Source organism: Somniosus microcephalus, chromosome 9 (genome assembly GCF_052327205.1).
Source record: "Somniosus microcephalus isolate GS21.2 chromosome 9, FLI_Smic_1.0, whole genome shotgun sequence".
NCBI lineage: Eukaryota > Metazoa > Chordata > Chondrichthyes > Squaliformes > Somniosidae > Somniosus > Somniosus microcephalus.
The window spans coordinates 77,930,975-78,003,063 of NC_140995.1; positions in this window are offsets into that span (position 1 = coordinate 77,930,975).

Sequence of the window (72,089 nt, forward strand, 5' to 3'; positions counted from 1 at the left end):
TTTTTCCCTCGATGTGCCGTGTGTTCCCCATTCCCTGTATAAGTATAGTTATTTTGTATTTGCCTGTATTTTATACCAGTGACTTCTCATAAGACTGTTTTATTTTCTGTTTTAATAAAACCTTGGTTTTCTTACATCCAAACCACTTGTCTACTCGAGTTTTCTGTATCGCTGCCTGTACCTAAGTCCGGTGTCTAGAACCCAGGGGTGTGGGAGCGATTCGAACCGCTCACAGACAGTCAGGGGCATAACTGACTGGGTGCACGTGCCAACCCGCCACCCCCTACACTCCTCCCACCAATCATTCTCCACTGGCCCCGATCTTCTCTTTCCTCCCCGCAATGATCCTCCGCTGGCCCCGATCCTCTTCTCCTCCCACCAATAATCCTCCACTGGCCCCGGTCCTCTCTCTCCTCCCCCCAATGATCCTCCGCCGGCCCCGATCCTCTCCCTCCTCCCCCCAACATCCTCCGCTGATCCCGATCCTCTCTCTCCTCCCCCCAATGATCCTCTGGCTGGCCCCGATCCTCTCTCTCCTCCCCCCATATCCTCCCTGCATCTACCCTGTCAAGCCCTGTAAGAATTTTATATGTTTCAATGAGTTCACCTCTCATTCTTCTAAACTCTAGAGAATATAGGCCTAGTCTACTCAATCTCTCCTCATCAGAAAATCCCCCCATCCCAGGAATCAGTCTGGTCAACCTTTGTTGCACTCCCTCTATGGCAAGTATATCCTTCTTTAGGTAAGGAGACCAAAACTGTATGCAATACTCCAGTTGTGGTCTCACCAGGGCCTTATATAATTTCAGTAAGACATCTTTACTCTTATGCTCAAATCCTCTTGTAATGAAGGCCAACATACCATTTGCTTTCCTAATTGCTTGCTGTACCAGCATTTTAACTTTCAGTGATTCGTGTACAAGGACACCCAGGTCCCTCTGAACACCAACATTTCCCAATCTCTCACCATTTAAAAAATACTCTGCCTTTCTATTTTTCCTACCAAAGTGGATAACGTCACATTTCTCCACATTATATTCCATTTGCCATGTTCTTGCCCACTCACTTAGCCTGTCTATATCCCCCTGAAGCCTCCTTGCATCCTCCTCACAGCTTACATTCCCACCCAGCTTTGTATCAGCAGCAAACTTGGATATGCTACATTGCAGTATGGGCATGCATACAGGGCTTGGGAAGGGCTGTTGTTTGAGAGGTTAGCATCAGTCAAGGTCATAGAGTCATAACGGCACAGAAGGAGGCCATTCGGCCCATCGAGTCCGTGCCGGCTCTCTGTAGAGCAATCCAATCAATCCCATTCTCCCGTTCTATCCCTGTAGCCCTGCAAGTTTATTGCCCTCAAGTGTCTATCCAGTCTCCCCTTGAAAGCATTGAATGTGTCCATTTCCACCACTTCTGTCGGCAGCGAATTCCAGGTCCTCACCACTCGCTGTTTAAACAAGTTTTTCCTCACATCCCCCCTGTATCTCTTACCCAATACCTTAATTATGTGTCCCCCAGTCCTTGTATCATCAACTAGTGGGAACAGCCTTTCCCCATCTATCCTATCCAAACCTGTCACAATCTTGTACACCTCTATCAAATCACCCCCAACCTCCTTTGCTCTAATGAAAACAAATCCAGCTTCTCCAATCTGTCCTTGTAGATAAGATCCCCCATCCCCAGAACCATTCTAGTAAATCTCCTCTGCACCCTCTCAAGTGCCTTCACGTCCTTCCTAAAGTGTGGTGACCAGAACACCAGTTGTGGCCTAACCAGCGCTTTATAAATGTTCAGCATAACTTCACTACTTTTACACTCAATACCTCTATTTATGAAGCCCAAGATCCCATATGCTTTATTAATATGTCCCACCACCTTCAGGGACCTATGCACATTAACTCCCAGGTCCCTCTGAGCCTGCACACTCTTTAAAACGGTGCCATTAAGTGTATATTGCCTCTCCCTGTTCCTTCTGCCAAAATGCATCACCTCACACTTCTCTGTATTAAATTCCACCTGCCACTTGTCTGCCCATTCTGCTAGCCTTTCTATGTGCTGTTGCAGTCGATTGATATCATCATCACTGTTTGCCACACCCCCAAGTTTGGTGTCATCGGCAAATGTAGAAATCCTACTCTGTATTCCAATACCCAGGTTATTTATATATATCAAAAAAAGCAGGGCCCCAGCACTGACCCCTGGGGAACATCACTGTCTACAATCCTCCAGTCTGAAAAACAGCCATTTACCACAATTCGCTGCTTTCTGTCCTTAAGCCAATTCCTTATCCAAGCTGCCACTGACCCACCTATTCAATTAGATGAGTCAAACACAATCTGCCTTTTACAAATCCGTGTTGGCTCACCTTATTTTGCTTAAACCTCTCCAAGTGCCCATTAATTTTTTCCTTCATTATTGTTTCTAAAACTTTACCCACCACTGATCCTAAACTGACCAGCCTGTAGTTACTAAGATTGTCCTTACACCCTTTCTTGAACAATGGTGTCACATTTGCCACTTTCCAATCATCAGGCACCTCCCCCTCATCTAGGGAAGATTGGAAAATTATGTCATGCCCTTCCGCTATCTCCTCCCCAATTCCCTTAGCAACCTGGGATTCAAGCCATCTGGAACAAAAGATTTATCCACTCTAAGTATACCCAGCCTTTCTAGTACATCCTGTCTATCAATTTTCACCTTTTCCACTTCTACCGATATTTTGTCAGCATAGACCTACTTAGTAAACACTGATACAATATACTCATTGAGTATTCTAGCCTTGCCCTGTGCCTCCATGCATATATCACCTTCCTTGTCCCTAATAGGCCCCACCCCGCCTCTTACTGTTTACATGCCGGAAGAAGATTTATTGGTTCCCTTTTATGTTAACCGCCATTCTACTCTCATGTTCTCTCTTTGCCAATCTTATTATCATCTTCACTTCCCCTTTCAACTTATTGTATTTGGTCTGGTCTCCCTTGAAGAATTCACCTGACATGCATCATACACCCTCTTTTTTTGTTTCATCTTCTCTATCTCCCTCGTTATCCAAGGAGCCCTTGCTTTGGTTCCCTTAACTTTCCCTCTTGTTGGAATGTACCTAGCCTGTACTTGGAACATCTTCTCCTTAAAGATCACCCATTGTTCCGTTGCTGTTTTTCCTGTCAGTCTTTTGTTCCATTTTACCCTGGCTAGATTCTTTCACATCCCATTACAGTTAGCCCTATTCCAGTTTAGAAGTTCCACTCTAGATTGTTCCTTGCTCCTCTCCATTGCTAATCTAAATTTTATGATACGATGATTGTGATGAAATATGCCATTCATCACTCATCGGTATTCTCTGCCTGTGACTGTGGTTTGGTTTCAGTTTCATTTCCCTTATCTCAGTTCCGTTTCCTCACCATTGCATTGTATTGTGTGTAGGGCTCCGCCCATACCTGGCCCCTATGTAAGCAGGCCCAGCCTGCCTCACATCCAGTACAGCAGACCTCTGGATGGAAGATACCTCTCCACTGTGTGTTACCTTCTAAGTTAATAAAAGCCTTGTTTTGTTCCGCTAACATTGAGTCTCGGATTTATTGAGGCACATCAATTTTATTAACTTACTTTTCAACACAATGGATCAACTCTTGAAACCCGAACGTTTGGATTTGGACCAGCATGCTTCGGATGCATCAGCACGCTTCGGACACTGGTTTATGTGTATGGAATTCTTCCTGGACAATTCCGCAGCCGTCACAGGCGCTACGGACGCTGCAAGTATGAAACTCGGAATTCTGCGGAATTGGGTAAGCCACCGGGTTTACCCCCTCATCCAAGACGCCGACACGTACCCGGCCGCCTGTGACATCTTAAAGGCGCATTACCAGCAGCCTACGAATGAGGTGTATGCTAGGCATCTGCTCGCTACTCGCGCACAGCAACCTGGGGAATCGCTGGATGAGTTCCTAGGCACCCTGAAAACGCTTGGCAAAGACTGCAAGTGCCAAGATGTAAAAGCCGCAGTGTACACTGACGAGCTTGTTCGCGATGCCTTTATCACAGGCCACAGCTCCACTTACATCCGGCAGAGACTGCTGGAAAAAATGGGATTGGACCTGAAACAGGCTGTGGACACAGCGCAATCCCTGGATGCGGCCCAGAGAAACTCGGACGCCTACTCTTCAGCCCGCGCCATCCACGCCGCCACGTGTGCACCAAGGGCGCCGCCATCTTGGAAGGCATCTTCCCCGTCCGGCAGCCCGACACCGTCGGGGCCCCACTCTCCCCCCAGAAGCCCTACGACAGCCGCGACGCGTCGGGGCCCCAACTGCTACTTCTGCGGGCAGCCGAAGCACACCAGAAACCTGTGCCCGGCGAAAGGCACCACCTGCTTTAAGTGCGGTAAGAAGGGGCACTTCGGGAAGGTGTGCAGAGGGAACCCCGCCGGAAAACCAAAACCCGCCACCGCCGCGTGTGCGCCGTGGGAGCGGCCATCTTGGACGCCATCTTGCCCGACCTCGTGGGGTCCGCCATCTTGTGAGCAGACAGCGTGGACGCCATCTTGTCTCGATCAGGGCCCTACAGTGGCATCGGTCACAGTGGACCAGACCAGGCCGCACCCGCTACCCAAATCAATGGTAGACATCGAGGTAAACGGGTGCGGGGTTAAATGTTTAATTGACAGTGGAAGCACGGAGAGTTTTATCCACCCTGAACTGGCACAACAACTCTCCCTAAAGGTGGTCCCTACTCGGGGTACCATCTCTATGGCTGATAAAACCCAGACATCGACCATTATGGGTTACTGCACGGTACAATTGTCCGTTAACGGAACTGTATACGATAATTTTAAAGTACTAATCATGAAGAATCTATGTGCGAGCGTGATCTTGGGCCTGGATTTCCAGTGCTACCACCAAAGCATCACGCTCAATTACGGTGGGTCCCAGCCGCCCCTCACAGTGTGCGGTCTGGCTACCCTGAAGGTAAAGCCGCCTTCGCTATTCGCGAACCTTACCCCTAACTGCCGGCCAATAGCGACCAAAAGCAGGAGGTACAGCTGGGAGGACAGGCGGTTTATCGCGACCGAGGTAGACAGGCTCCTGAAGGAGCGCATTATTGAACGCAGCAACAGCCCGTGGCGCGCCCAAGTGATGGTGGTAAGGGGTAGCGAGAAGAAACAGATGGTGATCGACTATAGCCAAACGATCAACAGGTACACCCAACTAGACGCCTACCCGCTACCCCGCATATCAGAAATGGTGAACCAAATCGCCCAATACCTGGTGTTCTCCACCATCGACCTCAAGTCAGCATACCACCAGCTCCCTATCAGACCAGAGGACCGCCCGTACACCTCCTTCGAGGCGAACGGACGCCTCTACCAATTCCTCAGAGTCCCCTTTGGGGTGACAAATGGGGTCTCGGTCTTCCAGAGGGAGATAGACCGCATGGTCGATGACCACCACTTGCAGGCAACCTTCCCCTACCTCGACAACGTCACCATCTGCAGTCACAACCAGCAGGATCACGACTCGAACCTCGAGAGGTTCCTGAAAACCGCACAAAAACTCAACCTCACCTACAACGAGGACAAGTGCGTTTACAACACCACGCGCCTCTGCATACTAGGCAGTGTGGTGGAGAATGGGGAAATCAGACCAGACCCCGACCGATTGCGCCCCCTACAGGAGCTGCCCCTGCCCAACACTCCCAAAGCCCTGAAAAGGTGCCTGGGGTTATTTTCTTATTATTCCCAATGGGTCCCCAACTACTCCGACAAAGCCCGCCCCCTCTTGAAAGCATCCTCTTTTCCGCTCTCTGCTGAGGCCCACACCGCCTTCAAAAGCATTAAGCGGGATATTGAGCGGGCCACGCTACAGGCAGTGGACGAGAACACTCCCTTTCAAGTGGAAAGTGATGCGTCTGACTTTGCCTTGGCGGCCACCCTCAACCAGGCGGGGCGGCCCGTAGCTTTCTTCTTGAGGACCCTCCAAGGGCCTGAGATCAGACACTCCTCCGTGGAAAAGGAGGCCCAAGCCATCGTGGAGGCAGTGCGCCACTGGCACCACTACGTAGCCGGCAAACGCTTCACCCTACTTACCGACCAGCGGTCGGTAGCGTTTATGTTCAATAATAAACAGAGGGGGAAGATTAAAAATGCTAAGATTCTTAGGTGGCGGATCGAGCTCTCCACCTTCGATTATGACATCATTTACCGGCCAGGGGCCCTTAACGAATCCCCCGACGCCCTCTCACGAGGGATGTGTGCCAGCGCCACCGGGGATCGGCTACAGACCCTCCACAACGACCTCTGCCACCCAGGGGTCACGCGGCTGTTCCACTTCATAAAGTCCCGCAACTTACCCTACTCGATTGAGGAAGTTCGGTCTCTGACCAGGAACTGCCGCACTTGCGCTGAGTGCAAGCCTCGGTTCTACCGCCCAGATAGAGCCCACTTAATCAAAGCTACACGGCCCTTTGAGCGGCTCAGCTTAGATTTCAAGGGCCCCCTCCCGTCCGTCGACCGCAATGTTTACTTCCTGAACATTGTGGACGAATACTCCCGTTTCCCATTCGCCTTCCCCTGCCCAGACATGACCAGCGCCACGGTCATTAAATGCCTCAGCAGCCTGTTCTGCCTGTTCGGTATGCCGAGCTACATCCATACGGATAGGGGGGCGTCCTTCATGAGTGAAGAGCTACGCCAGTACATGCTGTCCAGGGGGATCGCCACGAGCCGTACCACCAGCTACAACCCCCGGGGTAACGGTCAAGTGGAGCGAGAGAACGGGACAGTATGGAAAGCAGTCACTCTAGCTCTAAGGACCAAGGGCCTCCCTATCTCCCACTGGCAGGAAGTCCTCCCAGATGTGCTCCATTCGATACGGTCGCTATTGTGTACTGCCACTAATGCCACGCCTCATGAGCGAATGTTTGTCTTTCCCCGGAAATCCACCTCAGGCGTATCCATGCCGTCATGGCTCTGCACCCCAGGTCCGGTATTCGTGCGAAGGCATGTGAGGGGCCACAAGATGGACCCTCTCGTGGAGTCAGTGCACCTACTCCACGCCAACCCCCAATACGCGTATGTCCGGCACGCCAACGGAAGGGAGGACACCGTGTCCATAAAAGACGTCGCCCCAGCCGGTAATGACAACAACCACGACAACAGCAGCAACAACGATCACAGCAACTCTTACCCACCCACTACTCTTTCATCACCCCCGGAAGAACATCGACCAACGGTACCCCCACCAACTGCCCCTTCAACAACCCTGGCGGCACCCCCGGCAGAGACCCAGGAGGTCACCGGGGACACCCAGCCGACACCCGCGGCACCACAACAGCCACGTCGGTCACAGAGGACTATCAAACCCCCGAACAGACTAAATCTATAGAAGGGGTGAATGTGATGAAATATGCCATTCATCACTCATCGGTATTCTCTGCCTGTGACTGTGGTTTGGTTTCAGTTTCATTTCCCTTACCTCAGTTCCGTTTCCTCACCATTGCATTGTATTGTGTGTAGGGCTCCGCCCATACCTGGCCCCTATGTAAGCAGGCCCAGCCTGCCTCACATCCAGTACAGCAGACCTCTGGATGGAAGATACCTCTCCACTGTGTGTTACCTTCTAAGTTAATAAAAGCCTTGTTTTGTTCCGCTAACATTGAGTCTTGGATTTATTGAGGCACATCAATGATCACTCATACCCAAGTGTTCTCCCACAGACACTTGGTTGACCTGCCCAACCTCATTCCAAAGCACCAGGTCCAGCAATGCCTCCGTCCTAGTTGTGCCAAGAACATACTGGTCAAGGAAATTCTCCTGAACACATTTCAAAAATTCCTCCCCCTCCTTTCCCTTTACCCTAGCATTATTCCAATTGATATTTGGGTAATTAAAGTCCCTCCATATCAGCACTCTATGGGGGAAAAATTCAGTATCGCCCCGTTTGGGACGCAATTATCAGCCGGGCGCAAAGATTAGTGCCTGGTGCTAATTCTCACCTCATAGAGACATAGAAACATAGAAGATAGGAGCAGGAGTAGGCCATTCGGCCCCTCGAGCCTGCTCCGCCATTCAATGCGATCATGGTTGATCATCCAAATTCAGTACCCAGTCCCTGCTTTCTCCTCATACCCCCTGATCCCTTTAGCTTTAAGAAATATATCCAACTCCTTCTTGAATATATTTAATGAATTGGCCTCTACTGCCTTCTGTGGTAGAGAATTCCACAGGTTCACCACTCTCTGGGTGAAGAAATTCCTCCTCATTACTGTCTTAAATGGCCTACCCCTTATCCTTAGACTGTGACCCCTGGTTCTGAACTCCCCGACCATCAGGAACATCCTTCCTGCATCTAGTCTGTCGAGTCCTGTCAGAATTTTATAAGTTTCAATGAGATATCCTCTCATTCTTCTAAACTCCAGTGAGTACAAGCCCAGTCATCCCAATCTCTGCTCATACATCATTCCTGCCATCCCAGGTATCAGCCTGGTGAATCTTCGCTGAACTCCTTCCATGGCAAGTACATCCTTCCTCAGATAAGGTGACCAAAACTGCACACAATACTCAAGATGTGGTCTCACCAAGGCCCTGTACAACTGCAGCAAGACATCCTTGTTCCTGTACTCAAACCCTCTCCTTCTTAACCGCCTGCTTACCTTCAGCGACTAGTGCACAAGGACACCCAGGTCCCTTTGCACTTCCCCTTCTCCCAATCTATTGCCATTCAGATAATAATCTGCCTTCCTGTTTTTGCCACCAAAGTGGATAACCTCACATTTATCCACGTTATATTGCATCTGCCATGCTTCTGCCCAATCACCCAACCTGTCCAAATCATCCTGGAGTTTCTCAGCATCCTCCTCACAGCACACACACCCACCCAGCTTTGTGTCATCAGCAAATGTGGAGATATTACATCTAGTTCACTTGTCTAGATCATTAATATATATTGTGAATAGTTGGGGTCCAAGGACCAATCCCTGCGGTACCCCACTAGTCACTGCCTGCCACTCGGAAAAAGACCCATTTATTCCAACCCTTTGCTTTCTGTCTGCCAACCAGTTCTCTATCCAAGTCAATACCTTGCCCCCAATCCCATGTGCCTTAACTTTACACGCTAATCTCTTATGCAGGACCTTATCGAAATCCTTCTGAAAGTCCAAATACACCACATCCACTGGTTCTCCCTTATCTATTTTACTAGTTACATCCTCAAAAAATCCAGTAGATTAGTCAAGCATGATTTACATTTTGTAAATCCATGTTGACTTTGTCCGATCCTGTCACTGTTTTCCAAGTGCTCTGCTATTACATCTTTTATAATGGACTCTAGCATTTTCCCCACTACCGATGTCAGGCTTACTGGTCTGTAATTCCCCATTTTCTCTCTACCACCTTTTTTGAATAGTGGGGTAACATTAGCTATCCTCCAATCCATGGGTACTGTTCCAGATTCCATCGAATGTTGGAAGATGATCAGCAATGCATCTACTATTTCTCGGGCCGGTTCCTTAAGTACCCTAGGATGTAGATGATCAGGTCCTGGGGATTTATCGGCCTTCAATCCCATCCATTTCCCTAACACCATTTCCCTACAAATACTGATTTCTTTCAGTTCCACACTTTCATCAGACCCTATATTCCCCAACATCTCTGGGAGGTTATTTGTGTCCTCCTTTGTAAAGACAGAACCAAAATATGTATTTAATTGGTCAGCCATTTCTTTGTTCCCCATTATAAATTCCCCTGATTCTGACTGCAAGGGACCTACGCTTGACTTCACCAATCTTTTTCTCTTCACATATCTATAAAAGCTTTTACAGTCAGTTTTTATGTTCCCTGCAAGCTCACTCTCATATTCTATTTTCCTCTTCTTAATTAATCCCTTTGTCCTCCTTTGTCCTCCTTTGTTGAATCTTAAACTGCTCCCAATCCTCAGATTTACTGCTTTTTCTGGCCAATTTATATGTCCTCTCCTTGGATCTTATGCTATCCCTAATTTCCCTTGTTAGCCATGGTTGAGTCGCCTCCGACTGCAAACTTGGCTTTTATCGTCCCTGGAGGTGATTGGAGCGCTAAATCAGGTGCTTCACACCTGTCTTAAGGCGCAAAGGCCGAGGAGCGAGGCGCTACCTCAAAGCGCTGGCGGAGCTCATGTGATGTCAGTCAGCAATGGAACACAGACCCAATGGCGCCGACCAGTTCTTAAAGGGGAGAGCCATTTTCATCTTGCTCTCTATCCACATCCTGCTCATTGCAGCCTTGAATCTTGGCCTGGAGAGACCTGTACATCAAATCTGCTGGAAAGAACAATGGAGAGACCCAGGGAAGGAGCGCAGAGTGCAGCCCCCACAGTCTCTTTTAAATCGATACAAGGAAGGGCAAATCAAAATGAACCTGCAAAGTTCTGCTCAGTACCCAAAACTCCTTCACACAGCGTTGAATCTCTCCAGAAGTCTCTCTCTCTCTATCGCAGAATGTGTGATGCAAAAATGTCACCAAAAAAAAAAGGCAGGAAGCGGTCACCTTTAAATAGCGCTCCCCCTGTCCCTTCCTGACTGCAAAACGCTCCCCTCAACCTGTTGTTGCTAGCGGCAGGCGGTAAGGCAGGGGGCGCCACTCAATATCCGGCCTGGGGCACTACCGGGGCGTTGCACACTCGACTGACGTCATGATCTGCTGGTGCAGGAGATTGTGGCGGTAATGTTTAGTGCCGTCACAAAATGTCTAGTTAATTTCATGAGCGGCGCAAACATCGCTGTGCATGGGCGCTAGTTGCTTTGCGCCCCATCAGCGTCCGCTAACAGGAGGCGCAAACCAACTGAATTTTTTCCCCTATAGCTCTTGCATATCTCTGTGATTTCCCTGCAGATTTGCTCCACTACCTCCCTCTCACTATTTGGAGGCCTGTAGAATGCCCTTTTTGCTCCTCAACTCTAACCAAACGGATTCCTTGTCACCTCAAGAACATCCTCCCTTTCCAACACTGTAATGTCCTCCTTAATCACCACTGCCACCCCACCTCCCTTTTTTCCTTCCCTATCTTTTCTGAACACCTTGTACCTTTGAATATTAAGTGCCCAGTCCTCACCATTTTTAAGCCACATTTCGTTATTGCCACAACATCAAGGTGTAACAGGATGAGTGAAAACTCTTTGCAGTGTGTATAATTTTCCTCTTTACTTAATATAATGAAATATTGGTAGGCTTCTTGAAGCTATTAAACATTTTCCTCATCTGCTATCATGTCATTTTCATGTTTGAAACTGCATTTACTCTGACAGCCAGCACCTGCCAAGCATGCTGCGTGGGGTAACTTTTTTGATTTATCAATCCCAAGGCAGTGCTTCCCACGATGGGGAGCATATATCAGGATTCAGGCATGGAAATCGGTGTGTTTAATTCGTGGACTGTATGATTTAATGGACAGAAAAATTGTGCAGGCCACTAATCAGACCCTGACCTTCACATCCGTATTCCCGGTGTGCAGTCCCGTTGCACAATGCTCACTTCAATAGTGAGAAGCTCTGTGTCGGGAGTGCTCAATCATTCAATTTCCACCATATTTCTTCGATGGGAATAGAATGTAAGAGAAGGCACCCCTTGTTTGCTGCACTTCTTCCATCAGCACTTACAAAGCTCCATTTGAAAATCAAAGCGCACTGCATCGTTGTCGAGCCATGATTCCTTCTCCACAGCAATAAAACTGCCCCTTTCAATTATGGTTGCAGCTGATAAGCAGTTCTGGCACTAGCTGACAGCGACTTTCTAGAGACAGGCCTAAGTTAGGCCGGTAGTAAACTATAAATCATTAATTAATGTGGTTAACCTGAGAAAATCCTGCAGCATGGTCTCACTGCTTTAGTGGCCATATCGGAAAATCACCCTTTGTATTATATCTTTAATACTAATCCGTATTTCTGTGCATCCTGTCTACATACATATCTTAGCATCCTCTTATTAATATTCCTCAGCAGGTACATGTTCAAAGAATATTCGAAAAAACATATATTTATTCTTTAAAAATTATTTCACAGGGTTAAAATGGTTGTAACTGTAATAATAAACAAGAGCACAATTGTAGTGTGGGATTTTGATCATGCCAATTATTGTTCCGGAACTGATCACCTAATTAGCATTCATACAATGTTGATTTCCATTTTGGGCTGCTAGTGGGCAGTGAGCAGTACGTCTGCTCGGCCTGACCGAGTTTGATGACTGGGCATTAGTTAAATATAATCGGCGAGCTGTCAACAGTAAACAAATATTTATAGGTAGGCAGATCACCAGAAAGTGTGATGTCTGGTAACTCCATCGCAGAGTCAAGCCAGTCACCGGGAGGTGATCCTGTCGCAGGGCCGTAGTGATATGGGAGTAGGTTGTGGGGGGGCGAGGATCGATTTTTTGAATGTTCCTTCTGACCCCACAAAAACATCTGTGAGGTTTTTCGAATCAACCTCCAGCTGTCCCTTTAAGGACCAATGGTGTGTGTCCTTCAAAATTGCATAGGGGTCCTATTGATGTTGTCGGATCCTGATTTGCATGGGCTAATAAGATGCCTGCCTATTTACACCAAGATCATCCATTTCAAGACCCCCCCCCCCACTAAAATGGCATGGCAGCATGATTGTTCCCACCCAGTGGTGAAAATGAAAATCACCTCACCGCCTATAGTTATAGTGGGATCAAGCAATATGGGAACGTGGTGCACAATTAAACCCATCTAGTTAAATCTCTATGTCCTCTGAAGGCTACCTCAGTTATCACTTCGTCATCCCGATTTTAGCCTCTCCGCTTCTGAAGGTTGAATATAGCTCCATGGGCTTCTTTTCCTTTTGCATGTGTGAACCTAGACACTGAGGGTCAGCAGGTTACTCGATTGTGGGATCGTATTAGTCAAGCTCAAAATCTACATGTGCTTTTTCAAGAGAAGGGCATTGGGTACTGAGCAGGAAGGAGTGAGAACCATGGCTGATTTTTACTGTTGCTATCCCTAAAGGATTAAGGCCAGTTGTACTGGCCCGAGCTTATGTTAGAAAACTCAGCACTGACTGGGCACCTTACTTGGGGCCTTCCTGGTCTATTTGGTTCAATCCCATATTTGGCAGTGCATTTATCAAATGGATTATTTGGGGGCTTGTAGTATAGGCGTGACATTTATCCTGGTTTAAATGCTTCCTGTCTACATACATATCTGAGCAATGGTTCATTAATATTCATGAGTAGAATGACATTCAAACAGTGGTTCCTGATCTCCCACCATAACTTCGGTGGGAGATTTGCAGAAATGGTGCAAACGGCCATTGACACTGATTCACTGGGTTTTTCACCAATATCTGCCAAAGGGAGAACAGGAGAACCATTGTGGAAATTGCTGGCATATATTTTTAAGCTTTGAAAAATAATTAAGCAAGGTGAAAATGCCTTTAAGTGTAATAATAATGAAGAATACATTTGTGCATCAGTGACTGTTCTAGACTAATCATTTCATGCCCAAAACAATCATTGCATAGTAAAGTTCCCAAAATACCAGCAACTTGTTACCCAAGTAACTCACCAGCCAAGATACCAGTCATTCAGATATGAATTGAAATCTACAGGCTAGAAATGAGCGCCAGATTACTTATTGTAGTGATGCAAATGTGAATGAGCACCTTGGGAGTAGTGAGCATAATATGACAAGCTTTAACATCCAAACAGAAAGAGAAAAGCAAGGGCACCAGATTGGAATAGGGCAGATTTTAGAAAGACGAAGGGCTCGATTTTCCCAGCCCCGAGGAGGCGGGTTTGGAGGGGTGCAAGTTGTTAAAATCACCAAAACTGGCAGTCGGGCCCGTTCCCACCTCCATCCCGCTTCTGAGCAATTTTCCCAAGTGCGTGTTTTCTGACCCACTTTCCATCCCGCCTCCAAGAGGCGGGATAGGCCCTTAAGGCCTTTAACAACCACTTATTTGCCTCTATAATCCCATTTTGAGAGGCCTTTCCAATTTTAACACATTTCCCCCATCCTACACGCCTCCTCTGGAACACGCTAGGTAATCCTGGTGGCCTCACTAGTGGATTGCTTACACACAGCTGCAGCTCCACCATTACAAAGGAGTTTTCACCGATGATCATTTGCAGGTGGCAGAACTTTGTTGTTTCAGGTCTGGGGGAACTTTTAGCAGGCATACTCAGTGTTGTGGAAGTTTGGAGCCTGACACCTATCTCCAGTGTGACCTCTTTCGAAACCCCTCTCCCCACCTTGTCTAAGCACTTCCTCAATTGAGGCATATACCAGAAGCATGGCGACCGTTTAATTCCTTTCCTTCTAAGGATAAGGGGTAGGCCATTTAAGACAGAAATGAGGAGGAATTTCTTCACCCAGAGATGGTGAACCTGTGGAATTCTCTACCACAGAAGGCAGTAGAGGCCAATACATTAAAAATATTCAAGAAGGAGTTGGGTATACTTCTTAAGGCTAAAGGGATCAAGGTGTATGGGGAGAAAGCAGGGACCGGGTACTGAATTTGGATGATCAGCCATGATCGCATTGAATGGCGGAGCAGGCTCAAGGGGCCGAATGGCCTACTCCTGCTCCTATCTTCTATGTTTCTATGTTCCTATGGACATCAGATTCGGAGGAACACCAGCTGCAGCAGCAGCAGAACCATGAGCAACAGCAGCACCAACAGCAGGAACATCAACAGGAGCGCCAAGCTGCTAGTCACCCTTGTGACTACTTGTGCTTTATCTTTCTCTTACGTGTGCTCCTACGTGGTGCTTCCCCTGTGGCTTCAGCAGATGTGGAGGCCCCTTGCTCACTCTCTTGCTGCTCCAGTCTCGATGCCTTTGGCGGGCATCCTCTGGGGTGGTGAACCTGTGCGGGCTCGCCAACAGTCTGCTGCTCCTACAGCTGTGCAGGGGCTGAGACGCCCATTCCATTTGAGTGAGTACTTTGGTGGGGCTCTGACCGAGGGCTTTGCTGTGGCATGGTCATGTGAGTGCTTGGAGAGGAACTCCCACTTCCTTGTTGTCTGCCACCAACATCCCTCTCATGGGTCAGCCCTGCTTCAGAGGTAGCAAGTGGCTTGACAGCACCTTACTGCACTGCAGGGGGGCCATGAGGACCCATTTCTGCACTGGAAGTCCCACTCCAGAGGACTTGCATGAAGGTCTGCTTTGTTTGCCCAATAGCTGACCATCGCTCCTCAAGAGATGTCATTCTATTCTGAACAATGACCATGTTTTCAATACCCTTGCGACTAAGCTCCTCCATGGACCATGGAAGGAGTGAGTGTAGTGAATGCATAGCATAGATGCTTAGAAGGATACAAAGGACCCTCCCTGTGTGTTGTAAGTAGTTGTTGTCATGGCATCACAGTGATAGGAAGTGTGAGGGCTGCATGGTCGAATAGTTAAGTGAATGTGACCATAGAGAGAGAGGGAATGGGTAAGGGTGCAGGGATGTAAGTGTCAAGTGGGATGTGGAGGAAGAGGTTGGTAAAGCAGAGTGCTGGTGAGGAGAGGTGATGGGGATCAGATTGAGGGTGATGGGAAAGTCATACTCACTTTTCCGGTGCGGAGAAGGTCATGAAACCTCTTCCTGCATTGCAGCCAGGTTCTGCGGCTCATTGAAATGGAGTTAACAACCTGGGCCACTTGTAACCACACAGCTTTTGTCTGCTGGGGTGGCTTTTTTCTCTCTGAGGAAGGGAACAGCACCTCCTTATTGCAGCTGGCTCCGTACACCAGAGCTTGGAGGGAGGGCTCATCAATCCGAGGAGCACACTTTTGCTTGATCATTGAAATTTTCCAGAATTCAACACCTTCATATAAATTGCAGAGCCTTTGCAGTCTCCAGAAGAATCAAGGCTGCTTGCAGGCCTTAAATCCAACAGCATCGATGACGTCATCGGAGGCGACTTTCTGTATGGATAGACTAATTGGGCCAGTGGTTTCCACATGCAGGAAATCAATTGGCCAATTAGGGGAAAATCGCACTTTTCAACACTTCACTTAGGAGTCGGGCCCTGACAGGATTTCCACCTGACACGCCCCAGCCTGCCCACACTGACAAAATCCAGCCCAAAGAGTCAACTAGCTGAGGTGGGGTGAAAAGAGAAATTGCCACACAAGACTGTCGATCAACAATAGGATATTTTTAAAAAAGGAGATTGCACATAGTGTTGTGAGAATATGGAATGTACTACTAGAGTTAATGATTGATCCAGAGACATGTAAGAATAGCTTAGATAAGCGGTAGAAGGAAAGGGGATAAAAGGAGGTGGGAATAGGCTGGGCACATGATGGGCCAGAAATTGAGGTCAGAGGCTTCCTGCGGGCACAAGCCCCCGACCTGCACTTACATAGCGCGCCTGCCGTTGTGCTGTGGGGCCGCGTGGGATTCCGATCCTGAGCCTCCTCCAGCTGCCGGTGCGCAGTGCTTGCGTATCCCAGTGGCGAAGTTAGTTTGCAGCATCCCCTGGGATCACGTGGGCCATGGGGAGCCAATCAGAGCAGGGAATCTCCATTCATAGATTGGCCAGAAAGACTTGTCAAATCTATGAATAGAGATCGGCCCCAAAACCTAAGTAAAACTTCAAATAAATTTTAAAAATAAATCACATTTTAAAAATAATTATAAATTACATAAATTAACTATTTTAAACAAAAATTTAAATTTTTGAAAAAATTAATTAAAATTTTTAACGGGGCTAAAAATAAACTTACGTTTCTTTAAAGTATTTTAAAATGATAAACCTGTGGAAAAAATGTTTTAATTTTACTTAATTAACCTCTTACCTTGTTAAAAGCAGGCCTTGCAACTGCTTTTTTCACGCGCAGCTGCTAGGGACTTACCCGCACGGAGAAATAAAATTGGAAGTTCCAGGTCTACACGCTAGGAACACCTTCCTTCAAGGGAACGGAAGTTCCGGTTTCCAGCACATGCACAGTGCAGGCATGAAACCGGCACTTTCGTTGGCCCTACGCATGAGTACACAGCTCGTACTCACCCATGGGGACCCGAATTTCTGGCCCATGGCATTGGGACTACTGCTCATGTATAGAGCCTTGGTCAAAGGCCATCTGGGATACTGCATTCAGTTTTGGGCACTGCAACTCAGGAAGGATATATTGGCTTTGGAGGAGGTGTGGCGCAGATTCACCAGAATTAGAGGGTTAAATTATGAGGACAGGTGACATAAACTTGGCTTGTATTCCCTTGAGTAAAGAACATTGAGGGTTGATCTGATTGAGTTGTTTAAAATGTTAAAAGGCTTTGATAGGGTAACTAAGGAGAAATTATTTCCTCTAGTGAGGGAGTCAAGAACAAGGGAACATAATCTTAAAATTAAAGTTAAGCCATTCTTAATTGAATGGTGACCAGGCTCGAGGGGCTTAAGGCTTACTCCTGTTCCTATGTAAAGGATAAACACCAGATGGAATGGTTGTACCAAATGGCTTGTTTCCATGGTGTAATTTCTATGAAAAATGGTCAATGTGCTTGTATCAAGTTGTCTCTTTGTAATTTTATCAAAGGAGCTAACTCATTTTAAAAAATTAGGTTAATGCTTCTGTTAAAATAACAGAGAGAGGAATTTTGTATAAAAGCATAAGGTGTTTCTACAATAACTTTGTTCACTGTCATTTCCAGACTTATACTCCTGCTGTCATAGTAATGACCAGAAAATTGCAACTGCCCCAAATTGGGTGTGTTAATCTCTGCACCCAATTCTCCGATCCACACTCCCTTTGAGCAACAATCCAAATTAGGAGTGGAGTCTCTGAAAACTTACACCACTAAGTTATCTCTTCTTTCCAATTTGGAGATGCACCATAAGCCCTGCATTACTCTATTTTGTAAAGGGGACAGGGTGGCTGAAGCAAAAATATGAATTTCACTGTAAGAACTAACAGATACATATGTACCTCTTCCAAAAGCGGCTGTGCGTACAGGGTAATTCCCTCAGCACAGAAAATAGGTTCTGGTACAATCTGTCAATTTCTAATAGCTCTGACCATCTGCTAGGAAACTGGTAGAAGCAAAATAAATTATTTTATGAATTACAGATTCAAGTCATGACCCATGGTACTTCTTCTGGGAAGAGCTGTAAAAGTTCGATTTGCAGAAGCTTATTTGTGCAATGTAGCGTGGAAAAAAAAACCTTTCTGCATTAAATGTAATCAGAGGAATCCAATGCTGATTTGATTCCAATAAAACTAAAGTTCTATATTGAATAATATACAAATGTAAAAGCAAGTTCTTCTCTCGTAAGGTGTACTATCCAAGAGCTGCATTAAATCCAGATATGGCACTGAGAGTACACCTGGTGCTGAGAGAGAATTACTTTGAATAGCAATCTGTTATGCTCTACTTCACAAGTTTAATCTGCATCACAGTTAACTCAGAAAACATAGAGGTTGATTTACATGCACAATTGCTCCAACACATACTATAAAATTCCAATTAAACCAAAATACAAACTGCAATTTTGTTCAAAAGTGGAGATGTTCACTTTTTAAAATGTGTTTGCTTTTCCTTTCCAGAAATCATTCACTTTCACATAATCTCCAGCAATCAGTATACGACAAGAGATAAAATGAAAAAAAAATAAATGCAGGAAATATTAAATAAAAACGGAAAATACTGCAAATAAAGGGCAGCTCAGTCAGCATATGAAATAGAAAGACAAACTAACATTTCAGGTGGGACCCTTCAACAAAATCTATGTATATAATAGGTACAACACAAGGGATATGGAGATGGTCACACTTAAATGATTTGATAGCACTATCACATGACACAAAGTAATTTTTATTGCTATTATTTTCTGATTAAATCACTTACGTTCAAGCTTACAAGTATTTTTTTCCCTCCTCTCTTTTGGTGTCAGCTGTGGCTCAGTGAGTAGCACACTCAAGGTTGTGGGTTCAAGTCCCACTCCAGGAACTTGAGCACATAAATCTAGGCTGACACTCCAATGCAGTGCTGAGGGAATGCTGCACTGTCGGAGGTGCCGTCTTTCAGATGAGACGTTAAACCGAGGCCCTGTCTGCTCTCTCAAGTGGACGTAAAAGATCCCATGGCACTATTTTGAAGAAGAGCAGGGGAGCTATCCCTGGTGTCCTGGCCAATATTTATCCCTCAATCAGCATTAAAAAAAACAGATTATCTGGTCATTATCACATTGCTGTTTGTGGGAGCTTGCTGTCGCGTTTCCCACATCACAACAGTGACTACACTTCAAAAGTACTTCATTGGCTGTAAAGCGCTTTGAGATGTCCGGTGGTTGTGAAAGGTAAGCCTTTCTTTCTTTCTTTCTTTCTTCATTCCAGGCAATATTCATGGCTGAGAGAATTGTCAGTTGCTGTATTCCCAGGCCTGGGCCAATGATGCTCTCAAGTCAATTGCTGGAATATGTGTAAGAACAGCTCAGGATGATTCACCCTCCATTTTGCCTCTCTATGAGGCAATGGCTGGCCTTCACTTATCACGCCCTCAATGGTACCAACTCATTATATACAGAATCTTTAGCATGAGCATTTACCTTATCATACTATGGCACAACACATTGGAGCATTTAGAATGATTCAAAATAAAGAGTCTTGGTGATGTAAAACTATTTTAACGCCACTGTTTAAATATTATAGTGACTGAAACAACTTTAGTGTCTATCCTCATAAGACTGGCATCAATGATATTAGAGTGGAATCTGATACAAGACATAGAAGATTGGTAAAAGAGAAAATCACTTGAATGATTGTGACTTTAATGGTGCCCAGATACACACACACTGCACAAGTGGCACAGAAAGTTGTTGTGTTAATTGAATGGGTCAGCTTTTTTAAAATAATGATGCTGGGCTCCCTGTGCAGGTTGACTGACATGCAGGGATCAACCTCTGTGCGTGAGAGGGGTAGTGAGTGTATCAGCAGCTCTTAAAGGACTGTTGCCTACAGTTAAAGCAGAACTGCAAACTGAAAAATTTAAAGAAGTACTGCTAGCAGTTCAGTATGGACACAAGGATGAAGAGGTGCAGGACTGCCCTTTGGAAAATGCTGCACTGAAGGACTTCATTCAGGAGGTACAGCAAAGGAGAGATTCCCTTTATGGAACTGAAGGGTGCCCATTTTATTAGGTCCAACACACAAAATTCCTGGTTAGAGGTAGTGGAAAGAGAAAACGCAGTCTCCCACATCCATAGGTCATGGGAGCAGATGAGAAAAAAAATCTCCTAGATTGCCAAAATAATAGTATCCACAATTTGTCTGATATTAGACCCCAATTTTGACCAAATCTGTGCCAGGAATCTTTAGCTGCCAGTACAAAGTTATGCAAAAGTGCATCAAGCTGTTTGTGTGCATTATGGGGAGCCAGCTTATTTAAATAATTTGCAAAAGCTAACAATAGAGCTTCTGACCTTACACTGACAGCTATCCAACTGGGAAAGGCAGAAAATCGAAGCACAAAATTAAAGGGATGTGGCCAATTAAATGTAAGTAGCTACGTATGGGGTAAAATATTTTTTCAGGCTTTATAAATGGTTAAAATGGATTTTGAATATTTGTCAGCTTTTGCCACGGCTGACGGAGAGGAAGAAATGGCAGGCAAAAATGAACAATAATAGATGTAATAGCAGAGCACTTGGAAAACAGTGACAGGATCGGACAAAGTCAACAGGGATTTACAAAATGTAAATCGTGCTTGACTAATCTACTGGAATTTTTTGAGGATGTAACTGGTAAAATAGATAAGGGAGAACCAGTGGATGTGGTGCATTTGGACTTTCAGAAGGCTTTCGATAAGGTCCCGCATAAGAGATTAGCGTGTAAAGTTAAGGCACATGGGATTGGGGGCAAGGTATTGACTTGGATAGTGAACTGGTTGGCAGACAGAAAGCAAAGAGTTGGAATAAATGGCTCTTTTTCCGAGTGGCAGGCAGTGACTAGTGGGGTACCGTAGGGATCGGTCCTTGGACCCCAGCTATTCACAATATATATATTAATGATCTAGACAAGGGAACTAGATGTACTATCTCCAAATTTGCAGACGACACAAAGCTGGGTGGGCGTGTGTGCGGTGAGGAGGATGCCGAGAAACTCCAGGATGATTTGGACAGGTTGGGTGATTGGGCAGAAGCATGGCAGATGCAATATAATGTGGATAAATGTGAGGTTATCCACTTTGGTGGCAAAAACAGGAAGGCAGATTATTATCTGAATGGCAATAGATTGGGAGCAGGGGAAGTGCAACGAGACCTGTGCGTCCTTGTGCACCAGTCGCTGAAGGTAAGCATGCAGGTGCAGCAGGCAGTTAAGAAGGCAAATGGTATGTTGGCCTTCGTAGTGAGAGGGTTTGAGTACAGGAAAAAGGATGTCTTGCTGCAGTTATACAGGGCCTTGGTGAGACCACATCTTGAGTATTGTGTGCAGTTTTGGTCGCCTTATCTGAGGAAGGATGTTCTTGCCATGGAAGGAGTTCAGCGAAGATTCACCAGATTGATACCTGGGATGGCAGGAATGATGTATGAGGAGAGATTGGGTCGATTGGGCTTGTACTCACTGGAGTTTAGAAGAATGAGAGGGGATCTCATTGAAACTTATAACATTCTGACAGGACTGGACAGACTAGATGCAGGAAGGATGTTCCCGATGGTCAGGGAGTCCAGAACCAGGGGTCACAGTCTAAGGATAAGGGGTAGGCCATTTAGGACAGAAATGAGGAGGAATTTCTTCACCCAGAGAGTGGTGAACCTGTGGAATTCTCTACCACAGAAGGCAGTAGAGGAGAATTCATTAAATATATTCAAGAAGGAGCTGGATATATTTCTTAAGGCTAAAGGGATCAAGGGGTATGGGGAGAAAGCAGGGACCGGGTACTGAATTTGGATGATCAGCCATGATCGCATTGAATGGCAGAGCAGGCTCGAGGGGCCAAATGGCCCACTCCTGCTCCTGTCTTCTATGTTTCTATGTTTCTATAAATATGTCTTCGGCACTCCTGATGTAGAGCATCATGCAATGGGAGCACTGAAGACAAAGACATACCCACCCTCCATTGTGGAGGCATGAAACAGTGTATGTAAGAAGTACTCCATGAACAGGGTGCAAGGAAGTTAGCCCTTTGACACCACAGGTAACCTCCCAAGAAGATAGCAGTGTTTCTTTGAAGGTGCTAGCCATGTTCAATGTCCTGAACAGTACAGGAATGCTATCTACAATGTTCTGTATTCTTCGGAGCCCGAAAATGTGCTGTGCCCAGTCAAGCTAATGCTTTCTCCCCACATGGAAAGTGAAGAACATTTTATCCCTTATGGACAAGGCCTCTTGCTTGATGAATCTGTGGACAGCCGATTGACTGACTGAACATATGTCGCCAATGGTGGCCGAGACAAACTGGGTGTTGTAAAAGTTAAATGCAATAGTAACATTCATGCCTACAGAAAGAGTCATCCTGTAGTACAACTTTTCTGCATATTGTCATTCAGGAGTTGGCACAACTATGTGGCAGCCTTTTGTGAAGAGATGTCAAAGACAGATCTCCTCTGACACAATCAAGATAGATTCTCTGGGGATGAGTAAATGTGAGGCTGTAACAAATGAAGTTGGAAATAATGGGCCGGATCTGCAGACCTTGCTCTCAGCACGGAATGGCACTCGCAGGGAGCGCATTGTGGAAAATCACAGGTGTGCAGCCTATCATTTTCCATCTATTTATTTTAATAGCTAGGAAATCATGGGCTGTGCACCTGTGATTTCCAGTAATGTCATAGAGTCATAGGCCTAGAAATTCGGTTGGTAGCGCCAGCGATTAGCGCCTAAAGAGCCCGAGAATTAGGGCGTTACCCAATTTTCGGGCGGGCGCAGTGAATATAGCGCCACCTCCCATATTGAGTATCCTTTTAGTGCCGGCACTAACTCTTTTCGCTCGCCCGCGGGCGCAGGCAGATTATGACGTCATTTCAGTGTGCAACGCCTTTTTGGCGCCCTGGACCGGATATTCGGTGGCGCCCGCAATCTTTTTGCCTGGCGCTATTAGTGACAGTTGGATGGAGCATTCCCAGGCCCTTCTCGGACTCGGGGGACACTATTTAAAGGGGACAGCACTAGTATAAAAGCTGCAGCCATTTGGGCTGGCCATTCTGATCATTGCTGGAGAGAGTTGCTGACCTTCTGTTGGACAGTAATTTTCTCATTGAGCCTTCGGAGGCACTGGCTCTGGCAGCTTGAGGGCCCGGCTCCTGAGCTGGTGATGCAGCATCTGAAAGCAGGGAGGTGGAAGCATGGCTTTAGCAAAAGGACAGCTTGACAGCAAGGGATGCCAGATTGCGGCAAGGCTATGACATGGGTCCACAGTGAGAAAGCATGCTGGCAGGGGGAACAAGTGGAAGGAGACAGTTGTAAAAGGTGAGAACCTTACCATCGCTGTCGACAATGGGGTCGGCAGCTGCAGTGGTTACAGGACCACTCAGACGTCCTCCAAGAATCTGGTGGACTCTCTCCTCGAGATCCGTGAGAGTGACAACTTGTGGAGGTCCTCCACCGGTGCGAAGCTTGTCTTTGCCAATCCTCGCCAGCTTGGACTGCAGGGGAAAGGAGGGGAAGTTATGTTACATGATGCCCTGAGAGTTCATCTCATGCCCCCCATGGTGGAACAGCCCTTACATGATGCCCTGAGTGATCATCTCATGCCCCCCATGGTGCAAGAGCCCTTACATGACCCCTTGAGTCAAATGTGCATGTGTGTGTCCAGAAAGGGCCATGGGTGCTTGCTGGCAGATGGCCAATGGGGCACAGCCCACCCTGTAGCCATAAAGTCAGGTGCAAATGAAGGGATGCAGAAGTTTGCAGAAACAATACTCACCCTCACGACCCGAGTGAGGTTGTTGAATTTCTTTCTGCGTTGGACAGGGCTCCTGGTCACCATGCTGCTGGAGTTGACCCTCTGGCATACATCCCTCCAAGCTCGTCGGTAGTCCTTATGATTCGGCCTCGTGCCATTGTTTGGGTAGAGAACATCTCGCCGGCGCTCCACTGCGGCCATCAATTGCTCCAGAGCCTCATTGGTGAAGCGCTCTGCTCTCTGTCTCACCTTCTCCATCTGGTCCAAGTTTTTAGCACCAGAGAAGGGCCTGCGCCGATTCTGAGGCCTGCAAGGCGCAGAGTGTGGATGCTGAAGCTGACTGACCCACCCCTTTAAGAGCTGGCCGGCGCCTGGAAGTCTCGTGGTCATCAGTAATTGAGAGCACCTGCGCTGCGCCCGTCCACTCCGATATTGGGTTGCGCCGGAAGTTTAGCACCTTAGGAGTCCCGTGGAATGCCTGAATTCACGCCTCAATCCCCTTTAGGGGCGATGCAACCCAACTTCGCGCCAGGCGGCGATAATTTTCGTCTTGCTATAAACTTTGCGCAGCGCCAGTTCTAACGCCTCAAGCGGGGCTACACCCAATTTCTAGGCCATAGAGTCATAGATTTATACAGCACAGAAAGAGGCCCTTCAGCCCATCGTGTCCACGCCGGCCATCAAGCCCTATCTATTCTAATCCCATTTTCCAGCACTTGGTCCGTAGCCTTGTATGCTATGGCATTTCAAGTGCTCATCTAAATGCTTCTTGAATGTTATGCGGGCTCCTGCCTCTACCACCCTTTCAGGCAGTGAGTTCCAGATTCCAACCACCCTCTGGGTGAAAAAGTTTTTCCTCAAATCTCCTCTAAACCTCCTGCCCTTACCTTGAAACTATGCCCCCTGGTTATTGGCCCCTCTACTAAGGGGAAAAGTTCTTTTCTATCTGCCCTATCTATGCCCCTCATAATTTTATACACCTCAATCAGCCTTCTCTGCTCTAAGGAAAACAACCCCAGCCTGTCCAGTCTCTCTTCGTAGCTGAAGCGCTACAGCCCAGGTAACATCCTGGTTATTAGGGAAATTAGGGATAGCATAAGATCCAAGGAGAGAACATATAATTTGGCCATAAAAAGCAGCAAACCTGAGGATTGGAAGCAGTTTAGGATTCAATAAAGGAGGACAAAGGGATTAATTAAGAGGAGGAAAATAGAGTATGAGAGTAAGCTTGCAGGGAACATAAAAACTGATATGTGAAGAGAAAAAAATTGGTGAAGTCAAGTGTAGGTCCCTTGCAATCAGAATCAGGGGAATTTATAATGGGGAACAAAAAAATGGTAGACCAATTAAATACATACTTTGGTTCTGTCTTCACAAAGGAGGACACAAATAACCTCCTAGAGATGTTGGGGAACATAGGGTCTAATGAGAGGGAGGAATTGAATGAAATCAATATTTGTATGGAAATGGTGTTAGGGAAATTGACGGGTTTGAAGGCCGATAAATCCCCGGGGCCTGATAATCTACATCCTGGGTTCTAGGGAAGTGGCCCTAGAAATAGTAGAAGCATTGCTGTTCATCTTCCAAAATTATATAGAGTCTGGAACAGTTCCCATGGATAGTAGGATAGCTAATGTAACCCCACTGTTAAAAAAGGTGGTAGAGAGAAAACGGGGAATTATAAACCGTTAAGCCTGACATCAGTAGTGGGGAAAATGCTAGAGTCCATTATAAAAGATGTAATAGCAGAGCACTTGGAAAACAATGACAGGATCGGACAAAGTCAACATGGATTTACAAAAGGTAAATCATGCTTGACTAATCTACTGGAGTTTTTTGAGGGTGTAACTGGTAGAATAGATAAGGGAGAACCAGTGGATGTGATGTATTTGGACTTTCAGAAGGCTTTCGATAAGGTCCCGCAAAAGAGATTAGTGCGCAAAGTTAAAGCACATGGGATTGGGGGAAGGTACTGACTTGGATGGAGAACTGGTTGGCAGACAGGAAGCAAAGAGTTGAAATAACGGGTCTTTTTCCGAGTGGCAGGCAGTGACTAGTGGGATACCGCAGGGATCGGTGCTAGGACCCCAGCTATTCACAATATATATTAATGACCTAGACGAGGGAACTAGATGTAATATCTCCAAGTTTGCAGATGACACACAGCTGGGTGGGCGTATGTACTGTGAGGAGGATGCAGAGAAACTCCAGTATGATTTGGACAGGTTGGGTGATTGGGCAGATGCATGGCAGATGCAGTGTAATGTGGATAAATGCGAGGTTATCTACTTCGGTGGCAAAAACAGGAAGACAGATTATTATCTGAATGGCAATAGATTGGGAAAAGGGAAGTGCAATGAGACCTGGGTGTCCTTGTTCTAGGATTCGCAAAACTCCCACATTTTCCCCAAAGTTATTAATAAAAGGGACCCTGCATGGACATTTCAAAAGGGGTACGCAAAAGATGGCGTCCGCACCTCGTGACCAAAAGCCTGCAAGATTTTAAAAGCTTGGACTCTGTGGCAGCACAAGCAGCTTTTGAGGAAATCAGAAACTAAAATGCAGTTTCTGTGAAGAGGGGCTTTGTGTTTTGAAACACCAGACAGTTACACTGAATATGCATTACATCAGATCATTGTAAGGGGTCGTTTTAACGAGCTTATGGTGTGCTAAATCGGTTTCGATTTTCGCACTACTCGTGAGCGGTTTCGAAGCGCTCCCCCCTCATGGTTCTAGACACTGGGCTTATTGCCAGACAACCTTTGTGTGTTGGCCCAACTCGTGACTCGGAAGACAAATGATCAGATGAGACAGATTAAGTTTTAAATCAAAACGATCTTTACTTTTGAAAGAGAATGTACACAGAGAAAAATGGCAAGAATGAATGCAGACGAAAAATAACGTTTCTCACAGAGGACTAAATTATACACTGAGAAAAATAACTTTAAAGCATATAAACAGTTCTAAAATAGCGATAAGCTAAAAGCGGGGGTGAGGGAAGCGCACGGACACATCGAGGGATAAATCACACTCCTGACTTACAAATACCCTTAACATTGCAAACCCTCCCGTTACTGAATATACCTCAATTATGTCAGTTAGGTAGAGTTGGGCCTTTATGCTCACCAGAATTTCAAAACCCTTCTGGACCTTGGTACTTCTTGTTACGTCTGGAATTTCCGATCTTCCTTATGGGACCGGCTCCTGGACCCTGTTACTTGGTGTCATCCTGGACCTCCGACCTTCCTTATGGGACCGGCTCCTGGACTCGCTCTCCTGTACAAACTTTGGAAGTCCTCCGAAATCCTCGAGCCGTTTTCTGTTCCGCACGGTCCTCGAACTCCTGATGGTAACTGGACTTGGACTTCATGGTGTGAACCGTCTCCGGAGGAGTCTTCCTTACTCTGGTCGAATCTTAGATTGACTTGCTGATGATTTACCTGAACGGTTATACTCTTTTCTGGCCCTAATCTTGGCGCCAAATCAACCGTTTTCCTTTGTTAAGGTTGCTTTAACAAAAGCAAGCACATTAATTTTAACTGCTTGCAAATCGAACTAATGGGAATCCGATTAGTGTCCCTTCGTTTGTGTGTGCTCAGCAGTTTCTGAGATCGGTTACTGCTTTGCCATAATGGGAATCCGTTTAGTGTCCCTCCGTTTGTGTGTGCTCAGCGGTTTCTGAGATCGGTTACTGCTCTGCCAGCAATTAGCGCACCTCCAGGTGCTAATAGTTTTGTTTACTGCTGTAACCACATTACAATATCAAAAACAGTAAGGTTCTGGATTCTTCTAATCGATGATGACTCAGACTGCTGTTAGGTACTGTGTGTGTGTCCTTTTGAACTGGGCCATGAGAACTGTCAACTCCATTCTGTGTTCTCACAATGTGGCCACTTCAGGGGCCCTACCCATATACTGTATTTCATGGATTTTTGCGAATCCTACATCATGGACAGATCAACCCCAGTCAGGCCTATACATGAGGCCATTAGTTGGTCTGCATAAATAATTGGAAACAGCTCAAGAGAGCCATCAAGGCTGGACAGGCCGATTAGGATACATTAATAACAATACAGCTCGGACATCAGGCCATTAGTTGCGATAAACGACCATCTAAAAACAGTTAGTTTAGATTGCTTCAATCATTTAAACAAGCCCACCAAAATTGGAACAATGAACGAACCTGATTTGGCACGCAGATAAGGGCCATTCGAAAGATAGCAGTCTCTCGCTGCTCTCTCTTGCGCTTGGCCCTCGCTCTTGGTTCTTGGCTCACTCATGCCCTGGCCTCGTGGCGGGTCTCTCCTCGCTCCCCGCGGTGAGATTCCAGCAGTCAAAGACACCATACCAACAGCAGGGAAGGGGAACGAGACCCGAGTCCCTAGTCATCCGGGACGCCCAGGCCACAGAAAGGGGCGAGATGGAATTGAGCAGGTAGCCCAGGGTTTGTATAGTAGTCCGACGAGATGAGACGAGTCAAGATGAAGAGTAAGGTAGTCCCAACGAAGAGCAGAGAAGGGCAGCAGAAGACATATTAATTAAGACCGAGCGCTGAGTTATAAGCTGATGCTCGGGGAAGAAAGTATTTGAGGACGGTGAGGCAACACATCTTGTTGAACACTATGATAATGCAGGTGTCTACGCCACAATGAATATACTGGCGTTTAACGCATGGGCAGTAAAATCTAAACAGTAAAGACTGCTAACTGTCTGATAAACATAATGTTACCGCCGATGACCGCCCAAGGGAGAAGAAGAGGAGAACCCATTGAGACGAGATGACGATGGTAGCTGAAGAGAAGAAGGTGTGTCGCAGTAGCAGCTCCAGCACCGTGCCCGGAGACCACGTGGTGACGGGGTACCTAGAAGGACCAAAGACCAAACCTCAAAACTTGCATTTGTCAAACAGTTGGCTTTATTTTGGATTGGTGAGCATGAATTCTGGCCCCTCATAGGTTAATCTAGTTAGGTATAGGGGGTGGGGTAAGGATAAGGGGATTGTTAATGCAGTTTGTTTTCCCTCGATGTGCAGTGTGTTCCCCATTCCCTGCATAAGTATAGTTATTTTGTATTTGCCTGTATTTTTATACTAGTAACTTCTCATAAGACTGTGTTAATTTCTGTTTTAATAAAATCTTGGTTTTCTTACATCTAAACCATCTGTCTACTCGAGTTTTCTGTATCGCCGCCTGTACCTAAGTCTGGTGTCTAGTACCCAGGGGCATGGGAGCGATATGAACTGCTCACAAACAGTCAGGGGCATAACTGACTGGGCGCACATGCCACACCCGCCACCCCTACAGAATGGCGACCGCGGCAGGACACCGGCAACAGGGTTGCGATACAGTCGACAATGGTTCGGATGAGCAAACCATGATGGAGGAAAGGATTTCTGATTAGTGTTTAGCAAGGTGAATATCACTAAGAAGTGGATCACCACTCTTTTAAGGGCTGGGCATCCGATAGGTGCAGCGGCTAAGTGGACAGAGGGAAAGGAACACAAGAAGTCCTTAGAGAAGGCAGTCTGGCTGATGTGTTTCAAAAAGCAGGTCCAGCTTTTGGACAGGCTCGTTGCAGCACAGGCAGTCGAGTTAAGGGAGTCAGCCCTGGAGATCCAGGATAAGGCTCTGGCAGGGGAGAAGTTATTAGTAGCTTTGCAGGCCCTGAATCAGGAGAGAGTACATTTAATGGGAGAACACAAGGCCCAGTTGGAATACCTACGGTGCCAAGTCACCGAGGCCAAGGGAAATGAGTTAAGGTTGTGGGAGAAGAACGCCCGCTTGGCAAGGCAGATTAGGGAACAGGAAGAGAAAGTACAGGAGGTAAAGGCAGCTTACAAGCTAGCGAGTGAACAGGGGTTTGAGGAGGCAGATCACGGCTCCTGTAAAGAGCAGATAGAAAATCTGAGCTGGGCCCTCCGGAAGGCAAAGGCAGGTCAGGCAGATTTTATGGGGAACGAGGGGAGGACAGTTCCAACGTCACTGGTAGTGCACAGGGACGACCCGGTTGAGAGAGAGGAGACCTCACGGCCACCACCCATAGCGTCAAGTTTCAGAGAGGTTTGGCAGCAAGGGGGGGGTGGAGCCAGGGGTGGAGCCAGAGGTGGAGGCGGAGGTACAGCAACCCCTGCCAGTGAAGCCGGAGCCGGGACCGATGTGCCCAGCACGGCATCGGAGGCTCGGTCCACCCATCGATGAGGACGATGAGGGACCCCTCCAAAACCAGTTCGTATTACCCTTTAACACCCAACAGCTTAGGGCTATGGTCAACCATGTCCTGAAGCTCTCCGAGAAGGGACACCCCTCGATCCACTTCAGGGAAGTAGAGCAGGCAGCCAGCGTCAATGACTGTGATGGCGCTGAGCAGGCCAAGATGCTGCTATTCTCCCTGGAGAGTAGTCTCCTCCAATCCCTCTCTGACGAGTGTAAGAAGGGGCAGTGCGGGTATGAGGAGCTTAGGGATGTGGTTCTGGAGGCCATGGGGATGAATGAGAAAAGTCCTTTCTCCTGCATGGAGAAGACGATCCAGCTCCCAGGGGAAACCCCGCAGGCTTTTGCGGACCGGCTGTGGCCGGTGTACCGGAGGGCCTGTCCGGGGATGCTGGACCGGGGGTTCCTGAACGGGGATCCCCTGGCCCATTGGCTCCGTTGCCTGGTTGCGAACAGCTTGCCACAGGTGCGGGCCAAGGCAGAAGTCTGGTTCGACCCCAAAAATCCCCAGACCACCGAGCTTACGGTGACTAGGCAGCTAACTCTAGCCTATAAAAACGGTAGGGGAACCGATGCACACCCACCCAAGGGGAAGGTGCATGAGGTAAAACCCGGACCGGGTAGGAAAGAGTGGCACCAGGAAGGGAATAACCCCCCCAACACAAAGACGAATTGTTACGCGTGTGGGAAGGATGGTCACTGGCGGAAGGAGTGCAAAAACCCTTGGAAAGATAACAAGGGAAAGAATTCCACAGCCCCACTCCAAAAGGCGGGGGCAGGAATCCCTTCCGCAGAGGTCGGGTCATTTTTGGACGGCATGAGGTCCATATTGACTGGCCAAGGGAGAGTAGCAGCCGCTACCGGTGCTCTGACCGCATCAGCCCCATCCAACACACAGCCCTGACTAGAACCAGCGCAGCCTGTCGACCAGTGTCCCTTTGAAAATGACGAGGGGAGCAGGCCCTGTGTTAAGATGCGGGTGCAGACGGTGCAGGGAGATATTCGGTGGACACTGGAGCTTCCAGCATGGTGGTCCATCTGGAAGACCCGACCAATCCACCCGAGTCTAACGAGGTCCCATTTAGCCCAATGGGAGCCGCAGGGAACGAGCAGGCTGGGGAAATGGCCAAACTTTTGGCCATAGTTTTAGGATCCCTCCCTACCACGTGGGAGGGTAATCAAAGGACCAATGAGGTAGCCGAGCAGAGGGCTAGGGAAGGAGAGTCTTGGGACCCCTATTGGATAGGTCAGGTAGCCGCAGTCCGGGACAAGGGAGGCACACAGGGGATAGTTTTGGCCCCGGACCTAAAGCAGGTCCAAGCCTAAGGTCCTGTCTGTGAGGCCGTCTCAGTAAGGAAAGAGAATGGGGAGTCCCTAGAAGGCCCGTTCGGGGCAGCGGACGAGGTTATAAAACAGGCTGCTGGTTATATTAATCAGAGCAAACTGTTTAGACCTGAAAGGGGAAAACAGCCAGTCGGGGTAAGGTCTGAGGATAAAGATCCTCAGCCTGCAGCAGGAGCGAGTTCACAGACTGCACAGGCAGGCGCTGTGGCTTGCTTAAAGGGAGGGGCCATCCCGCCCATCGATTGGGATCCAGATGAGGGGGAGGGACCTGAGGGAGAAAACCCCGCCCCTAACCCAGGTGTAGAGAGAGAGGGACCTGAGGTCGAAAACCCCGCCCCGGACCCAGCCATGGGACCTGGGGGTGGAGACTCTCAGTTCACAGCAGCAGGCTGTGAAGAGTTACCTGCCCCTAGCCCAGGTTCGGGAGAGGTCAAGACTGAGGGAGCAGTGGTTCGGGTTAAAGGCCCACCAGCCAAGAAAGCCCCTAGAAGGTCCCCACGGATGCCCCAGCCAAGAAAGTCATGGTCACCAGCTCTCACAGTTACCAAGGGCCGCCCCTCGAGTCAGGGGGAGGTCCAAGGACAGAGGTCCTTAGCCAGCAGCCACGGGCTGTGAGGGACCAACAGTGCAGGATGGTCAGGCCATGCCGGAGGTAGCGGTGAGCCGCAGTCCAATCAGGAATTAGCCTGGCCACCCGGAGACGGGCGGCGGATGTATATAGTTTAGCTAATGTAAGTTTATATTTAGTTTAGGTATTTAGCTTAAGTTCGGGTGTTTTAGCTTAAGTTAAATAAGGTGATGGGTGGTGTTAATTAAGTAGTAATCTGCCAAGAGTTTGTATTTGAGTCGAGGTTGCGGGACCTGACTATGCTTCACCAAACCAGAGAATCTCTTGGGGACCTGGCTGCATGTTTTTGTATCTTTTTGCAGGAAGACTTTCAGGATGAAGGGGATCATAATCCTATTCGCCCTGATTGGGATGAGCGTCGGAAGGCGAGGCGATGTGGAAGATTCCCACATCTACGGGTGCTCAGGAGAAAAGGCTCCAGTGGTGACTGCCGGGAGCAGCGAACAAGGCATGGAGGGACCTGCCGTCTATGCCCACGAGGGAAAATGGCCCGGGTGGTTGGGATCCAACTCCACCCGGTACTCCAGCCAGACCGGATTCACCTACGGGGAAGCCTCCCTCCCCTGCCCCAGCGTACCGGTTGTGGCCTCACGGATCGGGGTCACTGAAGGGAAAATCATGTGCCTGATTGCACAGGACAGATTCCCCTGGGAAGATGGTGGTGGCTCAGGAAGCTGAGCACGGACATGGGAGATCGCACCGCCGACTGGGAACGGATGGGAAACGACACCCACCGAACGGTCACCGGGACCCAAAGAGGGACTAGTGTATGTTGGGACAAGTGGTGGGAATCGGAACAGTGGATCTATGTCTGTGTGTGGGGGTGGAAAAGGGCCTGCCCCACGGGTGAATCTATCATCTTCTCTGCAGCCTGGCAGGACAAGGGGAAGGGGGCAGAATGGGATTCCCACCTACACACATGCATAGTCCCACGGTATCCAGCCCCAGTTAAAGCCACTGAGCTAGTGGCGCGTGCCCGAAAGCCCTTGCCCATGACTCAGGCAGCAAGGACACACTGAGAGGGGTGCCCCACCACCAACAAGGGACCAGGGAATGGGCTAGTAATGGTGCCTATGGATCAGGTACTATACCAGGGGGTGCACTATGTGGTAGCCTCCGTGATTTTAAATCTCACCGAGGTACATTTACCGGAGCGGTGTCCCAAAGAAACAAAGCAGCTATGCCAGGCCCTATTAAAGGACATGTTCAAGAAGTTTTACGAGTTTGATTTCGCCCATGTGGACAAAACCGAACTCTACACCACACACTGAGCGTTTTTGGGTAATGCAGGGAGACAAAGAAGGGGAGTATGGAATGATGTTTTTACTGCGTTTAATACTGGGTCCTCTGTCATCAACAGTCTGGATGACATAGAGCTGCAGACCCAGATAAATGGTTTAAAAACGCAGTTAAGGAAGATATTAATGGATGAGAACAAGGTAGTGGGCTCGGAGTTGCATGAGGACCAGGCCATGACGGTCCATTTAAAAGAGATCATAGCGGAGTTGGAAAAGCACACAAAGACAGTAAAGGCCCGCATAAGGGAGGACAGAAATGCTTCTGACCAGGCTGCGCAGAATGAGGTGTGCGTGCTATATGGGGCGTGGTTGCTGGGCGAAGGCCGTGTTAATCTGGAGGATTTCAAACAGGGTTTAGTCCCCTCCTGGATCAGCAACAAGCACCTCGCAGCCCTCCACCCTTTTGAGGCAGTTCAGAGAAGGTTCACTCGGTTGATTCCGGAGATGAGGGGGTTGGCATATGAGGAAAGGTTGAGTAGGTTGGGCCTCTACTCATTGGAGTTCAGAAGAATGAGAGGCGATCTTATTGAAACATATAAGATTGTGAGGGGGCTTGATCGGGTGGATGCGGTGAGGATGTTTCCACTGATGGGTGAGATTAGAACTAGGGGGTATAATCTTAGAATAAGGGGCTGCCCTTTCAAAACTGAGATGAGGAGAAACTTCTTCACTCAGAGGGTAGTAAATCTATGGAATTTGCTACCTCAGAGAGTTGTGGAAGCTGCAACATTAAATAAATTTAAAACGGAGATAGACAGTTTCCTAGCAGATAAGGGAATTAGGGGTTACGGGGAGAGGGCAGGGAAGTGGACGTGAGTCTAGATTCGGATCAGCCATGATCCTATTGAATGGCGGAGCAGGCCCGAGGGGCCGTATGGCCTACTCCTGCTCCTACTTCTTATGTTCTTATGTTCTTATGTTCTTAGAATGCATTAAGCCTGTGCCAACTCTGGCTAGCTTTCGAAGCCTACCCAGTCCCTGTGGATTGTGGGCGGTCCAACCACACGATCATGGGAGTAGTAGTTAGGATGCCAGTCATGGGTAGGACAGCCTGACCCCCACCGGTATACAGGGTTGAGAACATTGGAGTCATTCAAGGGGGTGCACACATTCGTTTCACAGTGGTCCCGCCTTATGTCATAAAGTGGGAGCACGCTATGACAGGTACTGACTTCTCAGGGTGCCGGAGCCGGGGAGCACACATAATCCTGTGTCCCCAGCACTTGAATGCCTATTCAAAACCGCAGTGTGGGTTCAGAGCTGCTGGCGCGAAACCTATAAATTATACCATGGAGGCAATGGCACAAGGCCATGTTCCCCCGCAGGTAGCATATATCGGAGGTGGGACATATTGGGCTAGATTTTCGTGGAGCTGTCAGGCGGGGTTTCAGGCGTGTGGAGGGGGAAAATCCTGAATTTGGGGGTCCCGACACCATCCCGCCCCACGTATGTTTCAGGGGCGGCGGGTACCCGCCCTGCACTGGTACCCGCCGAAACCAGGCGAGAAGGGATTAGTGCCAATTACCTACCTGTTAACAGGTAGTTAACAGGCAGTTTTTAGAGTAATCCCTATTTTGAGGGGTTTCGTGTGGGTTTCCCGACAGCTCCAAACCACGCCAGGTTAGAGCAGGCGGGCTGTCGGGTTGAAGGGGTTGGAAGGGTCGCGATGTCGGTGCTCAGGTGAGTGATGGGCGCATGAGTGTAAAGGTAAGTGTGTTTGGTGTGTCTAAAGTGTGTAAAGAACTTTTACTTACCTGTACTTACATTCACAGCCTTTCTTCCTGTAGCCGTCGGGAGACCATCACTCACCCGGAACTTAAAGCTGAATGGCTGCGATATGTCAAAAGTGAATGCCTGCAGCTTTGAGTGCCGGTAAGAGTTCTAACTGAGTCTGTGCAGAATGACTCATGGTAGAACTCAGACTGTCAGTGTTTCAAAGCTTCAAACAGCTGTGAAACGCTGATATTTCATCTGTCAAAAACTCTTGACAGATGAAATTGCATTCTGTGACGTCACCTGTTGCCGGGTGGCCCTTAATTGGCCTGCTGAGCCGGCTGAACGGGCTCAACAAGGTCAATCAAGGGAAAATCGCGCGGATTGGCCGGACGTTGAAGTAGGCGGGTCAAAAACCCAAAAGGGGAAGTCCCGTCTTCTTACCGACAGTTTCGGGAAAATCTACCCCATTGTGTCACCACCGGCGCATCCCACTACCAGCATGGACAGCATAGCTGGTGTCCGGTTAGTGACAGCAGTTTCTGTTTTAAACCCGAGGCAGAAGTTCAAGTGGCCCAAGAGCGAATTGTCCCCTTTCCTGAACCCTCCACTGTTCACCTCAGTGTGAAGGAGAATTTTACGAATTTACAAAAGTACGTAGCGCACTTTGGCTACGAAATTCCCCCTCTCCCAGAACACCTTACCAAAATGCTCAAAGCCGTTATAGTTTCACAGGAACATTTTTACACTCTAGAGCAGAAAACAGTAGAGATAGGGGCTAAGATATTGGATATTGTGATTCCACTCTGGTGGGACATTTTCAATAACACAGAGGTCCCTTCGTGGATCAGACTGGCTTCCCACATTCTCGTGGTTTGCCAGTTAGGGATAGTGTTGTATCTAGTTTGTATTCAATGTAAGGGAAAAGGCCAGATATTAGAATTCCGAAACCAGAAGATCTGGAAGGAACATTGGCCTAGAAATTCAGTGTAGCCACTTTTGGGGCGGTAAAGTTGGGCGGCCGCTAAATTTTGCGCCCGGCGCAAAGTCGCGCCCCCTTCACCGATATTCAGTCGCAACGCCCCAAGAGGTTGCTGCTGCGCTAAAACAGGCGATGCACGACTATCTTTAGGCGCTAAGCCGGCGGTGCTGAGCGATACCCCCGAGGCCGGGCACAGCGCAGGTGCGGCGAGTTCTTGATTGACGGCAGACACTCTGGCGCCGGTCATCTCTTAAAGGGGGAGGGTCGATTTGTTTGCCTGCCACGCCCTGCACACTGCAGCCCTCAACCTAGGCCTGACCACTTCAGCTTCACCTGTACAACGTCCAGGACTATGGAGAAGGCCAGGGAGAGAGCGCAGCGCTTCAGCGACGGAGACCTGAGGGTGCTGGTTGGCGGAGTGGAGCACAGGTGCCATGTTTTGTTCCCAGAAGGTGGCAAGAGGCTGCTGCCCAGCGCCTACCGCAAAGCCTGGAGGGAGGTGTCCAACAGGGTCTCTTCCAACAGCGTGGTTGCCAGGACTCCTGTGCAATGCCGTAAGAAGTTCAATGACCTCACTTGGGTTGTCAGGGTGAGTACCCTTTCCAGTGTCCTCCTCATCCTTGCATGTGCACCTCACTTTATGGGCAAAGGGACCTGAAAGCCCTAATGGCCAGCCCTCATCCAGCAGCTATGGGACTGGCATGAAAATCAATTGCACATTCAGCACTTTACACGCTGTCCAAGCTATTCGACCATAGGAGGCATTGCAGACAAGATCAGGGCTACACACTGTACTTGCTATTCAACCATGGGAGGCAGTGCAGACACGATCAGGGCTACACACTGTACTTAGAGGCCGTCCTTTCTCTTGCAGGCCAAGGTTGCGCATAACCGGCGCAACCGCACTGACACCGGCGGAGGCCGTCCTGACCTCGAAGAGCTCTCCGACCTCGACCAGCGTGTGGAGCGCATTATGGGAGTCCGGCTGATTGGCCCCATCACCAGTGGAGATGCCGACCCTGTTCTGGGCACCAATGGTAAGGGCATCACCTTTTTGACCTCTCTCGGTCCACTTGCGCATCAGATCAGCATCCTTTGCCACTGTCCGATCAATGCGGTGAATGGCACCACTCATGCCTCCCTCGCTGCCGCCCTGTCCTCACTCTAAAGCTACTCTTGTGCCTTCCTGCTTTCAGGTGGTGACTCGCCAGGTGAGGAGGCGGGCCCTCAAGCTGCCACTGTCAGCCCTTCGGAAGACGAGGAGGAGGAAGAGGAAGCCGGCCCATCAGTGCCACCCTCAGCCGCGCCAGCCCATGGCGATGTAGGGGACACATCTTCCCTGGAGGGGAGCCGGGGGAAGGGTCGGAGGAGAGTGAAGCTCCGGGGCCCAGCGGCCTGCAGCAACGCGGGAGGGGTGGGGAAGCTCGGCAGACTTCTCCCCAGAGGGTGAGTGCGGCCTCCAGTCCTGCGACGGTCAGCACAGAGGAGGTGCGCCTCGTGGAGGAAATGGCCGTCCAGGCTGAGCACAGGCACACTGAGCTCATGGCTGCAGTGGCAAGGATGCCTGACTCCATAGAGTCACTGGCAAGGAGTGTGCAGGAATTCGGGGCAGCACAGGCCAGGAGTCTGCAACAATTCAGTGCAGCCCAGGCCAGGAGTCTGGAACAATTCAATGCAGCACAGGCCAGGAGTCTGCAGGACATCGCGGCAGCACAGGCCAGAAGTCTGCAAGACTTCGCGGCAGCACAGTCGGCTTCTAGCCAAGTGCTCAGTCGTGCCGTCCATTCACTGGCTGGTGTCATGCGGACACAGACCAGGGCCACACGGGCACTAACTGCTGCCAACCTCGCTGGATCAGCCAGGCATCGCAAGGGCACTCGCCGCGCAGCAGCAGCCCAGCAGTCTGTCCTTCAGCTGTTTGCTGCGCATGCTGCAGTGCTGGCCCGTGCGAGTGCCAGTGTCTCAGGCGACCAGCGAGCACCTGTGATCTGCCAGGTTGCCACCATTCCTGCAGCCGACACTGCCACTCCGCCATTGCAGCTGCCACGAGCTGCTGGACAGACTGCTGCCGCCCAGCCAGAGTTGGAGCAGTCAGCAGCCGGTCACTCCAAGGCCAGAGCTGGTGCAGGCCAACCCCCAAGGGCATCTGCCGTCTCGCCATCTGCCCCTCAGCAGCCTTCCCCCAGCCTTGCTGCAGCCACTGGGCTCGCATTGAGGAGGAGCAGCAGGGCGGGCAGGGGCCAGGCAAGGATGCGCAAGGCATCGCCCTCGCAGGCCAAAAAGTAGAGGTATGCACAAATGCCTGGTGCTTGTTGTAAGGCCGACACTGGTGCAGTTGTTTTTGTGTAAGGCCGAGACTGGTGTCTTTATTTCTTTATGTAAGGCCGAGACTGGTGTCTTTATTTCTTTTTGTAAGGCCGAGACTGGTGTCTTTATTTCTTTTTGTAAGGCCGAGACTGGTGTCTTTATTTCTTTTTGTAAGGCCGAGACTGGTGTCTTTATTTCTTTTTGTAAGGCCGAGACTGGTGTCTTTCTTTCTTTTTGTAAGGCCGAGACTGGTGTCTTTCTTTCTTTTTGTAAGGCCGAGACTGGTGTCTTTCTTTCTTTTTGTAAGGCCGAGACTGGTGTCTTTCTTTCTTTTTGTAAGGCCGAGACTGGTAATTTTGTGTTTTTGGAGGGGGCTTCTCCACATGAGCATGTAATGTGGGAAGGGCAGAGGTTTTCAATAAATTATTGTTGTTAAATTGCAGTGTGCATGGTTTTTTGGTTAAGTCCTGGTTGCCCTGCTCGGCTGAGGGCTTGTGGAGTGGCTACATTCATCTGCTGACATTGGCACAAGCCAGTCCCTGAGAGGGGGCCTAGAACCGACGTTCAATAAGCCGGCGACGGGCGGCCCTTGCACTTTCTGCCTCCCTCCTGTGCTGGTCCTCCTCCTCCTCCTCCTCCTGCTCCTCCTCCTCAGGTGGTCCTCCAATCTGTGGTGGCAGTGGCTGAGTCCTGCGGATAGCCAGGTTGTGCAGCATGCAGCAAACGACCACGAAATGGGAGACTCGCTCCGGCGAATACTGTAGGGCTCCACCAGAACGATCGAGACAGCGGAACCGTTGCTTCAGGACGCCGATTGTTTGTTCGATGATGTTCCTGGTCGCTTGATGGCTCTCGTTGTATCTCTCTTCAGCAGGGGTGCTGGGCGCACGAAGCGGGGTCATCAGCCAGGTACACAAAGGATAGCCTTTGTCCCCGATAAGCCATCCGCATGGGTGAGGCTGGGCCTGGAACATGTCTGCCACAGAAGTCTGGCGTAGGATGAAGGCATCATGGCTGCTGCCTGGAAATCGGGCATTGACAGCTAGGATGAGCTGCCTGTGGTCACACACCAGCTGTACGTTCAGCGAATGGCAGCCCTTCCGGTTGCGGTAATCCTCGGCATTCTCCAGAGGTGCCCGCAAAGCCACATGCGTGCAGTCAATGGCGCCCTGCACCATGGGGAAGCCCGCGAATGCTGCAAAGCCCATTGCACGCTGTTGCTGCTTGGCAAGGGCCATGGAGAAGGAGATGAACTGACGTCTCCTTTGGAAAAGGGCATTGGTCACCTGGCGGATGCAGCAATGCACGGCGAACTGGGAGATGTTGGCAATGTCCCCAGTAGTGGCTTGGAAGGAGCCGGTGGCATAGAAGTTGAGAGCCACCATCACCTTGACTGCCACCGACAGAGACGTCCTGCTCCTCAGCTGTGGCTGCAGATCACCGCCAAGCAGGTGGCAGATCTCTGTGACCACGTCCCTTCTGAATCGCAGCCTCCGAACACACTGCTCCTCAGACATGTTGAGATAGGAGAACTGCTGGCGGTATACCCTGGGTGGGTAAGGCCTCCTTTGCCGACGCCTGTTGCCCCCTCTCCGTCTAGCCAGGGCTGCCTCTCTCTCACGGCGTCTGTGAGCCCTTTGGATGTAATTGAGAAAGCCTGCGTTGACACCCATTGCAGCCCCCATAATATGCTGGCAAACAATGAGATGTCAATGAAGGCAAAGACTACTGGAAATCTGTGGCCTGAAGCCAGAAGTACCTGTCCGAGTGTTGGGCCAAAGCAGAAAGCTATCTACCTTGGTCTCTCTCCAAAGATCCGTTTCGCAAGAGGGAGTGCTGCAAAATGGCAGCCTTTTATATTGCAGGAGGAGTGCCCTTTAATTTGCGCCCCCCGCGCCCCGCATTGGCTGAGCACCGTTCCACTTCACAGTCGCTAGGGGCGTCAGGCGCACAATGGGGCGTTGCCACTGAAGTTCCGGTTTGGGGCGCACAAAGGGCGTTGCACGAGGAAATGACGTCATGATCTGCGCGCGCAGCTGAGCGCGCGCAAAGACTTTGTGCCGGCGCTAAATCTCGAGTGTAGTTGGGGCGAGGCGCAGTTCTCGCTGCGCCCGGGCGCTACCCGCCTAGCGCCTGACATCTACTCCTCCTAAGGCACTAACGGCTGGCGCAACCAACTGAATTTCTAGGCCATTATGTGAAGGTGGAGGGAGATACGCCTGCTTGAGTTTTTCCCTTGTATTTTTGATTAAAGATTGGTTTTTTTTGTGTTTGTTGTTTTTAATAAAGTTTTTTTTGTTTTTTTGCGACGCGGTTAATAAAGATGTATGTGTACCAAGTGGTGCAAGGGTGTTGGACCCCCTGCATGCTTGGATGTATGTAAAAGTCTGTAATTTATCCTATGTATGCTTATGTACACTACATTTTCGCGGAATGCAAAGTGCATGTGTCGTGGTTGTATTAGATATGTAATTACAGGGGAAGGTTGACTATGGAGGGTCAGAAAATTTTGCTCACCTTGTAAGAATGATACTTCAAGCAAGTTTTAGTATCACAGGGGGGAGTGTAGGATTCGCAAAATTCCCACATTTTCCCCAAAGTTATTAATAAAAGGGACCCTGCATGGACATTTCAAAAGGGGTACCCAAAAGATGGCGTCCACACCTCGTGACCAAAAGCCTGCAAGATTTTAAAAGCTTGGACTCTGTGGCAGCACAAGCAGCTTTTGGGGAAATCGAAACCTAAAATGCAGTTTCTGTGAAGAGGGGCTTTGTGTTTTGAAACCCTAGACAGTTACACTGAATATGCATTATGTCAGATCGTGGACAGATCAAACCCAGTCAGGCCTATACATGAGGCCATTTGTTGGTCTGCATAAATAATCGGAAACAGCTCAAGAGAGCCATCAAGGCTGGACAGGCCGATTAGGATACATTAATAACAATACAGCTCGGACATCAGGCCATTAGGTGCGATAAACGACCATCTGAAAACAGTTAGTTTAGATTGCTACAATCATTAAACCAGCCGCCAAAATTGGAACAATGAACTAACATGATTTGGCGCGCAGATAAGGGCCATTCGAAAGGAGTATAACTGTAGGCCCCGGGTAGCAATCTCTCGCTGCTCTCTCTTGCGCTTGGCCCTCGCTCTTGGTTCTTGGCTCACTCGTGCCCTGGCCTCGTGGCGGGTCTCTCCTTGCTCCCCGTGCTGAGATTCCAGCAGTCAAAGACACCATACCAACAGCAGGGGAGGGGATCGAGACCCGAGTCCCCAGTCATCCGGGACGCCCAGGCCGCAGAAAGGGGCGAGACAAAATTGAGCAGGTAGCCCAGGGCTTGTATAGTAGTCCGACGAGACGAGTCAAGACGAAGAGTAAGGTAGTCCCAATGAAGAGCAGAGAAAGGCAGCAGAAGATGTATTAATTAAGACCGAGCGCCGAGTTATAAGTTGACGCTCGGGGAAGAAAGTATTTGAGGATGGTGAGGCAAGACATCTTGTTGAACACTGCGATAATGCAGGTGTCTATGCCACAACGAATATACTGGCGTTTAACGCATGAGTCGTAAAATCTAAACGGTAAAGACTGCTAACTGTCCGATAAGCATAACGTTACCACCGACGACCCCCCGAGGGAGAAGAAGAGGAGAACCCATCAAGACGAGACGACGACGGTAGCCGAAGAGAAGAAGGTGTGTCGCAGTAGCAGTAGGAGACCACATGGTGATGGGGTACCTAGAAGGACCAAAGACCAAGGCCTAGAAATTTGGTGGCGCCCCATTCGGGGTGCCAGTCTTGCCAGGGCGCCGGAAGTGCTGCCCCGGAAGGAGTCGCGAGTGCCCGCCAGAAATTCAGTTTGAGTGCCCCAAACGGAAGTGCGGCGCTATTAGAGGCGCCTCGCATCCGTCTTGGGGCGCTGCAACTGAAGTTCTCAGCGCAACGTGCCGCAGCACCACACGCTGCGGCACGGCGCGCTGCGGTACTGCAGGCCTTCCTCCCTATCTTAAAGGGGAGGGGCCTGCTGCAGCGCGATCTAAGATCACGAGTGCCGGCAAAAGAGCCCAGGAGAAGTGCCGGGTTATTGGGAGACAGCCAGCACAATGCGGGGGGGGGGGGCTCATGAGGCCGGGGACAGCTGCGCGAAGAGGTGCTGGCAGGCGGCCAGCAAAAAAAATGGCCGCCCCGCACCTCAGCACCTCTACCGCCGCAGGTAGGCCCCCCTGAACCGGTCGCAAATTGCGACCGGCGTTACAGCAGGGGGCGCTGCCTAATTTCACGATCGGGCGGTAGCGGGGCACTGCACACACCGATGACGTCATCGGTGGTGGCACAACGCTAACATCTAGCGCCGCCATTAGCGCCCCGCTAAATTTCGCGGGAGGCGTGGCCAGTGGCACTAAACCCACTAAGTGCCCTCTTTGGGCGCTAACTGGTGGCACAGCCCACCGAATTTCTAGGCCCAAAACTCAAAACCTGCATTCGTCAAACAGTTGGCTTTATTTTGGATTGGTGAGCATGAATTCTGGCCCCTCATAGCTTATTCTGGCCCCTCATAGCTTAATCTAGTTAGGTATAGGGGGTGGGATAAGGATAAGGCGATTGTTAATGTAATTTGTTTTCCCTCGATGTTCTGTGTGTTCCCCATTCCCTGTATAAGTATATAGTTACTTTGTATTTGCCTTTATTTTTTTTTATACTAGTAACTTCTCGTAAGACTGTGTTAATTTCTGTTTTAATAAAATCTTGGTTTTCTTACATCTAAACCACCTGTCTACTCGAGTTTTCTGTATCGCCGCCTGTACCTAATTCCGGTGTCTAGAACCCAGGGGCGTGGGAGCGATTCGAACCGCTCACAAACAGTCAGGGGCATAACTGACTGGGCGCACGCTGCCACACCCGCCACCCCCTACATTGTGCACCAGTCGCTGAAGGTAAGCATGCAGGTGCAGCAGGCGGTTAAGAAGGCAAATGGTATGTTGGCCTTCGTAGCGAGAGGATTCGAGTACAGGAGCAAGGGATGTCTGCTGCAGTTGTACAGGGCCTTGGTGAGACCACATCTTGAAGAGATCGCAAAGTCTCTGAAGGATGGACTCAAGTCAAGAATATTTTTGAGGATTTTATAGGATTTTTCTGAGGGTATTTTCCCTGTTAGGCTGCACGGAATGAGGTGCGTGTGTTGTATGGAGCATGGTTGCTGAGCGAGGGCCGCTATAACCTGGAGGACCTGAGGCAAGGTCGCGTCCCTTCATGGTTAAGCAACAAGCATCTTGCCGCACTGCACCCATATAGCAATTCGTTGAGCCCGTGCCAGCTTTGTTTAGCCTCTGAAGCCGACCCTGTCCCTGTAGATTGCGGACAGTCCAACCATACTATGTGGAGCATTTTGGGTACCCGATTCCTTTTCTGCCGGAAAACCTCACTGAGTTAATAAAGAGTGTTGAGATCTCCCAGAAACATTTTTACACTTTAGAGCAAAAGACAGTAGAAGTGGGGGAGGAGATCAAAGGGATTGTCTCGCCACCATGGTGGGACATCGGTCTGAGTATAGAGATTCCCTCCCTGGATTCGCATCTGTTCCCATGCATTAGTTATCATACAATTGTTGCTTGTAAGTTACTTGTTTTACACCAGCTGCAGGAGATGGAACCAGATGCTCCAAGCGCAGTGGCAAGGGGTGTTAGATCGATCCGGAAAGGTGTAATTCGATTTGTGTTGATGATGTTTTCTCCCTGCAAGACTTGTAATGTACCGAAGTTCTGTAAGCAAGTGTATTTTATTCTGGTTATAGTTTTGCACTCTGTATTGCGCGATGTGCGCTGTTGCAATTTTGTAATGTGTTACCACCTGTCAATGCTGTACTGTGTGATGTGCGCGGTGACTTTTTGGTAACGTCCTGTGGATCTCATTAAATCTGTATTTTGACTTGAAGTTTGTCGGTGGGAATTGGAACCCAGCCATTTGAATGTGTTAAGAAGCCATTTCGCTGATGTTTTGACTCGGTAAAAGGGAACTATGACACGCAGTAAGGGGTACAGTTCCGGGGTTTTAAAACATAAAATCAGAGAAACAGCTTCACTTGTGGGAGACTTTGGCCTTTGCTCTCTCATTGAATGATGCTTTGTGGAAAGAAAAGCATCAAACGGGGGACTGAAGAGATCGCAAAGTCTCTGAAGAATGGACTCAGTCAAGAATATTTTTGTGGAATTTAGGGGATTTTCTGAAGGTATTTTCCCTGTTATGGGATCGCCCTGTGTAGATACATGAAAGACTGGTTTGTTAAAACTCCAGAGAACACATGGCAGTTGGCTGTGACAAAAGGACTATTAGTCATCCAGTATGTATGGGTTCGCCCGACAGTCCTGGAAAAAGGAAGGGGGCCATTGAACTTGATTAGAAAAACCACTCTAATATGCAAAGCACTTCTCACCTCCATCTCAGAAGAGAAGCAGAAGAATGGACCCACTAGCTTCACCCAGCCGAAGGGGAGCCAGTTTTTTTTCCCAACACAAAGACTGAAAGATATGTCCCAGACTTAGGGCCATTAACCCAATACGCATGGGTCCGAGGATGACTCATCACTGATTAAGCACCGGAGTGCTCAGAAGCAAATGGATTTTAAAGATTGGTGGGAAAAGGGGCAGGCAGACTACTCTCTCTCTCTCTCTCACTCCCTGCTCCTACAAGATCAAACTAACAAGAAGTACCAGAGAAGCCGACGAGCAGAGCGATTGAAACCGATCACATGTGGAGGTAAGCATAGTCTCTCAGAAGTGAAGTTTTTGGGCTAATTCCAAGGGTGGGGGCTTCATTTGGTTCAGCCAGGCAAAGGGGTTTATGCGACTGGGTAATTCATTGATGGGGTGGAATTATAGTCCACCACAGTAACAAGGGAATTACTGCTTGTTATAGTCCCCAGTTTTGTACTGTATGTATATTGATTGTAATCTGGATTTTATTCTCCACAGGGATTGTGATTTAGTTTAGTAGTGCATGTTTTAGCCAGTGTATGTTAGACCAAATAAATACAAGTTTGATTTTTCACCGAAGCATTCCTGTCCGTGACTTATTTCATTTACACTCTGAATAATAATTCACGGGTATAGAACCTTCATAAGGCGGGGGCAATTCGAACCATCCATCTAGCAATTGGGCTAGGATCAAAAACCGCTTACAACCTTGAGTATTGTGTGCAGTTTTGGTCGCCTTATCTGACGAAGGATGTTCTTGCCATGGAGGGAGTGCAGCGAAGATTCACCAGACTGATACCTGGGATGGTAGGAAAGACGTATGAGGAGAGATTGGGTCGATTAGGCCTACATTCGCTAGAGATTAGAAGAATGAGAGGGGATCTCATTGAAACTTATAAAATTCTAATAGGACTAGACAGACTAGATGCAGGAAGGATGTTCCCGGTGGTGGGGGAGTCCAAAACCAGGGGCCACAGTATAAGGATAAGGGGTAAGCCATTTAGGACTGAAATGAGGAGGAATTTCTTCACCCAGAGAGTGGTGAACCTGTGGAATTCTCTACCACAGAAGGCAGTTGAGGCTAATTCATTAAATATATTCAAGAAGGAGTTAGATATATTTCTTAAGGCTAAAGGGATCAAGGGATATGGGGAGAAAGCAGGAACAGGGTACTGAATTTGGATGATCAGCCATGATCTCATTAAATGGTGGAACAGACTCGAGAGGCTGAATGGCCTACTCCTGCTCCTATCTTCTATGTTTCTATGAATCTCCTCTGCACCCTCTCCAATGCAATCACATACTTCCTACAGTGTGGCGACCAGAACTGCACACAGTATTCCAGCTGTGGCCTAACTAGTGTTTTGTACAGCTCCATCATAACCTCCCTGCTTTTATATTCTATGCCTCGGCTAATGAAGGCAAGTATCCCATATGCCTTTTCAACCACCTTATCTACCTGTCCTGCTGCCTTCAGCGATATATGTACATGCACACCAAGGTCCCTCTGATCCTCTGTCCTTCCGGGTCCTACCATTCATTGTGTATTCCCTTGCCTTGTTAGTCCTCCCAAAATGCATCACCTCACACTTTTCAGGATTAAATTCCATTTGCCACTGTGCTGCCCATCTGACCAATCCGTCTATATCGTCCTGTAGCCTGAGGCTTCCCTCCTCACTATTTACCACTCCACCAATTTTCATGTCATCAGTGAACTTACTGATCATACCTCCTACATTCATAACTAACTCATTAATGTATACCACAAACAGCAAAGGACCCAGCACCGATCCCTGAGGTGCACCTCTACACACCAGTCACAAAAACAACCTTCGACCATCACCCTCTGCCTCTGCCACTAAGCCAATTTTGGATCCAGTGTGCCAAATTGCCCTGGATCCCATGGGCTCTTACATTCTTGACCAGTCTCCCATGTGGGGCTTTGTCAAAAGCCTTACTGAAGTCCATGTAGACTACATCAACTGCACTACCCTCATTCTCACACCTAGTCACCCCCTCAAAAAATTCAATCAAATTGGTCATACATGATCTCCCCCTGACAAAGCCATGCTGACTATCCTTGATTAATCGTTGCCTCTCCAATGGAGACTTATTCTGTCCCTCAGAATTTATTCCAATAATTTTCTTACCATTGATGTTAGGCTCACTGGCCTGTAATTCCCTGTTTTATCCCTACTACCCTTCTTGAATAATGGTACTACATTAGCTGTTCTCCAGTCCTCCAGCACTTCCCCGATGGCCAGAGAGGTTCTGAAAATTTGTATCAGAGCCTCTGCAATCTCCTCCCTTGCCTCACACAGCAGCCTGGGATACATCTCGTCTGGGCCTGGGGATTTATCCACTTTTAAGCCTGCTAAAACCGTTAGTACCTTCTCACTCTCAGGGGGAGAAATTCAGTATAGCCCCGTTTGGGGCGTTAAAACTTTAAGGGGGAAAAATTCAGTTGGTGTGCGCCTCCCATTAGTGCCTTAAGAGGGCGATAATGGGACACAAAGCAACTAGTGCCCGGGCGTGGCGATGTCTGTGCCGCTCGCGAAATTGACCAGGCATTTTGCCGCAGCGCTAAACAATACTGCCCTGATCTCCTGCGCCCGCAGATCATGACGTCATTCGAGCGTGCAACGCCCTTGTGGTGCCCCGGACTGGATATTGAGTGGCGCACCCCTCCGTTCTGCCTGGCGCAAGCAACGACAGGGAGGCTGGAATGTTTCCCAGTCGGTGAGGGACTGGGGGGGCATTAGTTAAAGGTGGCCGCTTCCTGGCTTTCTCTGTGGTAGACATTTTTGCAACACTCATTCTGACAGAGAGATTCTGAGAGAGAGAAGGAGAGAATTCTGCATAGAGTCAATGCTGTGTGAAGTAGTTTTGGCCACTGAGCATCACTTTGCAGGTACTTTTGCTTTTGACGTTCATTACTTGGGTTGCCAAGAGACTATGGGGGCTGCACTGATTCCAGGCATCGTCCTGCGCCTGCAGATTCCGAGGCAACAGAGACGCAGAGAGAGAGTGGCAATCATGGCCAGATGGAGGAGGGCCAACAGGCCTCTGTACAGAAGACCTTACCCTCCCAGGGTACCCAGGGTAGTGGGGAAAATGCTAGAGTCCATTATAAAAGATGTAATAGCAGAGCACTTGGAAAACAGTGACCGGATCGGACAAAATCAACATGGATTTACAAAAGGTAAATCATGCCTGACTAATCTACTGGAATTTTTTGAGGATGTAACTGGTAAAATAGATAAGGGAGAACCAGTGGATGTGGTGTATTTTGACTTTAAATACGCTTTCGATAAGGTCCTGCATAAGAGATTAGCATGTAAAGTTAAGGCACATGGGATTGGGGGCAAGGTATTGACTTGGATAGAGAACTGGTTGGCAGACAGAAAGCAAAGAGTTGGAATAAACGGATCTTTTTCTGAGTGGCAGGCTGTGACTAGTGGGGTACCGCAGGGATCGGTCCTTGGACCACAGCTATTCACAATATATATTAATGATCTGGACGAATGAACTAGATGTAATATCTCCAAGTTTGCAGACGACACAAAGCTGGGTGGACATGTGTGCTGTGAGGAGGATGCCGAGAAACTCCAGTATGATTTGGACAGGTTGGGTGATTGGGCAGAAGCATGGCAGATGCAATATAACATGGATCAATGTGAAGTTATCCACTTTGGTGTCAAAAACAAGAAGGCAGATTATTATCTGAATGGCAATAGATTGGGAGAAGGGGAAGTGCAACGAGACCTGTGCGTCCTTGTGCACCAGTCGCTGAAGGTAAGCATGCAGGTGCAGCAGGCGGTTAAGAAGGCAAATGGTATTTTGGCCTTCGTAGCGAGAGGGTTTGAGTACAGGAACAAGGATGTCTTGCTGCAGTTGTACAGGGCCTTGGTGAGACCACATCTTGAGTATTGTGTGCAGTTTTGGTCGCCTTATCTGAGGAAGGATGTACTTGCCATGGAAGGAGTGCAGCGAAGATTCACCAGGCTGATACCTGGGATGGCAGGAATGACGTATGAGGAGAGATTGGGCTTGTACTCGCTGGAGTTTAGGAGAATGAGAGGGGATCTCATTGAAACTTATAAAATTCTAACGGGACTAGACAGACTAGATGCAGGAAGGATGTTCCCGATGGTCGGTGAGTCCAGAGCCAGGGGTCACAATCTAAGGATAAGGGGTAAGCCATTTAGGACAGAGATGAGGAGGAATTTCTTCACGCAGAGAGTGGTGAACCTGTGGAATTCTCTACCACAGAAGGCAGTAGAGGCCAATTCATTAAATATATTCAAGAAGGAGTTGGATATATTTCTTAAGGCTAAAGGGATCAAGGGATATGGGGAGAAAGCAGGGACATGGTACTGAATTTGGATGATCAGCCATGATCGCATTGAATGGCGGAGCAGGCTCAAGGGGCCGAATGGCCTACTCCTGCTCCTATCTTCTATGTTTCTATGTTTCACCAAAAATGTTCCTACATTAACTTGTCTGAGGAGCAGTGTTTGCGCAGGCTGTGCTTCAGCAAGGAGGTGGTCACTGAGCTCTGCCATCTGCTGTAGCCAGTTCTGCAGCCTCTACTGAGGACCAGGATGTCTCTATCAGTGGCAGTGCAGATCACGGTGGCTCTGAACTTTTTTGCCACCGGCTCCTTTCAAGCAGCTACTGGGGACATCGCCAATATCTCCCAGTTCGCGGTCCATTGCTGCATCCGTCAGGTCACAAATGCCCTCTATAAAAGGAGATGCCAGTACATCTCTTTCCCGATGACCTGGGCCAAACAGCATGAATGCAGATTGGGCTTTGTGAGGATAGCGGGCTTCCCCATGGTGCAGGGCGCCATTGACTGCACGCATGTGGCATTGCGTGCAGCGCATGAGAATGCAGAGGATTTCCGCAACCGCAAGGGAATCCCCTCCTTAAACGTCCAGTTGGTCTGTGACCACAGACAGCTGATACTCGCTGTCAATGCCCGCTATCCTGGCAGCAGCCACGATGCATTCAACCTGCGCCAGACTACTGTGGCAGAACTTTTCCAGGCACCGCATCACCCAGGTACAGGAAACTTTGGTTTATCCGGAGGTTAACTGTCCGGAATGCTCGATCCACCGGCAAAAATCAGGAGCCATTTCGTTAGGTTTTTATTCTTTTCGTTGCTTTTTTTTCACCAGTCAGGCTCTGCAAGGTCTCGATGAAGCTGTTGCTAAGCTACAGATATGCTTGCAAGGTACGGCCGACTGTTTAGAAGCACAGGGTTTGTTGCCAGATACGGAGCTCCGTATGTTTCAACATTACCGCTGGTTTGTCCGGCAGTTTTGATGGGACGGCAACAGCTCGGTCCCATCGGTACCGGATATCACAAAGTTTCCTGCAGTTGGCTTCTCAGGGACAAGGGTTATCGACTGTGCTCCTGACTGATGACACTGCTCCATAACCCCAACACCCCTGCTGAGCTGCGGTAAGAGAGCCATCTCGCCACCAGGAACATCGTTGAGCAGACGATCGGCGTGCTCAAGCAACGGTTCCGCTGTCTGGACCACTCAAGAGGAGCCCTGCAGTACTTGCCTGAGTGAGTTTCCCTCTTCCTAGTTGTCTGCTGCATGCTGCATAACCTGGCAATACTCAGGACCCAGCCAATGCCACCAGGCCTTGGAGCACCACCAGAAGAGGAGGAGGATGATCATCAGCTGCACCAAGGCGGGAGGGAGGCCCACAGTGTTGAAACTGCAAGTTCCGTCCGCCAACGGCTGATAGCAAGCCGCTTCTAGGCCCCTGCTGAGGAAATAGCTTCTGCCATTGATAACAACATGAATGAAACCAACCCGCAACCCCTAAGCCGGCCAAGGCAGCAATGATTCCAAAGACCAAACATGTACATTTTGAATACAAAAGCTTATTTATTTTACAAACTCTGTGTGTGTCATTTCTTCATGACAAACTAATACTGTAGTAAGAAACACAAAAAAACAGTCATTAACATAACTGGTTCTCACAACCTGGAGATAATGTCCAAAGCACTAAACAAAAGTTTGAACACGTACCTCGGCCTTGAATAAAAAATTGACCAACATTTTGTCACACCTCCTACTTTTTGCCCTTCGAGGGTGATCTACTTGCCGTGCGCACTTCCCCCCTTCCCACCCTACTGCTCCTCCGTAATGGGGCCCCAGTGGCTGCAGCAAGGCTGGTGGAAGACTGCTGATTGTCAGAGCCTGAGACTACAGATGCCCTTGAAGGATGGCCTCGACCAGCTCTGGGCCTGAAGGGCCCGGCTGCAGACTGCACCAACTCTGCATGGGTGGCAGCAGTCCAGGCTACAGGCGGTGGCAAGTGCAATGGGGAAGTGACAGTGGTGGCAGCAGGAATACTGTCATCTTGAGAAAGGACAGCAACTCCCTGCTCGACCGACACACTGGCACTCCTACGGGGCAGCACATCAGCATCCGGAGCAATCTGCTGGAGCACCGATTGCTGGCCTGCTGCGGCGAGGTGAGAGCCCTGGGGAAATGTGTCAAGACCAGCGACAATGGCAGCAGTCAGTGCTTGCGTGGCCTCAATCTGAGTCTGCATGAGAGCAGTCTGAGATGGGATCATTGCAGCCAGTGACTGAATTGCAGCACTAAGCTTTAGCGTGGCATCCGCCTGTGCTACAGCGAAGTGCTCCACACTCATTGCCAGTGATTCAATGCATTCGGGCACCCTTCCCACTGCACCCATGAGCTCAGTGTGCATGTCCACCACCTGGGTGTTCATTTCAGCGATGAGCCACTCCTCCTCTGCGTCCAGTGCAGCAGGACTCGCTGGCCTATTCTCCCTCCAGGGAGAAGGCCCCCGAGCTTCCCTACCTCCATCGCATTGCTGCAGCCCGCTGGGTCCAGGAGCTTCACCCTCATCAGACCCTTCCCCCCTGCTCCCCTCCAGGGAAGGCGTGTTCCCAGTGTGGGCATGGGCTTCCTCGGGAGAGGGTGGCACTGATGCTCCGACTTCCTTTTCCTCCTCGCCTGCACTTGACTCCCACTGGCAGCTTGAGGGCCCGTCTCCTCAGCTGGTGAATCACCTTCTGAAAGCAGGGAGGTACAAGAGTGGCTTTAGCGTGAGGTCAGGGGGGCAGTAAGTGAGGTATGAGTGCAGCGATTTAGTATGTTGGATTGAAAGTGTCAAAGGCTGGTGTTGTGAGGGATAAGTGGAATGACAGAGGAGAGAAAGCTGATGACCTTACCATTGCTGTCCAGAACGGGGTCGGCCTCTCCAGGGGCAATGGGACCGATCACCTGGCTTGCCACAATCCTGTGGACGCGCGCCTCAAGATCGCCAGGGGTTGCAGCTGAGGCCGCCCTCCACCCGTCCGTTGCTGCTGTCTCCTATTATGAGATAGCTTGGCCTGCAAGAAAAAGGACAGCGTCTGAGTATGTATGCAGCCATGGTCTTGCCTGATGTGCCTCCCATAATTGAATAGCCCTTACTGTACGCAGCCATGGTCTTGCCTGATGTGCCTCCCATAGGTGAATAGCCCTTACTGTATGCAAAGTGTGGAATGCGCGTGTGTGTTTCATGAGAGGGCCATAGGTGTTGGATGAGTGTTGGGCATTGGGGTTTTAAGACTCTCTGGCCATAGAGTGAGGTTGAGATGGAGGGATGGAGAGGTATTGAAAAAAAAACACTCACCCTGACGACCCGAGTGATGTCGTTGAACTTTTTGCGACATTGAGTATGGGTCCTGGGCACCATGCTCCTGGAGGAGATGTTCTGAGTCACCTCCCTCCACACTCTTCTGTACTTGCGCGGCAAAGGCCTCCTGCCACTCTCAGGGTAGAGTATAGGTCTTCTGCGCTCCACCGCGCCAACCAGAGCCTCCAAGGCCCACTCGCTGAAGCACTGAGCTCGTTCTCTCACCCTCTCCATAGTCCTTGGCTGGAAGATTTAGGCACAGGTCTCTCCAGGCCGAGGTTCAAGGCTCCAATGAACAGGGTGTGGCTGGAGAGCAAGCGCGACCTTCCCCTTTAAGAACTGTCCAGCGCCAGTGTGTCTGTGTTCCATCGCTAACTGACATCACCTGAGCTTCGCCCGCGCTCTGAGGTAGCGCCTCGCTCCTTGGCCTTTGCACCTTAAGAGAGGTGTGTAGTGCCTGATTTAGCGCTCCAATCACCTCCAGGGGCGATAAAAGCCAAGTTTGCAGTTGGAGGCGATAATTAGCGCCAGGCGCTAAACTTTGCGCCCGGCCGATAATCGCGCCCCAAACGGGGCAATACTGAATTTTTCCCCCTAAAAGTTGAATAATTAGTGGCAGGCACGAATCATTCTCGCCTCCCGCAAAATTCAGTTTTAGCGCTCCAAGAGGGAAGTGGAGCATTAAATCAAGTGCTAACCACTTCTCTTAGGGTGCTAAAGTCTGAGAGTGGGGCGGTAATGGCAGAGCGTTACATAATTTTGAGCACATTGTAAATGGCACTTTTTCATCACAGAGGCTGCTTCCCTCACTTAAAGGGAAGGGCCAATGATGCTGTACAAGCTAGTTGTCATCAGTTGTTTTGCAAGGCAACCTGGGTGACTGCCATTACAGCCCCAAACACTCTCACAAAGTGGAGGGCTTGGACATCTTGCACCAATGAAACATTAAAAACTTTGTGCAGGCACCAGACTGGTGCAAATAATAAAGCTTGCGCTAGCTGAAAAGCATTCCCTTTAATTACCGCTCCCGAAGTGGCCAGCTGAGTTCACAACGCCTCCTCTTGCTGCCGTTGACGGTGCGAGGCGATACAGCAGGGGGCGGGAGTTAATTTCACATCCTGGGCGATAACGGGGCGCTGCGCACTTTATGATGTCACGATCTGCGAGGCACTAGAGGCCCAGGCGCTAAGAGTTGCACCAGCGCTAAACTGGCACTGAAGTTCGCGGGTGTCGCTGCATTCGCTGCGCCTGGGCACAAACCCTTAACACTCCATTAGCACCCCTGCCAGGCGCTAACGGGAGGTGCTAACATACCGAATTTCACAGCCCAACTCTTACAGGCTGGGTCATCTATACATTGCTGCACCTGGTTCATATGAGTGAAGAACACTATGGGTTGAATTCTAACATTAAACAGTGGGTTTGGGAGTGGGTGGGTAGTTAAAAGTGCTGAAATTGACAGTGCATCAGGAAGCCGGTTTCAACCCGCTGGCTTCCGCCATTAACTCGAGCGTGTTAAGCAGTGAGCTACAGACCTCCTCAGAAGAGGTGGGTAACCTATTTAAACCAATTAAGAGCTATTTAAGAGGCTATTAACAGCATTTTTTACCTGTGAATTGAGCTTTTACTGGGTGTCCATGGGATTCCAACCTTGCTGAACACCACCAGCGAAAGTAAGGTGAGAGCATACCAGCAATTGAGGGAGCTCAACAAATGACATTGTTGTGTTTTGAGTTTTGCTTCAATTAAGTTTGTCCCAGTTCCCGGGTGTTACCTGAAGGGGGTGCTGGGGGGCTCGGTTTTACTTTGTCTTTCACTTTCAGTTTCGGGTTCTGCCATGCAGACAATGTGCTGTAATGTCCACCCATTTACTCAGTAAATAGTAAAAGGTACATTCCGTCTCCTCTATTCATTACTGTTCGGTCAAGATGCAATACTGGCAATGAGGCGGCTGTTGAACTCTCTAGAAGGACGGAGATAGACATGCGAACCTACAGCCGTGATATTGGAAATTGCGACGAGCGGGCCACTCAGCTAGCAACATCAAACGGCATTTTGATAGTTGGCTAGCTGCGACGTAGACGGCGGACAGAGTATTGTGTGGGCTAGGCAACTACCGTGAGTGTAGCTACCGTAACTCTGGCCGGAGGAGAAAAAGAATTTAAAAAAAAAAGAAAAAAGTCCGTGGATCTTAAAGGGACAGTGCACATTAAAACTATGATGACCTTGGGACGTATTGAAGAGTTCTCTGGGGATCAGGACAGTTCATGGGAGGAATACACAGAAAGACTGGGGTGTTTCTTTGAGGCCAATAATATTGACAAAGAAGAGAAGAAGCGCTCAGTGTTGCTAAGTGTATGCGGAGCTGCTACTTACTCCATCCTGCGTTCATTGGTGGCTCCTCATAAACCTAGTGAGGTGGATTATGCTGATTTGATTGAGAAGCTGCAGAAACATTTTAACCCAAAACCCTCAGAGATTGTGCAGCGTTTCCATTTTCACAATTGTAAACAACAGCTTGGACAATCTATTTCAAGTTACATTGCTGAGTTTAGGAAACGCTCATTACATTGTAATTTTGGTGACCAGTTAGACAATATGCTCCGTGATCGGATTGTGTGTAGAGTGCTGGACTCGGCATTGCAGAGACAGCTGTTAGCGGAGAAGGCCCTGACGTTCCAGCTGGCCGAGGAGAAGGCTTTAGCAGCAGAGGCTGCATTGATGAACACACTTATGCTCCGTACAGAGGCAGCACCATCTCAGGCCGCCGAGGAGGTGCACAAGACCACACACGCAGCTGCTGCTGCGAGAGACATGGAGGCAACTGAAGAGACAGGAAGAAAATGTTTCCGCTGTGGGGCTCTCCATGGTTCCACAAAATGCAAATTTGTGTCAGCGGTATGTCATTTCTGTAAGAAAAGAGGACACATAGCTCGTGTCTGCATGAAGAAAGCTCAGGCTGCTGCAGCAGAGCCAACACAAGCATTGCAGACACACACCCTGACACTGGAGGACAACGATGAGTGCACAGTGTATACCACGGAAGCTGAGCAACTACCCCACAGACGGTGGGGATACATGGTAAATGTGATCATGAATGGGGCACCACTCTGCATGGAGGTGGATTCAGGCTCAGCGTGTTCGTTGATAAGTGAAGAGACTTACAATAGGCTGTGGCCAAGTGAACCCCCGGCGATGGCTCAGGTCAGTGGTGTGCTACGGCAGTGGCCCCAAGCTCAACTCCAGCTGCTGGGTATGATTCATGTGGAAGTTAAGTATCAGCCAGTCAAGGACACACTTCCACTTTATGTGGTGGCGGGGCAGGGCACAAGCCTACTGGGCAGAGATTGGTTTGAGCCCCTCGGTATTGAAGTGACAGGAGTACGTACACACAGTACAGTGACAGCCCATAATGCCTATGTTGGAGAACTATGAAGAGGTTTTTGGTGAGTTCGGGGCCTGTCGGGGACCGCCAGTCTCAATCGAATTGGACCCAGGGGTAGCGCCTAAGTTCTTCAAGGCGCGACCAGTTCCTTTTGCTTTGCGCAAGAAGGTGGATGAGGCCCTGGATAAGCTGGTGAACCAAGGGGTTCTCTTGCCAGTGAAGAACTCCCGTTGGGCCACCCCTATTGTGCCCATTGCAAAGAAGGATGGGGGCCTGCGAATCTGTGGAGATTACAGATGTACGGTTAATACTGCTGTGTTACCAGATGTGTATCCCTTACCAACAGTTACAGAGCTGTTTTCAACACTGGCTGGAGGCACTCTGTTCACCAAGCTGGATCGCAAGCAAACATACCAGCAACTGGTCCTGGATGAAGCGTCAGCCGAGCTGTTGACAATCAACACCCACAGAGGACTTTTCCGAGCCACAAGGCTGCAGTTTGGGGTGTCTATGGCTGTGGCAATCTTTCAGAGGTTCATGGACACCCTATTGGCTGGTGTTCCGGGAGTTCAGCCTTACTTGGATGACATACTGATTACAGGCAAGACACAGGAAGCCCATGATGAGCGGCTGCAGGAAGTACTATGCCGGCTGATTGACGTAGGACTACGCCTTCAGAAGGAGAAATGTGTGTTCGCTGCCAATGGGGTGGAGTTCTTGGGATTCCGAGTGGACAAAGACGGTGTGCATCCGACTACGGAGAAGGTGGAGGCTATCAGGAGCGCTCCCACCCCCAAGAACAAGACCGAACTGCAGGCATTCCTCGGACTGTTAAACTTCTACAGTTGTTTTCTCAAGGGCAAAGCCACAATCTTAGAGCCACTGCACAGGCTGTTAGACCAAGCAACAGTATGGAACTGGACCTCAGCTCATGAAACAGCCTACAGACAGGCAAAGGAACTGCTACAAGCAGATAAGGTTCTGGCACACTATGATGAAAACAAGCCATTGGTGTTGGTGTGTGATGCCTCACCATACGGGCTGGGAGCTCTGTTGGGTCACATAGAGCCAGATGGCCGGGAAGCGCCTATCAGTTTTGCCTCAAGAACACTCTCAACAACAGAACTTAATTACGCCCAGATTGACAAGGAGGCCCTAGCCATCATATTTGGGGTAAAGAAGTTCAGCCAGTACCTGTTAGGGAGACAGTTCGTCATCTACACAGACTACAAGCCACTCTTGGGGCTCCTGCATCACTCCAAGCCCATGCCCCAGATCATATCACCGCATATGCTTCGGTGGAGTCTGATGTTGGGGGCCTACAGTTATGAACTTTGCTACAGGCCTGGGAAGATGCTGGCTAATGCTGATGCTCTGAGTCGCTTGCCTTTGAACCGGCCGATGGCTGAGACGCCACCACCCCTGGAGGTGCTGCTACTGGAGGAGGTTCCGGGGGCCCCACTCCATGCCCAGCGGATTGGCAGCCTCACACAGAAAGATCCAATCTTATCACGGGTGCTACGCTGGCTGCTGCATGGCTGGCCCTCCGAGGTCCAGGAGGAGCATTTCAAGCCCTTCGTTCAGAGGCGCCATGAAATGTCTGCACACAAGAACTGCGTGCTCTGGGGAAGCCGTGTGGTGGTTCCTGCCACCGCAAGAGAGGAGGTGCTGAAAATGCTGCATGACTCACACCCTGGGATTGTGCACATGAAGGCGTTGGCGAGAAGCTACGTCTGGTGGCCGGGGTTGGACCGAGACGTGGAGGAGGTGGTAAAGAGCTGTGAGACATGTCAGCTGACTCGCCATAGCCCATCCAAGGCTCCCCTTCACCCCTGGGAGTGGACCACTCGTAAACGGTCAAGACTCCACATTGAATTTGCAGGGCCATTTCAGGGGAAGGTCTTTTTGATAGTGGTGGATTCTCATTTGAAATGGCTGGAGGTGGCTATCATGAGCTCCATGACATCCAGTGCAGTGATCAACGCGTTGCGTTTGCTGTTTGCCACACATGGGGTCCCCGACGTGCTGGTTTCGGACAATGGAGCAGCCTTCACGTCAGCGGAGTTCAAGGCTTTTGCAGGCAGAAACTGGATCCGCCACGTGACCACAGCACCCTATCACCCCTCCTCTAATGGGTGGGCAGAGAGGATGGTGCAAACCACAAAAGAGGCACTGGTGAGGATATCGGTGGGGGACTGGCAAACCAGATTGGCCAGGTTCCTGTTATCACAGCATACCACACCAAATTCAGCAACGGGGAAGAGTCCTGCCGAGATGCTGATGGGTCGCCGGCTGGCGACTGCACTGGACCGGCTACACCCGGACTACAGGGATGAGATGCACACAAATCAAGAAGAGCTGGCTAAGAAGCACCAGGGCACCGCCAGGCAGTTCAAGCCGTCAGAGACTGTGTTTGCCCATTGCTATGCAGGAGGAGACAAATGGATGCCTGCCGCGGTGGAGCAGGCCACGGGTCCCCTGTCGTACAGCATCCATACACCTGATGGCCAGCTACACAGACGCGACGTAGACCAGCTACAGGGTCGTACACCGGTGAGAGTAACAGAGACGTCACAGGCTAGGCCATTGTCTCCGCCACCTCTGCCAGGCAATGACGGCCTGCTTCCTGCAACAACGATGGAAGCCACATCGACAGAAGGTGTCACGGAGTCATCAGCCACGGAGGAAGGTTTTCCTGCGGCTAGCAGTGGCACCCCGACTATGCCTGTCCAGCGGTGCTCAAGTCGTGTTAGATTCCGTCCCAGACGCCTGGAGGACTAAGGGGTTTTATTTGGGGGAAAGGAGTGTTGTGTTTTGAGTTTTGCTTCAATTAAGTTTGTCCCAGTTCCCGGGTGTTACCTGAAGGGGGTGCTGGGGGGCTCGGTTTTACTTTGTCTTTCACTTTCAGTTTCGGGTTCTGCCATGCAGACAATGTGCTGTAATGTCCACCCATTTACTCAGTAAATAGTAAAAGGTACATTCCGTCTCCTCTATTCATTACTGTTCGGTCAAGATGCAAAAGACATTAAAACAATCCCATAAATACTCAGACCTCACACATGCTTCCTTGCCTAAGGGAAAGGCTTTTGTTGACACCACATGTTCTGGGAGTTTGCTTTCAGGAGTTTGCAGGTGGTTTCTACAACTTTGGAGATCACTCTCACTACTTTGAAGGATTGTGCATTTGATCTCCACTTTATATCTGTCATTTTTCTGATCAGCATGGGTGCTGCTTCCTGGACATGACTAAATGCCAGTGCCTCAGGAGGCTCAGGGTATCACGTCAGGTCATGGCAGACATTTGTAGCCTACTGGAAGAAGACCTGCTGCCAAGTGGACCTGGTGGACGGGCGTTACCAGTGGCTGTCAAAGTGACCACCGCCCTCAACTTCTTTGCCTCATCTTCCAGGGATCTGCTGCAAATATTTGCAGGATTTCACAGTTGGCTGCCACAAATGCATCACCCAGGTGACCGATGCCATGTTTGCCAGTACACTTATGTACACTTTGCCACCGATGAAGCCAGTCAGATTGAGCGGGCGCTCGGTTTAGCCTCACTGGTTGGCTTCTCACAGGTGCAGGGCATCATCGAATGCCCACATGTGTCCATCAAAGCACCCCCACATCACCCAGGAGTGTTCAGGAACCGTAAGGGCTTCCACACCATCGATGTGCAGCTCATCTGCAACCACAAAAAGATCATCATGCATGTGTGTGCCAGATTCCCAGGGAGCTGTCATGATTCATTCGTCCTGCGCCAGCTCACCCTCCCTCAGCTCTTCGCACCTCCAACCAGACTTACCGACTGGCTGCTTGGAGACAAGGGCTATCCACTGAAGACATGGCTGATGACACTCTTGAGGAGGCCAAGCAATGAGGCCAAAGAGTGCTACAATCAAAGCCAAATGACGACGAGATATGTAATAGAGCAAGCAATCGGAATGCTGAAGATGTGCCTCAGATGCCTGGACAGATCTAGAGGAGCCCTTCAATACACACTAGCCAGGGTCTCCAGAATGATCATGGTATTTTGCGTGCTGCACAACAGGGTGCAGCAGCGAGGATTGGAACTGCAGGAGGAACAAGGCACAGAGCGCAGAGCTTCTTCAGAGGAACAGGAGGAGGAGGAGGAGAGCTTTGAGCAGAGTCCCCACTTACATGTACCCTTTTGCCATCATCATCACTCTGATGGCTCACCCACAAGTCCTGCTAGCAATGAACTGGAGAGCACTTTGCTGCACATCAGTGGGATGATGAACAGCCAAGGCTAGGTTTCTATCTATCCTAGATAAGGTTGCAATTGGAGTGTACAAGCTGTTGATCAGAGCAAGCATGCACTCGTTTGAATGCCGCACCTGATGCTCCATGCAGGTGGCCACCCTTTCTATGGACGAACACATCATAACTATGGCTTGCAACATCATGCCAGGAACACTGGAGATGGACGCCTCCATTCTCTCTGCAAGCGTGCCCATTGCGGCTGGAAATCCTGCCAGAGCCTCCCACATTTTCTGCTGTTCATCCACTTTGTCGACGGCCCCCGAGGTTCAGCATCTTCATCCAGCTGAGCAGAGCTTGGAGCATCTTGCGCCCTCTAACGAGGACTCTCCACTGCTGTCCCTGTCTCCACTATCTGCTCCTGCTCATTGTGATGTGTGAGACACCAGGTGACAACACTACTTTCTGACTTAGTGGACCCACTCACGTGTGCGTATCTGTGCTGGTGCTTGGTGTGCCTGGGTCCTGTGACAGTGCACCCTCAGAGTCCACGACCTCCTCTAAGGAGTTGTCTTCCTCCTCTGGCTGGACTGTCTTGGGGACACTTGATGGGCCTGTAGGAAAGTAAAGACATGAATTAGAACTGTTATGGTAAGAATTTTTAAAATTACCATTATGCACATAATCATATTTGGCTGGCTGCTAACATGACGTCAACATGAGTGACTGTTGTTTGCCATGTGGGTGGGTGATATTTAATTCTGTCAGCAGGTAGCTGGGAGTTCCCCCTCTCTCCATCTCCCACCGCCAGCAGGCCCAGAACTCTGCTTATCTCCAGCGCCTCCTCGTGTGCTGCATCAGTGGTGTCATCACTGGAGGGCCACCTTCAGTTTGCAGCCTCTCCCGGGCATTAGTAAAGGGAATTAAGGGTTACGGGGAGCGGGCAGGAATTTGGACATGAGTCTAGGTTCGGATCGGTCATGGCCCTGTGGGTAGTGGAGCGGGCCCAGGGGCCGTGTAGCCTGATCCTGCTCCTATTTTGTGTGTCTAATTCTGTTAGATTCAGGAGATGGTTCTGTGATAGTGGATTGGCGGTTAGGATCAGATCAGCCATGATCTTATTGAATGGCGGAGCAGGCTCGAGGAGCCGATTGGCCTACTCCTGCTCCTATTTCTTATGTTCTTATGTTCTTATGTTCTGCACTCTCTTCTCCTGCAAGGAGGGAAACAAGAAACCTTTGAGTGAGAGTCATGGAATGAGTCGAAGGAATGGATGGGCAGCATCTGTAGAGGGTGACTATGAGGGAGAGACGTGACATTGCATTAAGATGAGGGAGAGTGTCAGTGGTGGATGGTCAGATGGGGATGTGAATAGGTGCATAGACAGAGAGGGATGGGTGCACCTGCAAGGTAGGTTGGTGTGAGGGGTGATGTGCAGGAGTAGGCTTGGGAAGGCAGAGTGAGTGGGTTGGGGTGACACGCACAAAAGGATGCAGTTAAATGTGGCATTGTACTCACCTTTCCTGACCTGATGAGGTCATTAAAGTGTTTCCTGCACTGGATTCTCCACCTGGCTGCTCACTTCTGCTGCTCACTCCTCCCGAGATACCAGCCATGCCCTCTTGGTCTCGACAGCTGGCCTCTTCCTCCTATCAGCAGGGAATAAGACCTCCCTGCAGGCCCTGACTCCTTGGAGCAGGAGTTCCAGGGAGGCACCACTCAATCTTAGGGCAGCTTTTTGGCGCTGAGCCTGCAATTTTTATTATCCTGCAATATAAATTTCTTTACCAACAAGCAATTCACTATTAACACAATCCACTCTCTTCCCCAACAACCTCTCTTGCACCTCCACCAACCTTCAATTGTCATTTGTGCATTGCTCCTTTAAATAACTGAGTGAATTAGACCCATGCATGATGTCATCACACTCGCTTCCGTTAATTGGTCGGGAAACTCGGAAACTGTTTCAATTGCAGTGGCTTCATTAAAGAGCTACTGCAAAACTCGCTTCTTCAACTTCCGGGTTCCCGACACGATCCAGGGCTCCCTCGCTGCCAACACGGCACAAACGTAAAAATACCAGCCCATAAATCAGAGAATCATAGAATGGTTACAGCACAGAAGGAGGCCATTCGGCCCATCGAACCCTCTCTGCAATAGCACTTCAGCTAGTCCCACTCCCCTGCAGTGAGGAGGTAGCAAGAATGCCACTAAATCTAGCGTAAAACACACTGAAATAAAATTTGTAAATGTCATGAGGCTTGCTGGTCACCAGCGCAGCATCTAAAAGGCTGACCTTTTTCTATGGGGAGATTTGTAGTGTGCTGTGCTAACCTGTACATTTGGTTTAGTGACTTATGCTCACCCCCAACAAGGTTTGACTCTGCCAAGAGAACCTTGCAAAAACATGGCTTCTTATACTACTCTGATGGTGCTGAGCCATGACTCTAAGATTTTAAAATCCAGACCAACAAAAGTCATGCCGTGCATCAGTGTGTTTAAAGCTCAAAGTGATATTAAACTGTGTTTCAGAATAAGCTTTTCACCCAGATGATTATAGAAGAACTGATGAAATAGACTTCATTAAAGAAAATAGTTAAGCACCTGATGGTAAAACTAGTGGTCTAAACAACTTTAAAATACACATACCGTGCCTGCACTTGTGGATCCTAACCAGCTTAAATCATAAGAGAAAGAGATTAGACTAAAATCTTTTCACATTTAAATAGCTAAAACTTGAATTTGTGAGTAACAAGGCCTGGTACTTTTAACACAGAGGTGATGTTGATCAATTACTAGATCATCAAATGGGACAAACTGAAAGTCTGCAATTTATTACAAGTTGAAATTTATAGATGGTAAGGTCATTTCTAATCCTATGGAAAATCAATAAAATGGATAGAGATTAATTCCAACTCTCCAAGTACAAAGTTCATCACCATGATCAACAGGAGAAGTGATTTTAAATTTACTTCAGAAATGTTTATGATTCCATCCTGACGAAAAACGAATTAAACACCTAGATATAATAGTGGCTATGGCCTTGCTTTTACTGACAACACTAGCCGAAGGGCCAAGGCTCACCGTGAAGTATTAAACGCCTAGATGTAACAGTGGCTATGGCCTCGCTTTTACTGACAACACTAGCCGAAGGGCCAAGGCTCACCGTGAAGTATTAAATGCCTAGATGTAACAGTGGCTAATGGCCTCGCTTTTACTGACAACACTAGCTGAAGGGCCAAGGCTCACCGTGAAGGTTCAAGAGAAGTAGGAGAAATGGCAAGACAAGCTAAGAGGTTTGGCCCTGAAATTGCGATCAACGGCATAACTAAGGAATATGCCGCGACCTCCGAAAGAAATCCACACTTACCTGGTGTGAGACCTCCTTCGAAAACTTGCGTTGTTTCGCTGCAGAGTTGAGCGCAGCGTAGTGGCCCACGGATCCCAGGGACGCACCGTGTGCGTAAGTATACCTGGGTTCACGTGGGACAGTGCTCCAATCAAGAAACATAAATTTCTGATGCCCATTCATGGTTTTTTACTCTCACTTACCCTGGTAAATTAATAAATAAAACAGTCTCTCATCCCAGTGAGAAAGAAATATTTTAAGAGAAGGGAGCACCATCCGTGGCTAACTAAGGAAGTAAAGGATGGTATCAAATTGAAAACGAAGGCATACAATGTTGCCAAGATTGGTGGGAGACCAGAGGATTGGGAAATTTTTAAAAACCAGCAAAGGATGACTAAACAAATAATAAAGAGAGAGAGAAGATGAATTATGAGAGTAAACTGGCAAGAAATATTAAAACAGACAGTAAGAGCTTCTACAGGTATATAAAAAGGAAGAGAGTAGCTAAAGTAAATGTTGGTCCCTTAGAGGATGAGACTGAGGAATTAATAATAATGGAGAACAGGGAAATGGCAGAGACTTTGAACAAATATTTTGTGTCTGTCTTCACAGTAGAAGGCACTAACAACATGCCAATAATGGATAATCAAGGGGCCACAGGGAAGGGGGAACCAAAGATAATCACTATCACTAAGAAAATAGTACTTAGTAAAATAATGGGACTAAAAGACGACAAGTCCTCTGGACCAGATGGCCTGCATCCCAGGGTCTTAAAAGAAGTGGCTGCAGAGATAGTGGATGCATTGGTTGCAATATACCAAAATTCCCTGGACTCTGGAGAGGTCCCAGTGGATTGGAAAACCTCAAATATAACATTCCTGTTTAAGAAAGGAGGGAGACAGAAAGCAGGAAACTATAGACCAGTTAGCCTAACATCTGTTATTAGAAGAATGCTGGAGTCGTTCATTAAGGAAGCAATGGCAGGGCATTTGGAAAATCATAATGCAGTCAAGCAGAGTCTGCATGATTTTATGAAAGGGAAATCATGTTTAACAAATTTGCTGGAGTTCTTTGAGGATGTAACGAGTAGGGTGGACAAAGGTGAGCCAGTAGATGTGGTGTATTTGGATTTCAAGAAGGAATTCGATAAGGTGCCACATAAAAGGTTATTGCATAAGATAAGAACTCCCGCAGTTGGGGGTAATATATTGGCATAGAAAGACAACTGGCTAACTAACAGAAAGCAGAGAGTTGGGATAAATAGGTCATTTTCCGGTTGGCAAACGGTAACTAGTGGGGTGCCACAGGGATCAGTGCTGGGACCTCAACTATTTACAATCTACATTAATGGCTTGGATGAAGGGAAGTAGCCAAGTTTGCAGATGATACAAAGATGGGTGGGAAAGCAAGTTGCACAGAGGACAGAAAGAATCTGCAAAGGGATATAGATAGGCTAAGTGAGTGGGCAAACATTTGGGAGATGGAGTATAATGTGGGAAAATGCGAGGTTATCCACTTTGGCAGGAAAAATAAAAAAGCAAATTATTATTTAAATAGAGAGAGATTACAAAATGCTACAGTTCAAAGGGACCTGGGGGTCCTTGTGCATGAAACACAAAAAGTTAGCATGCAGGTGCAGCAAGTAATCATAAAGGCAAATGGAATGTTGGCCTTTATTGTAAGGGGGTTAGAGTATAAAAGCAGGGAAGTCCTGCTACAACTGTACAGGGTATTGGTGAGACCACACGTTGAGTACTGCGTGCAGTTTTGGTCTCCTTATTTAAGGAAGGGTATACTTGCATTGGAGGCAGTTCAGAGACGATTCACTAGGTTAATTCCAGAGATGAGGGGGTTGACTTATGAGGAAAGGTTGAGCAGGTTGGGCCTATATTCATTGGAATTTAGAAGAATAAGAGGTGATCTTACTAAAACATATAAGATAATGAGGGGGCTCGACAAGGTAGATACAGAGAGGATGTTTCCCCTCGTGAGGAAATCTAGAATCCAGGGGCATGATTTCAGAATAAAGGGTCGCCCTTTTAGAACTGAGATGAGGAGGAATTTCTTCTCTCATAGGGTCGTAAATCTGTGGAATTCTCTGCCACAGAGAGCTGTGGAGGCTGGGTCATTAAATACATTTAAGGTGGAGGTACACAGATTTTTGCAAGATAAGGGAGTGAAGGGTTATGGGGAGCAGACAGGGAAGTGGCTTTGAGCCCAAGATCACCCATGATCTTATTGAATGGTGGAGCAGGCTTGAGGGGCCAAATGGCCTATTCCTGCTCCCATTTCTTATGTTCTTATGTTCTTATTCAGCCTGGTAAATTAATAAATAAATCAGTCTCCCATTATTGGTAGAGTTGTGTAAGATATCGTGTAGGAGATAGTTGGTGGAGATAGATATTTATTTTGAAGATTTTTTATCATGACAGGTGTATATTTTAAGCTGCTGCATATCCCCCCTCCCCTTTGTAGAATTCGCAAAATTAATATAGTACTATAAGGGTCCTCTGGCAGAAGAGGCCTTGATTTTAAAAAGACTGTTTTAAAAGAAGCCCGGAAAAGGGACACACAAAATGGCCGCCAGACCCCGTGACTGACTTATTGAACGCTTTAAAATGGTTCCTGCAGTCCCCAGACAGCCTTTGTGGATTCAACCCACAGTAAGTTCTGGAAGCCGTTTCTGAGAGAACGAAACCAGACACATACACATACATATAGATTGGATGCAGATCCAGTCAGATCGGCCTGTAGATAAAGGCCATCTAAATGTTTACCCAGACAAAGGGGAACAGTTCCATATTCATAAAGAATGCATCAAGGACCCGTTAAGGACATCAAGAAAACATTAAAACATTACCAGGTCATCCCAGACCAGAGATGGCCATCACCGGCCATCCCAAAAGCAGTTTAAATATAATAACTATCCCACTGTGCCATAAGCCCGCCAAAAGTTTAACAGAGACCAACCTTGATTAGGCAGGAGATAAGGCCTCAATTGAGAAGTATAATTGGGGATCTCGGGAAAAGACAGGGTTGCTGGTTAAAGAATTGAGCGCCCAGATAGCCGATGACATTGGGGATCCATCGAGAATCTAGGAGGAAGCTTGTAGATGCTTCTGGAAGACGAGCACGCTAAAACCTCATAGCCAGAGAGAGAAGTCAGTAGCGGGAACGGCTCGGCCATTCCCGAGTCAAGAAGGTGGTTCAAGTTTGCGTTCGGCCTCCGGGGTATTCGTCGGGAGATCATCGACCAAAAACCCCGGGGCCGCTGCAAAACGAGGAGAAAGTCCAGGAGAAGAAGAGAGGGCGAAACGCCCCACCACATCGTGGGCCGGAGCACAGAAAAAAATGAGCTGTGAACAAGATGAGGGTCCGCTCGTCTTGCTGAAGTAGAGGAGCCATCAGCCTGAGCAGCCGCTGCTCCCACAGCCCAACGACCATGAGGAGACAGGACGCCTGAAAAGGATCAAAACGCAGACCTGTTTCAAAACCTTGCAATTCCTAGTTGGATTGGTGAGCATGTTTCTGGCCCTTCATAATCGGATCTAGATAGTTTAAAGTGGGTGGTCATTTTGGGTATAATTAACATGAGTTATTGTCCCTCGATATTCCGTGTGTTTCCCCATTTCGTGATGACTGTTGTAAGGTATAATATACCTGTATCTATTTTAGCTAGTACTGTATTGTTATGATTTGTTTTTCCCTCCCATGTACCCCCTCATTTGCTTGCATTTGATTTGTTTTTCCTTATGCAATAAAATGTCATTTCATTTCATTAAACTTGGTCTATAAGAGTATTCTCTGCATTGTAGTTCCTGCACCTAAGTCCAGTGTCTAGAACCTAAGGGGCGAGTGGGTCAAACCACTCAAGCTTTCACTGTGCAAAAGAGAGAGAGGCCTCTGGCGAGAGAAACCTCTGCGATCTCAGAGAGAAAACCCCTTACACCATACATGGTGCAAATAGGCTCCTATGCCTGTTTGCACCAGCCGTAAAATGTTACTGCATAGTTGCTGGGCAGTTGGTGGGCACTTAGCCCAACTCTGCACTAGCAATAACGATTTCATAGTCGGAGCTGATGATCTGTCAAGTCAGAACTTGACAGATCACAAGTTTGGGATTTAGCACATGTGCAAGCTCATGCGGAAATCTCAAACGTGCTGTCCGTTTCAAAGGCGTTATGACACCGTACTCTGAGAGTACGCTGTCATACGGACCACAACTCCTGTCCATTAAGCTTGGGTGTTAAAAGCCTGAGGGGGAAAAATCCTCTCAATCTTCTCCCCTGAAAGTTGTAGGAACCAAAGAGAAGCCAAAAGAAAGTATGAATGAATTTGAGTACGAGATGGTATGAGTGTTGATTTCACCACAGTGAGGGCACCAAGAGGATGAAGAGTGTGTAGAATGGCATATTTGGATCTTAAGAACAGGGCAAAAGAATTCAGAGGATCATTATAGTATCAAAAACTGAAAAAGTTAAGTTGGAGCAAGATAGGTTAGCAGCGGGTGATGAAACAAGCATCATCTATCAGACAACAAGCATTTCCTTTTATTCTGTCCTGGAGCATGACAGAGATACTGAAAGAGCTTCCCCAGCTCTGAGAACTTTAGAGGGACTGAGGGTTTTAGAGAGTTAAGAGAAAAAAAATTGGCATTAAAGAGTAAATCCAGCTTCTTGGAGGCAACTTTGGCTAGTTTTAGTCTTTGGCTACTAGCCCTGTGTCAAGTGAGCTGTGAAAAGTTTCTACCGTAGCACCTGTTACGTCACTCTGACTTTTTTTTTACTCTTTGTTGCATTACACCAGGTCCTAATTCCATATGAATATTTAAAAACTCCAGTTTTTGAATTAAAATGGCCATTGCATTACTGGCCTTTCTGTATGAACTCACGTACACCTGTAGCTGGCTTCCTCCATGCATGATGGTGGTTTGCTGTGACAGCGTCAAAAATTATGTTGGGCCCTTCTAGGTTCTTTCAAAATGTTGATAATCCCACTTTAAATGTTTCAAAGCATTGTTGGGCCTGAAATTGTGCTCCTTTGCATCACCTCAGCAAGTGCGGTGCAGAGGGAGCAGAAAATCCAGAATTTCCTCTCTGCGCCAGTTCTGCGCCAGTTCTGTGCCAGTGTCAGTTTTTCTGCTGGATCTGTGCCAGAGGTGTAAGAGGCTTGCGTGGCTTCCTGACTAATACAATGATAATCTCCAGAGGGAACCAAATGAGAAATAGAGACTGATCCAAACTTGCAAAAATCCCATGACTAAATGAGTGAGTGAACATCGGAGTTACAATGTGGCTGTGTGGGTAAATGTGTGGGTCACAAACCAGGAGACTGGATGGACAAATGAGTGAGGGGCAGCGAAGTGAGTGCGATACACAAAGAGAAGCAAAAGGCTCCCTTTGAATCAGATACTGTATCGTTTACCCTGATATGTTTTCATCCCGCACTAGAATTCAAAATTTCGAGCTGTGATAAAATCAGGCACACAGCACTCAATGAGGAAGCCTTGCCTGAAAATCTGCCACAGTTCACACAAAAGAACAGATATTTACATTTTATCACAAAGCCTGCAGCCATGACTCAACAACCTTCAAAATAGCAAGGCACCAACAATCAACTTCAGTTTTGCTAAAGCCTCCTTCTCCAGTTCAGAGTTAAAAATATATCTAATTATACATCTCAGCCATTATTTAACTATAGCATTCATTTGAAAACAAAATTGTTCATACAATATAAATTAGAATTTGTACAGTACAATTATTAGTAAAACACACAATAGTATCATTCCTGGGTATATTTTATCAATGCTCAGCAACATCTTTGGGTTTAATTTCCTCTGTGTGCTATTTTTAATGTGCTGGGTATTGTACCTGCATAAATTCCTACCTGTGCTATTCTATCACACTCGTTAATGGATTTAAATTAAGCAGGTTAATGACTATGTTAAAATAGCGCAGATAAGAAGGAGAATGGGAACAAATGAAATTGTGCAAGATATTTTTTTTAATTCTTTTGGCTGCCATACTGTTTTTTATTAAGCTGAGGCTTTACAGCTGAAAATGATAGCATAATAAAGGCAACAAAAATCATTACAACATGATTAACCTTACCTATATAGTTGTCTTTTGTGTGTTTCAAATGCCTCTATCCATATTTTCCATTGGCGGCCTGTCTAAACAGGGCATAAGCCCAGAGCGTGAGTTCCTTGGGGTTCCCAGAGCTATCACTCTGCCAATAAATCCAAAAAGCTCAAAAACCTACACTTCCTAGCACACACCAGTATGATTCTGTATTAGCGCTACGCGGACAAGAACTCCCAGAATACACCAGTATGACTCTGTATTAGCGCTACGCGGACAAGAACTCCCAGAATACACCAGTATGACTCTGTATTAGCGCTACGCGGACAAGAACTCCCAGAATACACCAGTATGACTCTGTATTAGCGTTACGCGGACAAGAACTCCCAGAATACACCAGTATGACTCTGTATTAGCGCTACGCGGACAAGAACTCCCAGAATACACCAGTATGACTCTGTATTAGTGCTACATAGACAAGAACTCCCAGAATACACCAGTATGACTCTGTATTAGCGCTACACGGACAAGAACTCCCAGAATACACCAGTATGACTCTGTATTAGCACTACACGGACAAGAACTTCCAGAATACACCAGTATGACTCTGTATTAGCACTACGCAGACAAGAACTCCCAGAATACACCAGTATGACTCGGTATTAGCACTACACAGACAAGAACTCCCAGAATACACCAGTATGACTCTGTATTAGCATTACACAGACAAGAACTTCCAGAATACACCAGTATGACTCTGTATTAGCACTACACAGAAAAGAACTCCCAGAATACACCAGTATGACTCTGTATTAGCACTACACAGACAAGAACTCCCAGAATACACCAGTATGACTCTGTATTAGCACTACACAGACAAGAACTCCCAGAATACACCAGTATGACTCTGTATTAGCACTACACAGACAAGAACTCCCAGAATACACCAGTATGACTCTGCATTATCACTACACAGACAAGAACTCCCAGAATACACCAGTATGACTCTGCATTATCACTACACAGACAAGAACTCCCAGAATACACCAGTATGACTCTGCATTATCACTACACAGACAAGAACTTCCAGAATACACTAGTATGATGCTGTATTAGCACTACACAGACAAGAACTCCCAGAATACACCAGTATGACTCTGTATTAGCACTACACAGACAAGAACTCCCAGAATACACCAGTATGACTCTGCATTATCACTACACAGACAAGAACTCCCAGAATACACCAGTATGACTCTGCATTATCACTACACAGACAAGAACTCCCAGAATACACCAGTATGACTCTGCATTATCACTACACAGACAAGAACTTCCAGAATACACCAGTATGATGCTGTATTAGCACTACACAGAAAAGAACTCCCAGAATACACTAGTATGACTCTGTATTAGCACTACACAGCCAAGAACTCCCAGAATACACCAATGACATTAAGCGATAGCAATCTGTGCAGTACCATCCTAAATGCATTTAAGGCTTCTTCTCTTCTTGATCTAAATAATACCATATTTTGGAGTAGAGGAGGGGGGCACATAACATCGGGATTTTTTTCATGATTGACAGCAAGACTAATCTTTCAAGTATTATGCTAGAACTTGCTGTCTGTAAGCTCGCAATTTTCTTCCTGCCATCCAGCAATAAGAATAGGACTGGTGAAAGATAGCACTTTTAAAGCAATTCTTAGGACTAGTGAATACTTTGATGGTAATTCTGAAGTTGTGTTTTTTTATGACAACATTAAGGCAAAATTAAACGTGAACTTTTGAACTTAATCTGAAGTAACTTTCATGGTAACAGTAAAGGAAGGTGAAATTCCATGGGATTCTCTTGCTCATCCATCATAACTGCAGTTGAAGAGCCATGGAAACCCAGGTAAACCAATCCCAAAACACTGATTTATCTTCATAATAATTCAGCTGTGAACCCATTAGAAGCCACTTCCTGTTGGAAGCACTGGATTATGGAATCATGCCTGTAATATAGTCACAAACTTGTCAAAAGAAAGCCTCTATGATTTTGGTAATTAGGTTGTAAGTTATAAACTGTAAAAGTCCTGTGGGGTCTTTAACTGTTGCTTCAGAGGGCCCTGTGGTATAAAGGTTGAGTGCCATTGTCCCTTTTACTGCTACAGGCAGCACAGTGCTGATGTCACTTCTTCTTTGACTACAGGTATGGTCCAGGAGATGGCAACAATTCTTTAATGGTATCCCTTGTGCGACAAAGCCTCCTCACACAGTACAGCTTGGTGAGGAGAAGATAACTCTGTTACCTGTAGTTAGATCACTGTCTGAGAGTATTCTTCCTCCTCTAAAATGATCAGCCTTGATATCTCACTCATGCTACTATGCGCACTGAGATGATTAAACTCAGCAGGCCATTCTTTATGTGTCAGCCTACAGTGAGTGCCGGCAAGCTGTTTTACAATGATAGGCATCACAGGTGAGACTGATTCCATTCTTATCCATAGTCGAGACATGTGCACTTTTCAAAAGGAGTTACTGGATATTAATGAGGAAGTGGCCTGCTGGCTAATGTTTTCCATCTCATCCCAGAAGACCTGATACTAATTGTAACACCCAACTGCA